At 41.9% G+C, this 72,089-nt stretch overlaps 2 protein-coding genes and 1 pseudogene across 2 annotated transcripts; 2 read left to right on the top strand and 1 right to left on the bottom strand.

Annotated features, from left to right (window-relative positions):
• Window positions 1-8,015: 8,015 nt before the first annotated feature.
• Window positions 8,016-45,625, bottom strand: gars1 (glycyl-tRNA synthetase 1). The gene is made up of 17 exons (XM_084702869.1): window positions 45,370-45,625; window positions 44,559-44,660; window positions 44,360-44,462; window positions 44,081-44,222; window positions 35,904-35,992; window positions 34,947-35,023; window positions 34,695-34,840; window positions 34,463-34,612; window positions 34,127-34,289; window positions 28,976-29,140; window positions 28,775-28,883; window positions 9,743-9,887; window positions 9,550-9,635; window positions 9,359-9,468; window positions 9,180-9,273; window positions 8,699-8,889; window positions 8,016-8,566 (listed from the first exon to the last, which is right to left on the bottom strand). The coding sequence occupies exons 1-17, from the start codon at window positions 45,607-45,609 to the stop codon at window positions 8,441-8,443; spliced, it is 2,238 nt and encodes a 745-aa protein (XP_084558995.1). The 5' UTR covers window positions 45,610-45,625; the 3' UTR covers window positions 8,016-8,440.
• On the top strand, window positions 12,572-15,103 carry LOC146276209 (uncharacterized). Its single transcript, XM_084703667.1, has 6 exons — window positions 12,572-12,779; window positions 12,884-13,211; window positions 13,310-13,943; window positions 14,067-14,276; window positions 14,487-14,893; window positions 14,981-15,103. The coding sequence occupies exons 1-6, from the start codon at window positions 12,658-12,660 to the stop codon at window positions 15,101-15,103; spliced, it is 1,824 nt and encodes a 607-aa protein (XP_084559793.1). The 5' UTR covers window positions 12,572-12,657.
• Window positions 36,481-38,496, top strand: LOC146276210 (uncharacterized; annotated as a pseudogene).
• Window positions 45,626-72,089: the final 26,464 nt, after the last annotated feature.

Genomic DNA, 72,089 nt, shown 5'->3' on the forward strand with positions numbered 1-72,089 from the left:
CTGTAATGGTTAAATCATTACACAAGAAGGAAAATAACGCTAAATCAATTACACAACAATATTAGCCAACTACTTTCAGTAATGTCCATAAAAGATTATACCATCAGTAGCCCACTGTGTAACATCATGCACCCACTGCTGCACGCTGTGGAAGAAATGTAGATTTCCTGTGTGCTTACATTATTCACTAATCAAGAGAACTAGTCATTGGATACTAGTTAGTATGTTCTCATGTAAGCTTGCTATTAATAAGAGTAGATTGTGTCTATGTGTCAGGATTAATAGATGTTTGAGATCAGGAGAAAGTACTGGCTAAATGGTCCTTGTCATGACTACAAAGAGAGCTCCAACTATGTGTTGGGAGCTGTGAATCTCTTTCTCTGAGACTGTTGTAACGTCATTTCTGCCTGACTGTCACTATCTATGTTTACATTCTTGTGCCCTATAAAAGATGGTCCTCTGTCCTTCAGAGCGGAGAGAGACATGATTGAGACCTAAGCCTGGTGTTGTGTTGTCATTTATTGTCAGAGGTCTGGTTTTCTCTCCCAATCTGCAGATTGATAAATACTTATTAAAATCCAGAACTCAACTGAACTTAGTCACTCCGTTTATGAAGAGACGGACAAAACACTTTCTTCATCACTTGGCGTTGTCGAGCAGCAGGATTGCAGAACCAGATCCAGGAGAGACCCACGGCGGCACCAGTATAAAGCAGAACCCGTGGTGCACAAAACAAAATGGTAAGGGGATCCTTTTCCAAAACCCCATTCATGGACTGCTTTATGCTTGGTGCGCCTGCTGTCCCTCTGCGATGCTGGTGACGTAAACAATTTAAGAACCTTTTATTGTGACGTTCAGTTGGGAGCCTGGTCTTAGCAGACTAGAGTCTGCTAGGCCTCAACAGGAGGACGATAATATTAGAGGTTTGGTTTAGTAAATTTGGGTCATTTGTTGACTTGCTATTTTTACTTTGTCTAGGTCAGAGTTGACAAACTCTGATAGCGTACAAGAACCCTGGTCGCGGGAAGTATTGAAAAAGTATGTAACAGAATCTGTATTCTTGATCTGAGGTAAAGGATCTGTTAACAGAGAATACGGACCATATACTCTTGATCTGAGGTAAAGGATCTGTTAACAGAGAGTTATGGTTTTACAGATACAGACCAGGGGTGAACCAAACAAGGAAAGGTATGTGTTATTTTTTTATGCATGTTTACAGCTGAAAATTTTAGTTGAACAGAGATATTATGTTTGTTTGAATTGTATTAAGTTGAACTGGATTGTATAACGTTTTGTGTTGGGTTTTTCTCTTTTGAACAGAGATCTTATTAGGACTTTTATTTTTGTTTATATTGTAACTGTATTAAGTTTTGTTTTGGGCTATTCTTAATTTTCACGACCAACCATTCATTGTTAATAATAGTATCTTAATACCTAACAGCCCAATTCAATAAAAGGAACACAAAGTTTTGTCAGTGACAATTTTTCGTTTATTACACATCACTGTGTGGCCTGCATCTCTGCCTCAAAAAACAAGCGGTGAATATTACATTTTAATTCTAACTGCTTAGCTGGTGGCAGTCTTTCCAGGGCAGGGAAAAGGCTTTAAAAGATCATACTCGTCTTCTGCTAGAGGTGGTGGAAGAGGAGCTGCGGCAGGTCTCCAAAGCACCAAGCATCCTCCTCAAATGCCATCAGCCTCTCTTTGCGCACCCTCTTTCGGCCAGAGGATGCTGGGGGCTGGCTGGTGGTTGCTGCTGCTCTGGCCTCACTGGCAGGGGTTCCTGGCTCGCTGTCTGGCTGTCTGCCCTATTTCATCCTTACTGACCTGGCTGACTGAGGATGTGGTAGCAAGCCTCTGGAAGTAGCTGCTGGAGTCCCTGTACTCCATAAATGGAGCCAGGAACCACATCACAGCAGCATGCTTCCAGGGTTTGTGATTAGTCAGGCATGCTCCACTCCTGCCCAACTCTTTCTCCTTGTTCCTTTCCCTCTTGTAGTCTCTTAAATGTTTCCTTTTTTTTTGCAATCCTCAGCTAGAAAGACATTATTTGAAAACTGTTTAATAGACATACACATTGACATGTGTAAACACGTTTAATTATATTACTCGGAGTGTCTGCTAATCTGACGATATAACTAGGAAGTCCAAGCCTGGCTAATTAGCTAGCTCTAGTTACCACAGAACAAAGTTACATAATGTGACTAAACTCAATTTTAAAGTACAAAATACCCACCAGGAGCACCGACAATTTCGGCAACATTGCGCCATGCATAATTTTTTATATTAACATCTCGGTATGAATACAGAGACATGTCATACAGTATTGGGTACCCAGCCACACAAACATTCAGTTTCTCCTCCATCTTGAATGCTAGAAATGTTCACCACTACGTTACGAGAAACAAGCAAACACTCCGATTGGCCATCGCTAGCGAAAATCGCTCCTCATTTGCATAAAGTTGAGAAAATCTGTCACGTCGCTACCCACGACGCACCACGCCTGGCTCCATAGAAAACATGTTGTCGCTCACATCGCGTCGCTGCAGTGTGAACGCAGGGTAAGCTTATGCAGTCTCCCTGGCACATGGGCTTATTACAAAGACTTTCACGACCCAAATCAAAATTCTGAGCCGACAGGTCTGTGGGGAATCCCTTGTTCTCCTAAAAGCTGCCCTCTACCTTTTTGATGAATTCGCCGAGATGCTAAATGATTCACTAATAACAGAGGGAAAAAGCTAGCTACTTTTCGAGTTCGGTTTTCTGTCACTTCAAACTCACGATCTAAAGGTCTCAAAGTGGTCAAACCTTCACCATAATTCAAGAGTAGTGTACTTTCACAAACCCAATCATTGATTCCAGCTTAAAATGTGTAAAAATAGGATTTACCGAACGTGGCTACCTCCAACACGGCTATCAGGCAATTCTAATTGAAAAGAACAATGGCCGCCGAAAGATAATTTATATTCGTAATGTGGAGCTGCGATTGGAAGCTAAATGAAACAGGAGCTAAAAACCAAGGGTGGGGCTTGGTCAGCACATCCATTTCATGAACGGATGTGTGTGCGTCTCGCCAAGCTCTCGCGTGTGTCAAATAAGGTGACCACCTGTCCCTCTTTGCGCTGTATCGCATAGCATTTTCAATATGTGACGTGTTACATTTAGTCATTTAGCAGACGCTCTTATCCAGAGTGACTTATAGTAAATACAGGGACATTCCCCCCCAGGCAAGTAGGGTGAAGTGCCTTGCCCAAGATCACAACATCATTTTTGGCGCAGCCGGGAATCGAACTGGCGCCCTTCAGATTACTAGCCCGATTCCTAACCGCTCAGCCACCTGACTCCCTCCCTCACGTGTTGGACAAAGGGTCAAAATTCTGTGCGACACAACGCAAAGCGGGACAGGGGTTACCCTAGTGTCGAGGGGCAGGATGAGTCTGTGAGAATTTCGAGCGTGCGCGTTGTGGAGCAATTCAATTGAATTGAATCATTATATTGACATACCAAAACAATCAGTCAAAATTATATTAGATTTATTGACACAAAGATTGAGGCAATGTGGACATTTACATAAATACACCCCTTTCAGCCATTTTGTATTGCATTTCTTATTCAATTTGACCCTTTATCAAAACATGTACTCTACACATGCTGTAACAAATTTTAAGTCGATTGGATCTATGGTTCATGAGTAAAAGGGTTTTGAAGGTTGTACCAAATTTGGACAGTACAGCAAAATCTATCATGGCGGACCTCATGGGTCTTTGAGGCATTTTTGTTCCCCATGAGAAATCAGGCATTTTGGAGTAATGGGGCGCTGGGGAAATTGTGTAGACTTTGGACGTGTTTTATAGCGCCACCTATGGGCGTACATGGGCCATTAGCCGTCTGGAAGTAATGAGTGACCAGTTGTATCATTGGGCCAAATTGGAAAATATTTGGTCCAGGACTTTTTGAGCTATTGGGCCATTTAGCGGAGAAATATAATAAAATACTAACAAAAACAATAGGTTTCCTCCTTCCGGTGGAACCCTAATAATAATGACAATACTAACAAAAATAATAGGTTTCCTCCTACCTGAAAAACCCTTATGAGACTTCTTGACACAAAAACACTCAGTGCTCAGTAATGTGAAGTCTGACATGGATCTCTCTGTCCTTAGCCCTTGTGTTCTCTTCGGGTCATTCTGACCCATCAGTCATTGTGACCCACCTTCGTTTGCAACAACTTTACCGCATACAAAAACAAAGTGAAGCATTTTCTTTTTAACCGTTGGGCTGTCTCAGACCCTCCACATTGTGAAGGTTAAAAAGAAATTATTTTTATTTGCTTTTGTATTGGGTAAAATTGGGTAAACACAACGATGGTTCGTTATGAACCTTTTGGTCATGTGACCCGAAGGCAGCACAAGGGTTAATCCAGCCAACCACTGGACAAACTGTGGCACATACCTCTACCTCTGCTGCCCCTCCTCTACTAGGAATGGCCTCAGCCTCGGCCCCTGTACCAGCACGGCCCACACTTAATTTGTCCATGGTGACTATTTCAATATTATTGGGTAACACTTTATTTCGATGGTCCGTCTGTTGACACTACAGGTTATCAGTAACTACTCAGTAGCATGTCAACAAAGTATCCGTTTATATTCAACAAAACGGTTTCAACAGATATGTAGTTATGCATTCAACTAACTGTCTGTAGATTATCAGGTGCATTTCAAGTGTTGATCTTCAAGTTTGACTGAATGTGTCTTCTGACTTTCAAAGCTCATTTTCAACAGGTCATAAACCAATATTCAACTAACTGTCTGTAGATTGTGTGCTGCATTTTGATAGTCCATCTGTTGGCACACTAAGCTTTAAGTAGCTACTCAATAGCATGTCAACAATGTATCAGTTGACATTCAACAGTTTAAACAGACAAGTACCATGCATTCAACTAACTGTCTGTTGACTCAGGTGCATTTCAAGTGTTGATCTACAGATTTTACTTAATGTCTGCTGACTTTCAAGGTTTTTTAACCAACATTCAACTAATTGTCAGTTAACTGATATGTTTACTATCTGTTGATAATGAATTGATTCTCAACTAAAGATAATGTGCTTCTCTTCTTGATTATTTACACGCTATTAATAGGCATTCTCCACTAAATGTTTGTAGACGTGTTTTAGGACCATCCAATTAAAGTGAAAAAACGTAAGGTGTAGTAGAATGCCTTAAACATCTTTTGATAATAAATTATCAAAAGATAGTAAATGTATCAGTTAACTGACAATTAGTTGAATGTTGATTAAAAAACCTGGAAAGTCAGCAGACATTTTGTTAAGTCTGTAGATCCACCCTTGAAATGTATCTAATAGTCTACACACACAGTTAGTTGAATGTATGGTACTTATCTGTTGAAACTGTGTTTAATGTCAACTGATACATTGTACACATGATACTGAGTAGCTGCTTACAGCTTATAGTGTGCAAACAGATGGACTATCAAAATGCAACACAATCTACAGACAGTTAGTTGAATATTGGTTAATGACCTGTTGAAAACGAGCTTTGAAAGTCAGCAGACACTTTCAGAAAAAACAGTAGATCAACATTTGAAATGCACCTGATAATCTACAGACAGTTAGATGAATGCACAACTACAAATCTGTTGAAACCGTTTTGTTGAATTTAAACAGATACATTGTTGACATGCTACTGAGTAGTTACTGATAACCTGTAGTGTCAACAGACCGACCATCGAAAAAGTGTTACCCATTATTGCACTAACTTACCTCACTTGTCTTACGTTAGTATAGGTCTTGTCTTAGGTTAGTTAGGTCTATAAGGTTAGTATAGGTCATTATACGTATTAGAGGCGTAGTATATTGTATACCATTTTGTATATGTAGGAGGTGTATTGTTATTCCATTTCTATTCTATTTCAGATCATCATATAATCCATTTTATTTTATCATGTAATCCATGTTCTTAGTACTTATATGTTATGCCAAGTTGCTTGCGTTGTCTTGTCCCACAAATTTCAGTCCCCAGTCTGACCTTGTGTTGTTCTGTGCACCTGACAATAAAAACTTGAAACTTTGTGGCGATGTACATATCTCAGACGTACTTTGTCGCCGTACGTTTTTGATAGACTTTCTAAAATAAATCGCCACTTTCTAACATAAATCGCCACCGGTAGACGTTCTTTACGTCCACTTGCCATCAAGTCACAGTCAATCTTGTCTGCAGTCCCATTCCAAAATCCACACGGTGTGACGGCGATGTATGGTTAGACCTTCTCCTGGTAATCCTTATTTGGCCGTATCCGCCCACCATGTGTGACCCGTCTGCAAAGCTGACACACATGCCGCTACCCCGCAACACTACACCTACCATTATGTGGATAATTATCTACCAGCAAAAAGAGATTGGATTAAGCAAGTAAAACCAGAGTCAATATCGGCGTTGCTTTTCCACGCTGGTGAGAGATTTAAAACTATTATAGAATTTCTCAATACTAGCATGCTAGCTTGCAAGTAGTGAGTACTAACGTTAGCCATGTTTATGTTCATTATGATAGTGTTGTGTGTTCTTGCTTAATGGGACATGGGGTAATTCTTGAAAAAAATATCTTGTGGACTAACGCCCCGTTTGTTTTGAATAGAAGCTAAAATTACGTTGGCCGTGAAGTGCAAATCACACTCACTAATATAAGTACATCCCCCAAATGAAAACAATCCCCCCAAATACGAGTCAACTCCCCCCAAATAGGATGACTTTCTCACCTCCCCCTAATACAAAGACACGCTCCCCCAAATGGCAAACAACATTACATTGACTCAAAACTACATTACATTAACTCAACAAGGAAAGGGTAGGAAACACTTTCGGTGCTGATTGGATCCACAGTAACTAACAGGAAATAAGAAATTGATCAACGAGTATGAAATACCATAATGACAGAGTTACAGTGCGTGTCCATTGCAGCGACGCGATTCGAGCGACAACATGTGTTCCATTCATTTTCTATGGAGCCAGGCGAATCGCTTGCGTGGCGCATTGTGGGTAGCGACGTGACAGAGTTGAGATTTTCTCAATTTATGCAAATGAGGAGCGATTTTCTCTCGCGATGGCCAATCGGAGTGTTTTCTTGTTTCTCGTAACGTAGCAACCATGGTAAACATTTCTAGCTTTCTAGGTTTCAAGGTGGAGGATAAACTAATCGTTTGTGTGGCTGCAAGGTTGCCAAAGTTCTTGCTGCTTGCACTTTCAAATTTTGTCTAGTCACATTACGTAACTTCGTTCTGTGGTAACTCCCAAGCTAGCTAGCCCGGCTGGAACTCCCTATTGTATCGACAGATTAGCAGAGACTTTGAGTAATATAATAAAACGTTTTTTTTTTACACATGTCAACGTGTATGTCTATTAAACTGTTACGTATTTTGTAAGTTGTATTTTGATCGATGTTGCAATTACGTAAACCCAAGTCTGCACACTTGGCTATTACAACTACAACAGTGGATTTAAGACAACTACAATTCTACATTAATCTGTTTGATACTCCCCCGAGCGTGTTGAGGACTGTGGGAAGGCGAGCGTTGCCAAGCGATTCGCGTCGCTGCAGTGGACTGTTACGTGGACCAGGATAGTTTGGCTATCGATTTTTACATTTAACATGCAATTGCACAAGTACTTGCTACATGCTTCAATGCCCAAACAACTGTCCTGGTGCATGTACCTGTCATTATTGCATTTTGTACTTCTGTCGATCAATGGGGAGTGTTTGCATTTGGGGGATCTACTCATATTAGTGGGTGCGTTTTGCTCTTCAGAGCCACCATATAAAATAGCTAGCTTGGCAAACTAGCCTACACCAGCTTTAAGGATTGTCGTTATTGTAGATTTAACTTATTTCTTCATAATGAGACTTGAATCAAATTAATTTTAGATTGTCAAAACTTGTACACAATGCCCGAGGCAGATAATTAGTTAAATTTTCTAGACAAAGCTTCTGAGAGATCAAACTGGTCAACCTGCAAGAATCACTTTAATAACATGGTTACGAGCAAGATAATATAGACAGGCTATGTCTAGTAAGAACCGGTTCAGTTTAATAAACTGAAATGCTTTCATATTTTCCCTTCAGCGTGCCCATAGACTGGCATTTTCATGTTCCGCTCTTTACAACCAAATTTGCATGTTTTGGAGCTTTTTGAACCTCCCTCCAGCACATGGGTAAATGTGTCTATAAAGGTAATTTGTCTTTAAATCATCATTATGTACAATGATTAAACAATATTTGTTGTGAAATTCATGCACATTTGTTTATAACATAAAGACAATTTGTGAAGAGCAATTGTTTCTCAAATTAGTGGCAATATCATTGTTCTTATGGATGAAAATGTAAAAACGTCTGGATTTTCTTGGAGCAATTGGCAGACAAAGTCAGGGGTTTAATCCTCGACTGTGTCCTTCTTGCTGGTCTCCTGACCCTCAAAAATAGGATACTTGCTTTCCACTTCTGCCCAGGTTTTAGTATTGTTGGCCAAGTCACGCACAATGCCTGGTAATTTATTGACCTAGGAGGCAGAGAAATTCATTTTAATCAATAACATTCAATCCGCTTCTTGTATTTCAATGTGTGGATTATAGAACCTTTAACAATTGGTAATTGGAAGTTTATATTTTTTCTGTCAGAGATTGTATTATACCTCTGCTCTAATCTGTCTCATCGAATCCCGGTCCCTCAGAGTGGCGGTATGAGGAGTTTTATTCACTGTGTCAAAATCAATGGTGATGCCAAAAGCTACTCCAATTTCGTCTGTCCTGGCGTAACGCCTACCGATGGATCCTGATGAGTCATCCACTTTGTAGGACACAGCGTTTTTTGTCATGGCTTCAGCTTCAGAAAGAGACAGAGTGTGCACACATGCAGTCAACTCATATATAACACTAGTCTGCCAAAAATAGAATGTGTATACTGACTGCAAACATTTTTACTTTAAAGACTACACTCTAGACATTCCTCTTCCCACTGGTCTAACATGACTCTAGCTTTGACTAGCAGTTAAGTATGCAAAAGTTGTAAATCAATTTAATTGACTTTTTCCCCACATTTTATTTTTCATGTTCTTATGTCCCACTTTCCTTGACCCCAAAAAAGTATTTTGTACAATTTTGTTTAGTACGTACATAGTTCACGAACAAAAGGCATGAATTCTGGGTTTTGGCTCAAAGGAAGGATGGAGCATTTGTATGGCGCTACAGTAGCAGGGAAGCTGAAAAACTGAAGGAGAGAGAGTAGAGGGAGGTAAATATAAAGAGATGGTCATGCTTTTTACTACATCAGCAATTATTGGCCATACTCCTACCGTTCTCTGTTCGTCTCCTTCTCTGACTTTGAATGTGTGTTCAAAGATGGAGTACATGATTCTTCCGATGCCAAAAGAGGGCTCAATTACATTGGGAACGACTTCTTCAACTGTTATGAGACAAGCAAACTTCAGTACAGCCCAAAGGATTATGGATCTATCATCACACAAAGATCAGGCTACATTCTCACCATGCAGGGTCTTCTGGAACCTCTTTACACTGACCATGTCCTTGGTGAGTTTGAAAGACTTGCCATCTGTCTCAATGGTGAACTCTCTATAGAGAAGTAGATGGTTACATGCCATTAGCATTCCTGTATATGTTACTCAGTGGATTTACTATTACACAAAATATACCCCCACTTCATGCAGACCAACATTCACCCATTTTCTGTGAGCAACTGCTCCTTCTCTGTGATGTAGCACTCATCACAAATAGCCAGGTACTCCATAGCTAGCTTAGCATCTTTCTTGTAGGCCTTGCCAATGGCTCCTTTGTTTGTCTCAAACTGGACCACATTTATAACTTTGTGCAAAATGGTTAAGGAGAAGGACTGCAAACTTTGAACAACAGTTGACTAAAAAAGACCTGAAAAAGAATTTATCGGTTAAGACATAAAAATGAATACATTTCCCTGGTAGTTAAATCGGTTTCTATTTAAGGAAATACCGGGTAACAAAAGTAATCTCAACTACAGGGGGTAGAATTTCTGGAGAAATTGTGAGGTGTGCTTGCGTCCGTTGCAGATGGGTGCGTTTTTTAAACTGAAATTGTTCAAGTAATATTTCGGTAATTTAAATAAGTATGCATACTTTCTTACATTTACATTTAGTCATTTAGCAGACGCTCTTACCCAAAGCGACTAAGTAAGTACAGGGACATTCTCCCCGAGGCAAGTAGGGTGAAGTGCCTTGCCCAAGGACACAACGTCATGTGCACCGGCCGGGAATTGAACTGGCAACCTTCAGATTACTAGCTAGCCCTACCTGGGGCAGGATCGGCTACCTAAACTCCAATCTCACCATCCAATCAGGTTACTAACTGTCCAATGTGGATTGGATTTAGGCCAATCACGTCTTTGAGTGAGAATGGATACAGCCAATCACAGCGCTTCCATTGTGAGTCCGTTAGAAAACTTTCTGTCATAAGAAAAGTCCGTTGGCTGTCTCTGCTACCCAAACTGTTTACTGTCGGTACAAACGTACAAGAAAGCATCAAAGTAAGTGAACATTAATTTTAGTTTCTACTTAAATAGGAATATATTGTATTACATCCATCAGGCAAAGTCACGTTAACATGTTGTTGTCCAGTGTCATGTTAAACTTTAGTCACCTTAGCTAATATTAGCAATCGCTACTAGTACTACTGTACTGTACAATAACGCTAATTTCTAATGTAATCGTGAGAGGAAACAGGCAGGATATATTCGCAATAATTCAAGTTAGTGTTAGTATCAGATTCAGATTCAGATTAGTTAATTATTTAACGTGCTATAGCTCTACGTCTATTACGTCTGACAAGCGGAGGTACTGTACAGTAGGTACTGTACTAGTAGCTAGCTACAGACAGTGCAGTACAGTAACGTACAGTAACCAACATTCAGTATTATAACTTGTCGACATTGCGGGGTCTGCTTACAGTACCTAGTTTAAACTTCTACGGTTTTAGTGTAAATATTAACTAGTCCTTTACTGTAGGCACTTAGCTACTGTACTTACATTCATTTAAAGTGGGTCTACCTCCAATGAATAATGGAATTCATAATGATCCTACCTGAAGCTTTGGTAAGAATGACAGTTGTCAATCATTGTAGATACAGTAAGCTGTTAAAAACTAAACAAAAACCTTTAGCAGTCTAGTTTGCTTATGTTACTGTACTTATGAGCATGCACAAGTTGGTTCAGCACTTCCATACATAGTTGTAACTAGAGTTATTAATATGTCTCTGTTATTTTAGATGAGCACCAAGCCGAAGAGCCACACATCCATGGGAGATGGAGAGTGGATGGCGAGGCTGAGAGCATTTGCTGGCTCAGGGGTTTGGCCTGCTGGAGGAGGCAATAGACCTGCCCCAAGGCAGCGGAAATGGCATGACCTCTATCAAAAGGTAAAGTACTGCAAAATATGTGCTTATTACTTCTTACAGACATTAGACTGCAGGTCACTTGATGAAAAATGGTCAATACAATGGTGCAGATAATATCAGACAATGGACTGTACACTGAGTGACTGGCTGAATAACTATTCTGATTGTTTCAGATTGAGAAATGCCCCATGCAGGCCCGTGGTCAGACCGCCCTATTTGGAGGGTCCATGGTCTGTAATTGTGGATTCCATGCTGTTAAGGTGATGTATAAAAAAAAAAACATCTGACTATCTTGCATCTCATGTCTCTTACAAGGCTGTTGCTGTTACATTACATGACTTGCTGTTGTTTTAGCAGACTGCCACTCAGCCACCACAGTCTGTGGCTTCAGACTTGCCCACTGGTGCTGCAGTCCAGCCTTCTTTCCTGCGGCCCCCTCTGAGTGTGGCAATGGTAAATCTTTTCTTGATTATTCATGTTTTATATAAATCATTTTTTATGTGCTGAATAACAAAATTAACTCTGTTTCTCCTTGCAGTTCACTAAATCACGCTTTGGTGGGTCACAGTCTGCCTCAGTGAAGCCCAATATTGTGGCGAGGAAGACCCCCAGCCCTGCTCCTCCTCTATCCTCTGTGAGGACCCCCAGCCCTGCTCCTCCTCTATCCTCTGTGAGGACCCCCAGCCCTGCTCCTCCTCCATCCTCTGTGAGGACCCCCAGCCCTGCTGTTAGCGCCAGCCTGGAAGTAGCCACTGTGAGTACAGCGTCTCCTTTTGTCTGGTTATGTTTCAAGTCTTCTTGAGAGTAGCCTTTTTGAACGCAAAAAAACATTCTTATTTGCTGTTGTCTCTCAAACAGGACGGGGCAGGAGAAATCCATCCAGCTGCTACTGGGGCTACAGCTTCTGTGTGGTTGCCGGGTGAGCTGAGCAAGTCAATCCCTGTGCAAGATCAGAGGTGGATTTCCAACACCCTCTTTCACTCCGGCAAACTGCGGCCAGATTTGAAGCTGTGGTACGAGCCCCCTGTTCCAGCACTGATTTATCATCAGACGCCAACACCCGACCGCTTCTTCACCCATCGGCTGATGGTGTGGATGCCCTACCGCCTATGGAGGGTGAGGGTGTTCTGCCCAGCTTGTGGGAAGCAGTTGACGGGTGCTGGCATTCACAGGAGAGCTCGGAAGGTCCTTGACATCGACAGGTACTACCTAATGGTGACAGAGACACTCAGGTGCTCTGTGTGTTTCCTGACCACTCTGTCGACCAGTCAGACTGTCAGGGACCAGCTGGACCTGCCACACCAGAATCTGTTCCGGCTCATCCTGACCTGCAAGTGAGTAATGCATTTTTGAAAAGATGGTGATTGTGAAGCCTATAACAACTGACATTACCCTCCAATAAACATGTAACTAATCACTCCAACAATGGGCCTGTCAGGTATGCTTGTGACATTCGTGTCGTTCGGATGCTTCGGGAAAGGACCCTTGGCAACAGTCCAACACGACTGGTAAAGCAGCTCAAGGAGAACCATGGGGAGGAATGGCTGACCCGGTTGGCACACTATCTTGGGGAGTGTGCTGACTTTGTGGATCGACCCAGTCTTTTCCCAGTGGTCTGCCAAGAGCCCCCTGAGCCCATCGACATTCCCACCAGTCGTTGGCTGTTGTCTGTGTATGGCAGGGACATCCTCTCCCGCATGGACAACATCAAGGCCAGCATCACATCCACGTTTGGCTCCATTTTAAAAATGGATTCAACCAAAAAGGTAATACATCATTTGACTGTGTAATTGTACACAACTGTGTACATTACCATGGATGTAATATATACTCATATAAACAAACAACTTTTGTCACATTCTAGATCACAAAGAAGCTGTCTGGCCATGGCAAGGGGACAGCTCTCTGGGTGACCTCCCTTGGGAACGAGGTTGGACAGATCCTGACCAGTGTCCTGACGGTGCAGGAGGGGCCAGGATTGGATCGCATGGTGTCTGGTGTGATGGAGCGGTACGCTCACCCACTCTACCCCACCTTTATGGGCTCGCTGTCTGCCTGCATTTTTGAGTGGGATTCAGGGGACCTCACTCTGTTGCGGCAGGCAAAGAGAGCACAGCTCAGGCAGGAGGGTGTGCCATCCATAACTGATCTTGTGGTGGACACCAAGATCTCCAAGATGGAGTTGAGCCTCTACTGCCGCAGGAAGACACGCGGCGAAGAGACCACCATCAGCCTCATCGACCGGCTGCTGCAGGAACTGGGGGGTGCCAGAGGTAGAGACCTCATGGGGGTGCCACTGCTGGACCAGGTGCGCATGGAGCACATCTGGTGTGTGCAGAAACACCACGTCAAGTGTATCCAGGACGTGCCAGGGGTACAGCTGTACACTGAGGTAGGAACCACCACCAAGGGCGGCGTCGTACTGACCAGGTACCGCTGTGCCAGAGGCTCCACATCCCTGGAGTCATTCCATTGCCACCTAAACAGGTTCATTCCAGGTTGGTGTCTCTCTTATGTATAATGTTTTCAATGATTGAATGTTTTTTTATGAAACCATTATTCAGATTGTAAAGCAAGACCTTTTTTTTAAATGGCCGACATCATTTATATATTTTCTTCAGGAACCAGTGCAAACGCACTGAATTTCCAGCTGTACCTCCTGGAAGGCCTATATAGGTGGAACCAGGATCGGGGGACTGCAGCAGTGACCAGCAAGCCATCGTCCCTCCTCACCTACTCCGGGGATGTGGCCCACTGTGTGAACACCAACAGCCTGAAAGTGTTTGGCCGGGCATTTGTGCCAACCTTCAGGCCACCTGCCAAATACACTGGTATGTCAAGCTGATATCTGGATATATAATACTGTTTGTGGGTTTTCTGTGTTCTAACTTAAACTTTATTTTTACTATGCCCATTACCAAAGCAAACCATACACTTACTTGCACATGATACAGATACACTACTCTGATATTAAACAGTATCTTTAAAGAATGCTACAAATACAGCTAATAATGTATGTGACTGTCTGTACTATTTTATAGGAGAGCTGATTGGTGTTGACTACCTGCTGAGTCAGACTGGGCAGTCTCTCAACGTGAACCCCGACTCAGAGGAGACAGAGGGCATGCTGGAGGATGTTCACGAGGGCGAGGAAGAAGAAGATGAGGGCTTCGAGGAAGAACCAAGTCTTGCTGTGTCAAGTCTCCTGGATGACCCAAGCTTCACTACTCCCACCCTGCCTCCTGCCTCCATGGCTGCTCCCACCCTGCCTCCTGCCTCCATGGCTGCTCCCACCCTGCCTCCTGCCTCCATGGCTGCTCCCACCCTGCCTCCTGCCTCCATGGCTGCTCCCATCATGCCTTCTGCCTCCCAGGCTACTAACACCCTGCCTGCTGCCTCTCTGACTGCCCCCTCCCTGCCTGCTGCCTCCCTGGCTGCTCCCTCCCTGGTATCTTAAGAAAATCAATGTATCTGCGTTTTGTCCCACTTCACTGACCTTCCACTGTGATGCTCATTTTTGTTTATTTATTTTCAGGCTGTGGATGACTCTGGCATGCCAGGCTTAGACAGAGTTGACAGCTTGGCAGAGTGTTTGGTGGAGCTGAGGAACCAATCCTCTCTGGCCCTCACCAATCAGCAGGTCAATAACATTTATTGACTTGCTACATTACCTCTGTGCCCTGCCAAAAATGTTCACACTTGCTCATCTTTTTGTCTTCTCATGTGTTCTCTGTGTGTAGGTAAGCAACATTGTTGCTCTGTGGCAGAACCTGCTGGACTACGACCAGCAGAGGGTTACCTTTGCTGCCAGACACCAGAGCAGGCTGGACACAGGGAGGTTCAGGTCTCCAAAGAAAAGGCAGGAGTTCACTCCAGGGGTAGAGAGCATGAAGAGGCACGCACTCACCACCACTGCTCCACTTGCCCAATGGCCTGATTGCTGCCGCCTGATTGAACTGATCTTCGTCAGGCTCTGTGCCATCCATCGCTCTCCCAAGAAGAAGGGGACTGGCGCAGTGTCCAGATGGAATTTGATCCTGGATGACTACAGGAAAATCAGGCAGCGCATTTTGGCAAATGGGACAGTCATGCAGCAGACCACACTGCAGCTAGTGGATGTAAGCCACACCACCCTTGTGTAGTGGCACAACAAGAGGGTGAGGAAGCAGGACAACGCTGTGGTTATGCAGGGGCTGAACTTGCCCAGTCGCTTGTCTGCTGCAGCAGACCCACTCCCCCTTGCTAATGTGCGCCTTCCATCTGCGCTCCCCCACCCAGGCCCGGCTCTCCAGTACCAACTGCCCTGCAGCACCGTGGGCCAGGCACGGTTGAAGAGAAAGGTCCCGTCCACAGATGTGACACCGGTGGCTATAAAGATGCATGCCCAGCGTCAGCTCTTCCCTGCTCCACCCTCGGCCCCTCGTCTGTTGGTGCTGGCTCCGGTGACCTCACAGGTGCCTGTCTTCCTCGCTGCTCCACCGGCCCTGGGAGGTATCTTCCCTGCACCTCCTGCTCCGGTCCGAAAACTAACCCGCCATGTACCCCACAACACGTGCAAGAAATGCGGGCAGTTCAGGACAGCCCAGACTGGACACAGTCAGTACAAAGGGACCGTGTACTGCCCCTCTGTAGAGGCTGTTCCCAAGGAGCAGTGGTTGGAGGACATGAAAAAAATGTAGATGTCCCTCTACCCCCCTCCCAGAGGCATGGACGCTGGGCTAGTGCCCCTCTACCCCCCCCCCCCCCCCCAGAGGCATGGACGCTGGGCTAGTGCCCCTCTACCCCCCTCCCAGAGGCATGTACACTGGGCTAGTGCCCCTCTACCCCCCTCCCAGAGGCATGGACACTGGGCTAGTGCCCCTCTACCCCCCTCCCAGAGGCATGGACACTGGGCTAGTGCCCCTCTACCCCCCTCCCAGAGGCATGGACACTGGGCTAATGCCCCTCTACCCCCCTCCCAGAGGCATGGACACTGGGCTAGTGCCCCTCTACCCCCTCCCAGAGGCATGGACACTGGGCTAGTGCCCCTCTACCCCCCTCCCAGAGGCATGGACACTGGGCTAGTGCCCCTCTACCCCCCTCCCAGAGGCATGGACACTGGGCTAGTGCCCCTCTACCCCCCTCCCAGAGGCATGGACACTGAACAATTTAATTTTGTCAATAGTTCTGTTAATGTTTTCTGTTATTGTCTGTAGTTACTGTTGAAAAAGTGAATGGGGGGATTCACTACTGTTCTGTATATATTTAAGTTATTGTCTGTAGTTACTGTTGAATAAGTGAACGGAGGGATTCACTACTGTTCTGTATATATTTAACTTATTGTCTGTAGTTACTGTTGAATAAGTGAACGGAGGGATTCACTACTGTTCTGTATATATTTAACTTATTGTCTGTAGTTACTGTTGAATAAGTGAACGGAGGGATTCACTACTGTTCTGTATATATTTAACTTATTGTCTGTAGTTATTGCTGAATAAGTGAAAGGAGGGATTCACTACTGTTCTGTATATATTTAAGTTATTGTCCATAGTTATTGTTGAATAAGTGAATGGAGGGATTCACTTACTGCTGTATAATGGCTTTGTGATGACTGAAAATAAAAGTTTTATCACAACAGAAATGTATTTTCCTATGCTTCGTTTGTTTGTTTTGTGGATAAAGGTTTCTGCTAAATACATCAACTTAATTTTAAATATTATCTTAACAGTTATTAGTATCATCATTGTTTTGTTATTAACCAAACCAGTGATTATGTGATTTCCAAGAATACAAAATAACCACTTGAATTTCTAGCAACAATTTAGCCAAACCAGAACCTTGGGATTAACTTTTATCCCATATATATGTCTATAGAAATAGAAATATAAGGTTTTAATTGTGATTCCTGATATACCTCAACATTTTAAAAACATTGGTGATGTAGGTATGGGCCATAAAAATCCCTTCCTTCTCTTTTTCTCTCCTTTTTTCTTTCTTTTTTCCTTTTTTCCCTCTTTTTTCTTCTTCCCCCTTCTCCCCCCTCCTTTCCTTTCTTCCCCCCTCAGGTAGACGAATGTTCCCCAGCTTTGGCGCGATGCTCTACCCGCTTAGCCACCATACTCCCCATCCCCATTATTATTTATGAAGATTAAATAAATGTACATTAGTTTACATTTGTTGCTGCTCATTTACACTTATAGTGTAAATAATAAGTGTGTAATGAAACGGTGTTCTCTTTTTACTTCCCTGAGATTATTCTCATACCCTGCAAGAGGGGATGGTGATAGTCTGTCTGGTCTGTGGCAGCCTCACAGTTGAAATAGTTGCATGAAAACGAAAAAATCCTGTGCAATCCTGTGTAAAAAAATAAATAATAACTGTCTTAACCTTTGTGACTTCATCTTCCCCTGAAGTTTTACCCTTCTAGTGATATTTTTAAGCATTTATTAAAATGCTAATTTATTAAAATTCATTAAAAACCTACTTTGAAACAAGCTGATTCTAACACTTTTCACTGTCAGTATCTCAGCTGGAATCCCTATTCCACCTGCAAACTGAAAATATGCCTCCAAAAACATAAATAAGCTCGAAATTAATTTTTGGAAAACTGGTTAATAAGTTTACTGGAAGCTATACTTGACAGCAACTACATCTCAGGTCTTAAGACTTGGCGCTCATCTGATCGGCTATCCACGTTTTAAGTAGGGATAAGCACATTCAAATTTGTCAACTTCTCTCATACTCCCTCTATATCAGCCTCTCTCAATCCTGGTCCTTGGGTCTACTGTAACCCTGCAGGTTTTTAGATGTTTATCTGCTCCAAATGACTGAGTTGTGAAAAACTAAAGTTGGAAGCAACATAGATAGCCTACAACAAATAAACCCTACAAATCCCCCCACCTGTCACTAAGGTCAGTCACTGCTGGGGGTTGTTTGAAAGCGCCGGAAATGAAAAATGTTTCTTTATGTACAGTACCTTATTAGTACTGGTACTGTATATTTGAGTCTACACATTTAAGCAATAAGGTACTCGAGGCAGTACTTTATCGCCAATAAAGTACGTGTTCAAGGGTGTTGTTAGGCCTGACGCGCAGCGGAGGGCCGGCAAACCCTGGAACACGTACTTTATTGGCGATAAAGTACTGCCTCGTGTACCTTATTGCTTTTATAATACGGTTGCCGCCAAAATTATGAATTTAAACAGTAGGCCTACTATAAACATTCTAAATCAATCATAAATGTTTTGTAGGCACTGGGTATATGGTAGCTAGCTAGCCTACATATGCTGTAAACAAGTTACGAGTGACTTGGGACTCGATAGACTAACATAAGGCTGTTGTTAAGGTTAGCTTATGTTGATTTGGATAGCTCTATTAATTTTGCATCCGTGGAAAACGTCCTATTAAGAAGCCAAGACCAGGTCACGTACTGTAATTGCGTGGCTACGAAGCTAAAATCTAATAAGTGGATATCAAGTAAGCAACTAATGGATAGACCTGACCTTCCGTCCAACGCTTCAGTAGCTAGACCAGCTAGTTAGCACTGATAGCACGGGACAGTGCAATATTATTGCTCAAAAATTAACCGAATGTTGCTAGTCTAGCTTGCTAACCAATAAACTGCTGAACACCAGTACTTGTAGACAGTCTTTTTCTTCTGCAACCTTTTAGTTATTTTGAGTGTGCACTAATATGGAACGCTTCCCTTTAAGGTAAATGTAAAAAGGCGTACAGTACTTTATGCTCAATAAAGCACACCCCGTGACTCACTCTCAACTTATCAGAATGCTTGATTTCAACCACCCGTATTATAATCGTAGATATGGGCCTACATTTCAACTATATGGAAATTGATGATCGAAAACGAGGCACCATTTTTCCCTCATCTGTCCATATGTTTTTAGTGCTGCAGATGGGAGAGAGATTCCTATGGAAAGCTTACTAGCTAGATAGAGTGAAGGGCAGTTTTGTAACACTCAGAATGTACTAGCTACTCTAAAAAGGACTCATAAGACAAATCTCTACCTACAGTACTGGGTAATGTTAGCCGTTTTCACAGCCCTGTAGAGAAGACATTCATGAACAGATTAACAACGTTTAGGCTGTGGCATTGAAGTTCAAGTTAGTCGTCAGATAGTTTCACCAATTGTAAAAATAATCTGGGACTTAAAACCACAGGTAATGATCATTTCACAAACAAATTGTTTACTTGTAATCTGTCATAATAAATCCTAAAGCAAACATTTATTTGTGAGGAATGTTTATTTTAACGATTGAAAACACATGTATCCCAGACAGCTGTCATATGTTTTGGGAAACCAAGGCAAATGTCATGATGCTATGCCTCAGTGAAATAGCAGACTGTTTACGAAAGTAGATGTACTAGCTTAATATCGGCGTACATCATAATTACTAGTGGTGGGCCGTTATCGGCGTTAACGTGCTGCGTTAACGTGAGACTTATCGGGCAAATTTTTTTTTTTGTTGCCTTTAATCTATTCTCAAAGTTGGGTTGGGAGCTGGGTCTATACTACACAAGATCTGATGATTTTCACCTTGATATTTTAGCGCGGATGTATACCCAGCCGAATTACACTGTAGGGGGCGAGAACGAGTTTTCAAACCTGTGTGTATGAAATGACCACATCAATCGTGACGTGCTAACATGGATGCAGCTATGAAGCCGTCGGGTTTGCTTCAGGGAAAATTAATTTTTAAAAAGCTTTCCAATGGAAACAAGTCGACAAGACTAAGGTTATTTGCACCTTGTGCGATGCCATCATCCACCATATCTACTTTTAAATTCTGAACGTATCCCTCCATTCATTGCATAATGAAGTCCCTTTTGACGGCTAAAACTCGTCCGAGTTAGCAACAGTAACTAAGGGGGGCGGGGCTTAGCGATAGGTCAATTAGTTTACTGTAGGAGTTCTTCCAGTCTGAAATACCACCTAAACGCAAAGCATCCCTTAGCCAATGCGGTATATGCCGGGCCAAGCACTGATGTAGCGCAGGGAAAGAGTCGTTGTCAAACTACTATGTTTGAGTGCAACTGAGGCAAGCCCGTCAGCACAGCTCTATCAGCCAAGATAACTAATCTCCTTGCTCACCTGGCTTGAGAAACCCGTTCTCAAAGACTTACTTTTAATCATTATTTGGGTAGCACACATTCTGAATGCCTTAGGCGGAATTTAAATGAGACATTTTAATCTATCTTAATCTAGATTAATTTCAAGATTACAGTGAGATTAATCTAGATTCAAAAAAATTAATCTATGCCCACCACTAATAATTACATTTCACAATTGTGTTTGTTGTCACAATGTTAAATTAGTAAATAGTTATCACCCTGGCCTCTTTGCCTGTGGTGTTTCTGCAGCTGTCTTGCCGTTTTAGGTAGGCTAGTTAGCCATCTTCCAGAAGTTAACGAGCTGCTAAACAAATGTTCTACTATCGGTAGTCACGCGCGTGTTTCTGACTGTGGCTAGCTAGTTTGCCACCGTTAGCTTCACTTTTCTCCACAAAAACTGAAACAAAACCTACACTTTCAAAAGGAATCATCGCGCAGATACAAGCAACGCAAATCGGGACCAAGACAAACATTTAACATCAACATTGTTTATGTAGTGCAAATATTCATGCAGTAGTGTGCCGGGAAGGCAGCTTGAAGGAGTGATGCTAACAGACTGGAAAACTGGTGAGGAAAGTCAGCTGTATTCTTGGTGCCCAGATAGACAATAACTGGCAATAGGACTGCAGACTAAACTGCTGTCCATCAGCTCTTTGACATATTGTTTGTGAAAAGTGCTATTCAAAAGGTTTGATTTTAATCTTACTATGATATTATTAGGTGTGCTTGCCATCGGCAGCACAACCTATTGTAATCTCACATGTATATTATTGGGTGTGCTTGCCTTCGGCAAGGATTCGACCTTTGTTCTCTATCATATTTATTTAATATTATTGTTTATTTTCCCACTCCTAAGCCTTTGTGAATATTTGGACTACATAGACAACCTAGGTGACAAAAGTTTAGTCTTGGTAGCGATTGAGTTGCTTGTGTTTTTTATTTACGTTTTGTTGCACGGTTTAAGTAGAAATTAAGTTTTTGTGGGAAAAAGTGAAGCTAACAGTGGCTAACTTGCTAGTCACAGTCATTGACGCTACTTGCGACACTAACGTCCCGGAAACACGCATCTCTACCTCTAGTTTAGCAGCTCGTTCACTTCTGGGAGATAGCTAGGCTAACTATAGCTTCACTGCAAGGCAGCTGCAGAAACGCCACAAGCAAAGAGGCCAGGTTGATAACTATTTACTCATTTTACTTTGTGATATGAAACACAAATGTGTGAAGTGTAATGTACAATCCAAGCTGAAATTATTAAGGAAATACATCTACTTTCGGACACAGTAGTGTACTATTTCACTGAAGCATTAGCATCATGACATTAGCCTCTGTTGCCCGGGCAACAGATACTACAGTGGTCTATGATGCATCTGTTTTCAATCGTAATTTTTTATTTTTTTTATCCTCACAAATACATTTTCGTTGTAGGATTTATTACGACATTAGATTACAAGTAAACAATTTTGGGTGAAATTATCATTACCTGTGGTTTGAAACCAGTGTAGCTCACTGCAATGGTGTAGCACAGTCCAGTAGCTAACAAAAACATCTCAACAGCTATTTACAGTAGGAAGTCAAACGGTGGCACATATTCGGCACTACCCTTACTTAAAGATCCTGTAAAGTAAATTCCATGTTTTGCTTGTAAGTACATTATTGTGTGAAATTAGTTCCTGAAAGCATGTGCAAAGCGCTAAAACTTTTTCGCACTGAAATGTGGAGTTAGACTGAAGAACAGTTTCTCTTCCGTTTTCAGATCAGGGGCCAGTTACATAAACTTAGCTTAAGACTAGTCTTGGCCTTAGCCTGTCTTAAATTGTCAAGTAAGACTAGTCTGCTTAAGCCTGTCTGTTGCATAAATAGTAAGACTGACTTAATTTTAGGTAGAAAAGTTAGCCAACTCTCCCCCTGGCTAAACCTTTCCGTAAAGCAGGGGCGGGGAACGTCCGGACATCATTTGGTCCGACCCGCCATGGCACTGCAGGAACCATATTAATAGGTGCATTATTCGGCAGCAGCATGTGGAAGAGGACCAGGGAGGCATACAGCATTGCGTACCAATGTACTAAAAAAATTCGCTTGTGCGCTCTGCGCGCTCGCATTGAGTGTGGAATTCCTTTCTAACAAATCAACACAGATTACGTTGTTGGTTTGGCCTAAAGCCCCAAATGTTTACAACGTCTTGCTCCGCGCCTGATTAACACTTGGATCGGATAAGCAGTCTCAAATGGTAGCAATATCAAAAATAATACAATCCCTTTCCGTAATCATGATACCCCCCCAGAAATGTTCACTGCACCCCCCATCAAAGCAGGCTGCATCCGTTCCAGCCATCACATTAGGGGTGAGTTGATTAAATGTTTGACCAAATATAGCAGGCACATTTTTAAGTTGATTATTCTGTACGGCCCCCGAATGATTTTATAAATATCCAAATGGCCCTTTGCAGAAAAAAAGGTTACCCACCCCTGCCGTAAGGGCTGAGTTACTATCCCAACAATCTGTTTTAGTAAGCTACGTCATTATCTTAGCATAATGTATTATGAAAGGAATTAAGTGTTATTTGTAACTGCAGAACATTTTTACGGGGGTTCTGCTTTACCGCAGAATAAAATGTTTTTTTAAACGAGTAGATGACAACATAACTCACTTTATTGATGCTAGCACCAGCCATCTGCGTTGTTGTTGATAAATGGAAGTAGCGTTGGGGTTAAATTAAGAAGCTTAAAAACTAGGGCTGTGAAAAATAACGCGTTCATTCAATTTTACAGGATTAATTCGTTATTTTTGTTTAACGCATTTAACGTAATATAACCACAATTCCACCCAATCTGCAACTTCTGGATGAGAAGTTTGTGTTCCCAAAAAACTAAGATGGAACATCCAATAAAACCAAAGTGATATGCACACAGGAAGGCGTTATCGCTCTGGATAAGAGCGTCTGCTAAATGACAATGCTAAATGACTGTGTTATCGTTTCACCGAAGCAATACCAGCCTAAAGTAACCTATACCAACTCAACGCAAAGCATGCTTTGGTCGGCGAGGGGAGTTCAAGTAGAATGCGCCAAACTACCCTCACTGAAAGCGTAGGGCCCTCACCAAGTCTGCCTGTGACAAGGTGACTAGCACAGTTGCCAAATGTATTGCAAAAAGCTGTGGACCGATTGATATAGTTGAGGACGAGGGGTTCACCAAAGTTTTGCGAGTGGCAACGGGTGACTCGAACATCAAGGTACCGCAAAATCAAAAACGCACACTAATGACAAATTCGGAAAATCGGTAATATGTAATTAATCATGATTAATCCACAGAAACCTGTGATTAATTTGATTAAAATAGTTAATCATTTCACAGCCCTATAAAAAATGCATACACTATTTGTTAATGATACAACTTTTTCAATACTGTATTCCTCCTACAGATATAGGTTTTCATAAGGTTTAAATTAGTGCTGTCAAACGATTAAAATATTTAATCGCAATTAATCGCATTAATGTCATAGTTAACTCGCGATTAATCACAATTAATCGCACATTTTTATCTATTCTAAATGTCCCTGATTTCTTTTTGTCCCAATCTTTTTTCAAATTGTAATGCTCTTATCAACATAGAAAAGTGGTTCGGATTGCTTTGTGCAAATATTTTTTTTATTGAAAACAACATTGCAATCGCCTGGCTTTGACGAGGGGGCAGAGAATTCGCATCAGCTGTGTGCTTGGCCATCAAGTGGTATTTCAGACTGGACGTGCTGCGATGATAGCTCAGTTTACAACGACAAAACACACAGATCACTGGTCTTGTCAATAGAACCATTTGGCAACTTTTTAAAAGCAAACTTTCCATTCAGAATCTTATTGGCATCCATTTCGGCATCTCGCGCTCGTCATCCACTCAAAACGTAACGTTAGCCTACTACCAGAGAATGTTTAATATCCGTAAACGGGCTCTGCTACTACTCTTTAGCCAGCTCGCAAGCCAAACGAGTGTTTGGCGTGCCTGTTGTTTTGTTTCCGGTCTAGCTAGATCCGGTGTGGTGTTGTAGTTTTTCTAACGTCGGTAGTTGTTGCAACAGCATGTGAAAAAAAACTACAAAGTTTGCTAGGCCAAAAAGAGCGTTAATCGCGCGATAAAATAATTGACGCCGTTAATTTGGGTTTGCGTTAACGCCGTTAATAACGCGTTAAACTGACAGCACTAGTTTAAATGCATCAATCTTTCGCCGTTAAGTGTCGCTGTTGTGTCCGCCATCTTTTCTTTTTTCGCGAAGTGTCTGATTTTACCCATAACGCAACGGGCTATCTAAGTCAGTCTTACGTCACTGATCTTAAAGCTTTATGGAACAGGTAAATTGAGGTGTCTATGGCAAGTCAGACTCCCACCACCGAGCAACAGCATCTTTCTTGGATGCAAGAACTCCAGCTGCGCTGCAACGCCATTTAAGTTCCCTATTGATAATGAAATGTTCATCCTCCGGTCGCACCTGGATCATCCCCCTCCACCAGCAGTTCATCACTCAGTTTTGTGTGCTTGTTATAATTAAACTAGATAACCTTTCCAGAGGTATCTCTGCTATGAGTTAGTGCAAACCGCTAACTTGATATTAGGCTACTTGGTGTAGAATGATGGTATTTTGGTGAAATGGTAGCTAATGTGCTGACGCTAGTTGGAGAGCTCACTGTCTGCTGTTTCTGCTGTAAATGTTTACTCCTGTGTTACAGCTCAGGGGAACATTTCAGTTATATGCATCTGTATGTTTCACTCATTGAACAAATACATTCTAATTCTATACAGGTTTGTTCGGCTTGACGTAGCGTCCTTTATCTGGGTCGTAGGTAGCTTAGTTGAGAGGCAGCACCTTCCAGCGAGGGGGCCAAGCTACATCTCCTTCAGACGACACGCCTTCCCAGTCTCGAACAGAGAAGACTTGATTTTCTTACGATTTCAAAGCCTAATTCAACATACTTGACAGTGTTTTGTTTTTTTTATTCAAATTTGGTTGGGTAGTTTATAACACATTATTCTGATGTGTGGTGAACTTGAAACTTGTTTTTAATTCCACTTTACAGGATTTTTAAATTAAAAGTCTTTCAATAGGTGAAACTATCTGACTACTGTAGTGACTTCTAACCTGAGCTCCATTGCCACAGCCTAAACTTTGTCAATCTGTTCATGAAAATAATTCATTTCAACATAAACCGTACGACGGAACGTTAAATCAACAACTTAGAACTCAATGCTCTTAAGACAGTGGAGATGGTTGTGGACTTCAGGAAGAACACACCCACATCACCCTTCTGCTTCCTGGGTACCATCCTCTCCCAAGACCTCAAGTGGGAACTGAACATCAGCTCCCTCACCAAAAAGCACAACAGAGGATGTACTTCCTACGGCAGCTGAAGAAATTCAACCTGCCAAAGACAATGATGGTGCACTTCTACACAGCCATCTTTGAGTCCATCCTCACTACTTATATCACCATCTGGTACGCTGCTGCCACTGCCAAGGACAAGAGCAGACTGCAGCGTATCATCCGCACAGCTGAGAAGGTGATCGGCGGCAATTTGCCTTCCCTCGAGGATCTGCACACCTCGAGGTCCCTGAGGCGAGCGTGGAAGATTGTGGCCGACCCCTCCCACCCTGGACACTCCGTTTCAGCTACTCCCCTCCGGCAGAAGGCTGCGGTCCATCAAGACCTCACGCCACAAGAACTGTTTCTTCCCATCCGCTGTTGGCCACTTTAACAAGGCCAAGGACTCTCACTGACTTTAAATCACAAGCTGCACAATGACACCCTACACATTGCAATTTGCACTATTGTATCGTTCTGTTGCACAATCTGTTTTTTAGGTTAGATTGTAAATTATGACTACTTATATTTAATTGTATTCCCCTTAGTATTAGCTAGACCCCCCTTAGTATTAGCTTGACTTTGGTCCTTATGTATAGTTAGTCCACATATTTAAGTTTCAATATTCCTATATGTTTAATGTATGCACCTCCCTGCCAAAGTAAATTCTTGTTTGTGCAAACATTCATGCAAAAAAAAGAAAAAAAGGCGAAAATTCCTTCATTGCCACATGTATGACCTTTGCAGCAAAGCAAACCGCGTGAAAATAACCCTAACCCTGTTTTAGATGTTTCCCTGCTTCAACACACCTGATTCAAATGAATGGTCGTTAACAGGCTTCTGCATATGTAGATAACGACCCATTCATTTGAATCAGGTGTGTTGGAGCAGGGAAATGTCTAAAACGTGCAGGACAAGGGGTCCCTGAGGACCAGGGTTGAAGACCTCTGACCTACAGTATAGGTGTTTCCGCTATCTAGCTGTTGTGTAGGCATGTAAACTTGTTTAGCTTGCTAACAAGAGCATAGGTAGAATGTGTGATGATTTGGCCTAGTTTAACGGCAATGGGGTTAACATTATTTCATGTTCCTGACTGACAGATAGCTAGAGCTAACTGAAGCTGAGTTGAATGACAATAGTTTATTTGCTAAGCTGTAGTGCTAACGTTACCCACCTCAGGCGATCCTGTTTGCTTCGACAACAGAAGTGGAAACGACTAACGTAATTTAAAATGAAATCTAGTCAATCTGTTAAAAACAGTGTTGATGATTTTCAGCCCAACCAATGTTATATACCCTATTCAGAGACCTTAAGGAACAGTGTGAAATACCTCAAAAAAAGTCAATCACACCTATAATTAAACGCCACCCTCGAATAAATGCCGCCCCAAATAAACGCTGCACCGAAAATGATCATTGTGTAATAAACACCGCAGCGTTTAATCAAAGAAATACGGTATTCTTGGGCTATTAGTAGGCCTATCAGAATGGATACTCGGAATGTTGGGTAACTGGATTTGAGTAAGCTACACCTTTGGAAGGAACTGTTGAGCCCAAATTAATTGATTCACGCAATTATGCGATTGATCATTAGGCGGGGGTGGGATTGTATCTTTCAAACAGCCTGGAAGATGCATCCACGGGTTACCAGTTCAACAAAAAAAAGAAACCCTGTGCACAATGCAGTACCCAACATTAACCTATTTAGTCTGTAGATTTAAAGGGAATGAAACTTTGGCTATTCTAAATTATCTGTCAGACTAGTTGTAGTAGATAGGCAGCCTACTTGATTTATCAAATGCAACTTTAGTTTTACATGCGCTACTGCCCTTATGTAAGCTGCCATCTACACTTGAAACGGGAGTCCCAATGTTACAGTAATACAATAGCCTACATAAAACCAAGTACACATTCACAACCAGTTTGATATTATTTCTGACATATTATCCACTGTGTCTTGTCATTCCAAAAGTTGTCAAATTGAATATGCTAAACATCAACAATCTATCATCACAAAAGTCTTATAGCCTAGAATTTCCAGACAATTTATACGTTGCTCTAATTTTTGCAATACTTGGACCGTGTTGTAACAATAAATAAAGAACATTACATGTTTTGCTAGTATAACTGGATCTAATTAGACCATTGAAAGTTTATGATGTCCCAGTGTGTTTATACTTTAGACTGGGAACAACAACGCAATCTTGTCAGCCAACTATAAAATGTTGATACGTCGGGCTACTAGACCAACTGCAGTCTAGCCTAACCCGCAACGTGTTTGACATAACACAATAAATTACATTTTGCTGAATGATTGAAGGGCTAAACAAACGCACTAATGAAATAATCACCGACTAACAACACGGAAATTAATGAAAGATTAACAAAGGCACGTTCATTTTAAGACCGTGCCTTTGCTCTGTGCAACAAGTGCCATCGAGCAATCATTACATGTTAGTAACATTGCCCGTCTGTAAAGCTATGGGTCAATTTGACCCCTCACGGTGCTACAAGTGGGGGGAATTGCTCAGCGCTTCTAGTGTTAAATAATAATTAGATTTGGTCTAATTTTTTCAGTAACCATTCTATCATTTGGAGAAAATGAATGTATTTAGTTTAGTCTTGGCCAATACATTTGGATTTAACACTATACAGAAGACATGACAATTATCTCCTTGGAAAATACATTTGATCTTATTGCACAGTATATCTGCCAATCATAATTCATAAATTTGGAAGATGAAGGAAAACTTGAGAACCTTAACATCCTTTTCTCCTGTGGCAGATTCTGAATTGCATGTACATTATAGCTCCTGAAATAGCGAAGAGGAAACACTGATCTTGTGCAACCTGTGTAGTAAGAGTTCGAAAGGATATGGGTTCTTTGAGGGGTTTCTCTGCAGCTAGAGGGACCTTGGTAGCCCGTGCATGGCATTTAAGATCATAGCATGAGCGATCAGCACAGCCCACAATCTCAATCCAGCCCTGCAATTAACACAGTTATAGGAGAACAGGTCAACATCTTACCACAAGGTCAACACAAGAGCTAAATACTGGACTTCTACAGAGTGACCTACGTAAGAGGTTTTGGTCTCTGCATCCCAGCAATCACAAGCATAATGTGCCATCTCGTTGTCCATATGCTGGCGGAAGCGAAGCTTGTCTTTTGCCACGCCAACTTTTATCAGGTAAAGGTAGATCCTTCCAATGAAGTATCCCAGGACGGAGTTATTGATGATTCCCTATAAAAGATGGAGAGAATACTTTTAAAGAGACTTTCTGCACAACGACATAGACCTAGGTTAAATAGTGTTTTAAATCCTTTCAAAACACTTTCAGCATTTCTTGAAGTCTACTTAGTCCTCTGAGGTTTAAATTGTGCCAGATCTCTGTAAAAACATGCATAACTGTGTTTCAACATTGAGCTCTGTGGTTGTAAGGCTCAGTGTATCATGAGCAGCGCTTGACTAACTCCTTTGCTCTCTACCCACCATTTTGGTTGTTACACCTGTCATAGTATCTTATCTTGTTCACACCATTAGTCACTGGAGTGCAAGCGCAAGGCAATAGGCTTAAACCAAATGGATAAGAATTTAACACTGTGTAGGTAAAGCTCTTGGGAGTTGTAGGGTAGTACCTTGAAGTGTCACTCACATTGCAATGAGTTTCTCACATATATAGAATGCCACCCTCAAGTGGCTGGTAAGAGTGACTGTGTTACACGCCACAGCCAAATTCTACATGCATTTTGTGGGTGCTAATGCTAAGCCCTGATAATGAGGACAACCCATAGATTATTAGGAAGGGAAACCATTTTTCCTTAACACTTCTACTAAAGAGTTGGTACAAAGTTTAAGGTAACATTTCTAAAATCTACTTTTGCCATTATACCGTCTAGTGCTGGGGTGGGCAATGAATTTTGAGGGCCACATGAGAAATCAGGACCATTGTGGTGGGCCTATAGGCTGAACATAATTGTGTTTATATTTTAAATAAATAAATATATATATATATATATATATATACACATACACACACACTTTTTTTAAATATATATATCAGTACTTTTTATGGTTTTGAGCTGCTACTGGTAATGCATGTTACAATAAGGCTATGAAAATATGTCAAAAGTGTCATTTAATTTTTTGAACATACCTTTAAACCTTGACTAAAATACATAAGATCAAAAGCAATAAGTGCTTTTGTTGTTTTCCAGTTAAGTTCAGTTTTTCTTAGTCAGTGAGAAACATCCAGTCCGTCTTGGGCTTGAACAAGTGCTTTGAAGTTGGTTGAATGTCTAAGGTAGATATGTGAAGGACAGCTGACAGGTGATCATCTGGGTCTGCAGCATAACTAGCAAACCATCAGCGGCCCGTGCCCACTCTGCAACAGTCAAGTCCTCGTATTGGTCCGTGTGTTTAGTCCCATAGTGCCAATTCAAATTGTAATCCTTCACACAGCGACCAGCGATCACAGCGATCTGTTCTCCACAAACTAACCACACAACTTTGCCTTTGACTTCAGTAAAAAGATACTTAGACTTAGATGTACATGTCCTGTTAAAAATTCTACATTCTGTATCAACCTTTTGTTTTTTACCGTGAATGGACATTTGAGGGATAACCAACAGCTAACTCGTTGTCTACTGTCAGTGAGGCTGCGTAAGCACACATACGTAAATCGCCTAATCACTATAATCTTTCAAGACTACAGATTTCCTACCTCAATTTACCTCACATGGGCCAGACTGGGACAGCCAAAGGGCCGGGTGTGGACCGTGGGCCGTAAAAAGCCCAGGTCTGGTCTAGTGCCGTAAGTACATATTACAAACTCAACCTTAATAATAAATGAGCTTTGCATTACTGTGACCAGAAGTATAATACAACTTTCCCAGAGCCAGAGACGTAGCCTATATCACAAAAATTGTGATGTTGAATTCCACATATGGAAATTTTACATGATTTTACTGTTCGAATAGTATCCGTAATTATTTTTCCAGATATCTGGATAGTCTAGATGTTTTTAATGCTGCTGCAGTTCCGTTATTTAATTAGCCTGCAGTGTTTCCCACAGATTATAAAGCTAATTGTGGTGTCGGGGGGGGCGGGTTCAAAATAATTCCTTTGTTAATAATTTGTTACACAGGACTTTATTATATTAAATATCAGGGGTGCAAACTCATCAGGGATGAAAAAGGTGATAAGGATCCGAACCCCCTTGGGGGTCCGGGGCATGCTCCTTGGGGAATATATATATTTTTAAACAAATAAATAAAAATATATAGATATATCTATATATCTATATCTATATATAATATATATGCATAGTCAGTGAACACAAATGAATTTGAGGATTATAGGTCACATGACCAAAAAGTTATTAAAGTTTGAAGGTTTATTTTGGATAAAGAATTACTTTTTAATAACTTAATAACTTTACAAAATAAAGGCTTTGCAGCATGAATACCAACTTTACCACGGTCATTCACAAGCCTAAAATACAATACAATCAAATAATCTCTGTCCATGACTGCACCTTTAGCTTGCGCTGGGTAGCCTATGTGCCCCACACATAACTGAACTGCCCGCAATAAAAGGTAGGCTAGGTCGTTATCCCCAAAATAGCATTTTGTGGCTACAAATTTGCATTTTGTGACCACGACTTTCGGATGTCATGTCTGGGGCTCTGGGAGTTACAGACCCGAAGACTCAAAAATAAAAAGCGTGCGTGTCATGTTGACAAACAACAGGCTTGAAAACATATTCATGACAGCTTGCTATCGCAGACTAGTATACTTGGAGGACCGCCCCCCCCCCACACACACACACAAATATTTTTATTGCAGATCTACACGAATCACACAAATGACCTATTTTGGATCCAAAATTGCGAATTTCGCCGAAAGGTGACGAGTTTGCACCACTGACATATAATGATGATTATGATAAATGACTCACACCTTCACAAAATCAACAACATATGCAGGTAGCAATGCTAGTCCTAAATAACCTAACTTATTTAGCTTAACTTAACTGGTCGGCTCCATGACGCCGGGTAAGTAGCTAGCTCCTGAGACTTCTCACCAAAAGAATTAAGACATGTTTGTAGGTACCTAGCGAAAAGTAGCCTGAACTTTCCTAGATCTTTAGCTACGGCACTAATGCTGAAGGCTCGCTGATATAGCTGTGTCTTACTAGAACAGCGTATGTATGCATCGTTGCCAACATGTGCTGATGTTGTGACTGTATGTATGTGAGAAAGACACGTGACAGAGAAATGGAGGGAAAGCAGGGAAAGGATATGCAGCTGAACAAATACGTTGCGTGTTTTACCCTGAATAGTGTTAAAAACCTTTTAAAATGAAACGCAATATGTGGCGGCCGATGTTGATTCTGTGGCGCACCGCCACAAATAAGTCTATGTGTGGGAAACACTGAGCCTGACATGAACCCTAAACATTCTGACAAGAACAGGGCTTGAAATTGCAACCATGTTGGTTGCATATGTTCCCAAAATTGCTACAAAATGCTTGCTAATTAGCCTACTGCACAGTATGTGCCTGCTGTGTGCTGATAAGAGAGACCAGTTCACCATTCTATCCAACGTTACATAACCAAATCAACTAAATCTTTACGTTCTAAACTTTAAAGCTGATTTTAGAACGGCTAACATTAGCCAGTCAGTCACTCCATGTCACCCTTTACAACCCTTTGATTACCAGCACAACATCTCAGCCAATTGAGCGATTCCCAGGCATGGATTACACAAAGTTCTATAACTGGATAATAAAAAAAGCAGATTCTCCAATGGCGAGCATTGTCAGATTTGTTCCAAGTTCAAACAGCTGTAATTCAGTCATATTTTGACATATCAAGGTGAAACTTTGCATGGTACTTCAGAGGCATGTCACCTTAAAGCATATTAGGTTCGAACCATCCTTCAAAAGTACATTTGATTTAGTGACACAAACATATTGAGGCAATGTGGATATTTACATAAATACACCCCTTTCAGACATTTTGCACTTGATTCAATTGTCTTAAGTAACATTTTTTAATTTAAAATTCTATTTTAAAAATTGTATATTGTTTTTATTATGTACTATTGTAGAAAGGCCCCAAACGCGAGTTTTCATGATGTTAGTAACTTTAGTGCGTCAGTGACTGTGGCTAGCAAGTTAGCCACCGTAGCTTCACTTTTGCCCAAAGACTTAATTAAAACCTAAACCGTGCAACAGAACATAAATCCCAATAGATACAACGCAATTGTGACCATGTCGAACCTTTTGACATCAACGTTGTCTATGTTGACTATATGACTGAGCCTTAGGGGTAGGCCTGTCGCGATAGTCAATATATTGACTTATCGCACGGTATATGGAAATGAGGGCAATAATTTTTGGTGCTGCAATATATTGCAACTGATCATTTTTATAATAACAAATTATGATTATATAATTTTTTTTTATATAATCATATATAAATTGGGGGGGGGGGGGTCATTATGTAATCAGTGGCATAAAATGGACTGAAAATTACAATTGACGTGTGTGCAATAAAATTGTTTATCGCAATTAATTTTGGTGCAATATATCGCACAAGAAAAAGTAGTTATCGTGACAGCTTTACTAAGGGGCGCGAAAATAAACAATAATAAAAATTATAAATATATACTGTATGTGAGAGAACAAAGGTTGTGCTCACACCCAAAAATAGGTGAACCCTAACCCTAAGAAATTGGCCTCTCCATGTAGTCCTTTTGTACAGACTATTTATTCATTGAATTTACAGAAAATGTGCAACATTGTGATATGTATCGTTATTAGGATGTAAAAGGACCTATATCAGAATATGAGATTTGTCATATTGTACAGCCCTAGACTACAGCCACCTAGGCTTTGAGTCCTACCGGATCATCCAGGCACCGCTCAGGTTTCTTCCCCCATGCCATCAGGCTTCTCAATCAACAACATTAAACTCATCGAAAATGTATTTCATGATTAACTTATTGGTTACTGTAGTCACTTTGACTGGTTTAAATATCCACCAGCACTCAACACTTTATTGTAATATTTGCTATTTTTACTGTTCTATTTTGGTTTGCAATTTACTGCTATTTCACTGCCCTCTGTTGGTTGGCTGTGGCAAACTTTGACATACCGACAGTGACACTGACTTTTTATCCCATTGTCTGTGTATAGAAACATGAGTTATTAAAAGTTTACTGACCTGCTCTACAGCATCCCCCAGTTTCATGATGTGGGCAGACTGGCCGCTGGTCTGGGCCTTTGAAGAGTATAGCATTATGTCAAGGTCGGCCACATTGGGGAACTTCGGGTGGATCTTCTCAGTTGGATCCACAAAGTGCTCAATCTCAGCCATGGTAAACTCTCTGTGGGCAAGATATTATAGGATCAGCTGGTTACTTCCGCAATCTTTAACCTTTACATAATATTTTCGATTATCAACTTCCAAAACTACATACCAAGACACATCAACCAGAGAAAATTATGACACTTAAAATGGTTTACCCTCCACTTGTTACTGAGTCATTGAATCCCTCACCTGACACGTATGAGTCCAGAACGGGGTGAGATCTCATTCCTAAATGAGTTTCCAATCTGAGCAGCAGCAAATGGAAGCTTGCCCTGGTTAAACTCCAAAAGTCGCTTGAAGTTGAGGAAAATTCCCTGTGCAGTTTCAGGCCTCAGATAGCTGCAAGTATACAGTCACATTTAGAGAAAAACTAAAGGTACTGAAAGGTGTAAAGTTATGCAGCATCAAACTTGCACCTTACCCAGTCATGTTCCCTCCTGGCCCAATAGATGTCTGGAACATGAGGTTAAAGGAGATGGGGGGGGTTAGGTCATTTCCTGTGGTGGGGGACTTGACATTGTACTTCACAAAGAGGTCTGTCAGTTCTAGTTGGGTGTAGTTGTCCATCTGAAAAGAGAAATGTACTTCTTTGTCAATAAATTGTACTGTCTACACACACACACACATACAGTCTGTTGTATATTTGCAGGCGATATTGGTGTTAGTTGCAAACCTGAGTGATGACATCTTCCATTTCAGCTTTTTTTGAATCTTGACACTTTTTGTCAGACATCATTTTCTGGATATGGGCTGAGTTTGGTGATGGGGGGGAAAAAAACACTTGATTAGATTTAAATCTAACTTTTAACCCTCCACTGGGAACTGGTGGCAGATATGGAATAATCAACTTTGATTATATTCGAAGGAACAGTGACAAGCCCCTGCCAATCCTTGAAATTGGTTAGGTTTTTTGTAAAGGAGAAGGAGCTTTTTGACGAGGCTTTCAATGCAAAAGAAAAATATTTTTTTCTGAAAATAGCAGATTTTCAGTACTCTCTGTAACGGCGCAGGGCGTATAATTTAGTAGGGGCATGTCACTACCAAAGCTACAAAAACACAAATTGTCCCTACCAAAAATTGCAGAGTGAAACAATTTTGTAATACATATAGCTAAAAAAATAAATAAAAAAAAATGCCGCTCAAACTTGGTTGCATGCTACTGTGCGCTCTAGTGAACTATTGATGTCCCTAGCAAAGCTCAAATCAAACCTATGCCCTTGTTTCATTTTACCACCATTGTTTTTGCATCAAGGGCACTGCACCATCTATAATTCTAGATATTTGTGTGCGTCATTGACATCATTGCGGGCACTGTGCCCAATCTATAATTCCAGAAATCTGTGTGTGCGCCACCAATTTTATCATGGGCATTATGCACTGTAGTGCAGGTAATCATATTTCACTGACATCTTTATCACTGACTGCATCATGGGCACTGTGCACTAGTTGACAGAATTTTTATGACCTTGTCAAGACGACGGACAATGTGTGATGACGGATGATGACACTTTGAGAAAGAGGGGGCTTGTTTGTTCCAACTTCAGAAGCTGATCTGTGTCAGCCAGGACAATACCAAAAATATATTTATTATACATAAATCCAATTATTTATCAGTTAAAAAATAGCTTACCTTTGAGAAGGTGGTCAGCTCGGAAGCACTCTCCATTTTTGACATCTTTTACCATGTAGTCAGCAAACTTATCCACATGCCCTGAAGTCCTGTTATAACAAAAACATTTACATTTGACGGCACTGATTCTTATTTACATTTTTACAATTAATAGGCTGTTGAGATGCCACTGGGCTATGAACTTAAAGCTCCCATGCCTTAATTGCAGTTTTATATGTGTCTGTCAATTAAAACCCATAAATCAGGACAGTCTGGCTGTCTCCCGGAACCACTAGGAATTCCCAACCCATTTTAGAACAATGTAATTACCATGTCCTCTAACAACATTAACCAGCATTTGACTAGCATGAATTATTGTTTTTATAATCAATACAATCCCTGCAATTCACGCATCCTGGAAAAAAGGAGACAACTTTTTGTGGTACAATCCACAGAACACATCTGACGTTTTTGTGGTTAAACTGGCTAGAAGGGTGTTTATGAAGAGTGGTCAGATGCATGCATGATGCAAGATTAAACCCAGGAGAGGGAAAATGGCAGAGGAAGCAATACTAACGAGTGAACAAAAATTACACAGATGACGCTGGGTGAGCTACAGTGCATCTGGAAAGTTTTCACTTTTTTCACACATTATGTAACAGCCGTATTTCATAATTGAATAAATTCAATATTTTCCTCGTGAAAAAAAAAAAAAAAAAAAAGTAGAAAATTTAGCAAATCTATTAAAAATAAAAAGAATCACATGTACATAAGTATTCACAGACTTTGCCATGAAGCTCAATTTTGCTCAACTGCATCCTGTTTCCACTGATCATCCTTGAGATGCTTCTACAACTTGATTGATGGAAAGGCACACATCCATCTAAATAAAGTTGCACAGTTGACAGTGCATGTCAGAGCACAAGCAGGGAAGGGTATAGAAAAATGTCTGCAGCACTCTGAAGGTCCCAAGGAGCACAGTAGCCTCCATCATCCGTAAAAGTCTGGAATCACCAGGGGCCTCGTATAAACGTTGCGTACGCACAAAAAGCTTGCATACGCTGGTTTTCACGCAGACTTTGCGATGCATAAAGATTTACTTGCGGTGAGAATGTTTGGGCCATCACGGAAAGTGTTGTCTGGCTCTGTAACATGGCGAATTATAACTGAAAAGTGCCAAAACTCAATAAACATTCAAAATTAAAGTTTCCACTACTACGTTTATGACGTTGACTATTCAAATAACATAAAAATAAAAGTTTGATCATTAATGTGGATGATCACATCAAAATGCCAAAACCCAAAACGGGAAATGATATATAGGTATTGAGATTAATCCGCCACCACTTAATAACTTCTATTAAACTTGAGGGTGTCAAACGAACGACAAAATCACTCAGGAAATGCATGTCACTCTAACCATATAGTTGCCATGCTGTTACAATGCGCCACCACTCGTTTCTTAATTTAAAAGTTTTACATCAGACCATTTCTTCTTAATTTCTGCCATGGTCCGGTTCTCCGAACCCACAGCATTTAAGGCCCTATAATAATTATTATTTTATTTGTAATGCACTTTACATTGAGCTAACAGGTTAAAAACAAGAAAGGGCGCAAATAGTGACAGTTTTCCACTCCGCCGACTTTCTTTTGTCGCCAATACCTGATGACAGGCCGCCAAACATGACACATTTTCTCGCCTCCACCTCTGTTGTCAGAACCTCAATCTCACAGTCTGTGATTAATTTTTTTGCGTGTTTAGCCATTTTACTGTATTTCTTTGAATAAACCTTGGGGCGTTTATTAAATAATGTTGATTTTTGGTGGGGCGTTTATTCAAAGAAATACAGTAATTCAGACAAAGAAATGACCTCAGAAGCACATTTATAGTCCATCTGCATATTCATTTATGGGAGGAGGCAAGGCGGGGTTAGTGGCTCGTTCAATCTCACGTTGATTGTGATTTATAAAGGAAAGGTGCGCAGGACCTGGCATACGACCAGTTTTATACATGTGAATATTTCTGTGCGTAGGTACTTTGAGTTTTGGCCGTACGCAATCTTCTGGTATGAAAACTGCGCAATCCTTTATGCATGAGGCCCCAGAACTCTTCCTCGAGTTAGCCGTCCGGCCAAACTGAGCGATCGGAGGAGAAGGGCCTTAGTAAGAGAGGTGACCAAGAACCCCATGGTCAATCTGACAGAGCTCCAGCATTGCTCTGTGAAGAGAGAACCTTCCAGAAGGACAACCATCTCTGCAGCAATCCACCAATCAGGCCTGTATGGTAGAGTGGCCAGACGGAAGCCACTCCTTAGTAAAAAGGCACATGACAGCCTGCCTGGAGTTTTCCAAAAGGCACCTGAAGGACTCTCAGACCATGAAAAAGCAAAATTCTCTGGGCTGATGAAACAAAGATTTAACTCTTTGGCCTGAATGCCAAGCGTCATGTCTGGTGGAAACCAGGCACTGCTCATCACCTGGCCATTACCATACCTACAGTGAAGCATGGTGATGGCAGCATCATGCTGTGGGGATGTTTTTCAGCGGCAAGAATTGTGAGACTAGTCAGGATCAAGGGAAAGATGAATGCAGCAATGAACAGAGACATCCTTGATGAAAATCTGCTCTGAAGCGCTCTGCACCTCAGACTGAGGCAAAGGTTCATGTTCCAACAACCCGAAGTATATGTTGGCGGCCGCCTCCGTAAATGTTGGTGCTGCCTCCAACTCCAACTCCAACAGGTGTCTTCTTGGAAAACCCTATATTGTCAAACAAGCATTGCTCTCAGTGAATTTCTGTTGTTTGTAACTGCAAGTACGGTATCACGCCATTTGGTGGCACTATCAAAATTAGCACAGTGCTCTGGGAAAGGCTCTGCCTAAACTGCCAGAGGAAGAAAAGAGCAGCGATTTTCAACAAGGGATTTCCCCAAGCCCCCACCCCTCGGCTTGAAGCAACGGCCCCGGTGGATGTAGGTGGTATTGCATTTCCGATTTGCTACCCGACTCGTCCGGTCGTTTTTATTCTATTAACTCCAGTCAACATATCTAAAACTATCTCCCCAAATACATTTATTTCGATTCTCAAACCTGGCTCATACTACTAGCTTTTTCATAGAATAATTTTTCCTGATTTTTGCTAAGTTTGAAACCAATCCGAAATGGGTAAACTAGTACCCCATTTATTTGCTTACGTCAAGAAAAGTTGCCTGGAAACGTGATCGCGGATATAAACAGTGGACGAGCACAAAAGGGAACATCAGCAAATCTCTGATTTACCTGAGCTGAATGAGAAGAACATGGAGAAATGACTTGATAATCTACAGTTGCCTGCCTTTATTGTAGCACGTTTTACAAATGGTTGCACACATACGTGACGGTTGTTTGTTGAGTTTATTTCCGTTATTTTAAAGCAGATTTAACCATTTTATAGGCTAATGAACGCTATTAGCTCATGCTCATGACATGACAAACGTAATTATAGCCTAATATAATTAGTTATAATATCGTGGCATGTTATGGTGTCAATATAGATTGTTGACATGTTATTCTGGAGCAAAGACAAAGATAAATAAATCATGTCTGATAACCCTATTGTTATGGTTGTTATATTGTTAGAACTTTGTCAGGTAACACCATAACGATGGCATTAACAATAAACTAGTAATAGTAAGCAACACTCATCATCATTATAACATAGGCTTAATTTAGCTTGTTTTGCCGTCCGAGCTAGAACAACGACGGAGCCAGATATACCAGATATCGAGCGTATAGCGTCCTACTGGAGTCAACATCGAGAGCGCTACATTGACTGCGAGTGATCAAAGCTGTAGTATATTATTGAGTTTAGCTAAAATTTAGTCTTTTGGGTAGGGCTAAAGGGTCAGCAGTTAGATAACCAGTTCAAACTGGTCAAGGAGTGGCTAGCCAGTGAGTCAGTTTCGGTTTCAGGGTACTCAGGGTATTTTGTTTGACAGTAATTGGGGGCGTTGTATCTGCACATTAGCATTTTTAAGGCGGTTAGCACTACAGAGGCAGCCTCGTCTGCCAGCCTCGGCGCATGAAGACTCAGTCGAACAAAGACAAAGGAGTCTACTGGCGGGAGTCCACCGAGGAGGATCACCTCTTCTGATAAGTATCAACCTATTTATATTCATAATTAGATTATATTCTACCTAGAACTTATTCATAGCTAGCATGTGTTTCCTTAGCATTCCTGTTCATTACACTACCCATAGACGTAGATATGTCACAAAGTATATTCGGTCAACTTCTAACCTTCACTACCTATCCAGTTCTTCTCCACCTGCCCTCTCTCTTTCTTTAGGGCTCTGGAACTGCCAGTCTGCTGTGAACAAGGCAGACTTCATCCCGGCGTTTGCATCCCAGGCCACTCTTCATGCCGTTGGGCTGACAGAGACGTGGATCCGCCCAGAGAACACTGCAACCCCAGCTGCTCTCTCCGCCAACCACTCCTTCTCTCACTCTCCCCGCTCATCCGGGCGGGGTGGTGGGACAGGTTTGCTTCTTTCCTCACATATTAAATACACATCCACACCACTCTCTGTTACTGCCAAATCATTTGAACATCATTATGTTATGCTAACTGATCCCATCAAAGCATGCTTAATTGTTCTTTATCGCCCACCAGGTCCGCTAGCTGACTGTGGAGGAGCTGGACATGCTCCTCAGCGTCCTCCCGGATGATGGCACCCCTGATAGTCCTTGGGGACTTCAACATCCACCTCCAAGGAACTAAGGCTGTCGACTTCTTGTCTCTCCTGACCTCCTTCGACCTGACGCTGCTGAGCACACCGACGACCAACAAGGCAGGCAAACAGCTAGACCTCGTCCTGACACGTAACTGTATCACTGACTTAACCTCTACAACCCCACTGCACATTTCTGATCACTACTTTATCCAATTCTCTGTCTCTCTCCCTCCAACCCCTCCCACCTCCCCTCCCCTCGTAACTTTCCGGCGCAACCTCCGCTCCCTATCCCCTCCCATTTCTCCTCTATTGTAACATCCTCCGTCCCTTCCATTGACGAGTTCTCGTCCCACCCCACTAACACTGCCACTGACACCTTGTTAACCACTTTTAACTGCATCACTTGACTCTCTCTGTCCCCAAGTCAACCAGGCCTGCACAATCTTCTCCCTCATGCCCGTGGCTTACGGATGTTATTCGTGAAGAACGGTCCACCCTTCGAGCAGCTGAGAGGAGATGGCGCAAGTCCAAAGACTGTCTGGACCTTGATAAGTATCACTCCCTCCTTAAATCCTTCTCTTCTCACATAACTAGTGCTAAAACCCTCTACTTTCTTAAAAAAAAAAAAAATCTGCTTCTAACCCCCACAAACTTTTCTCTACCTTCTCCACCCTTCTTAACCCACCTCCCCCACCCCCTCCCTCCACCCTGACAGCAGACGACTTCTCCTCCTTCTTTGAGAAAAAAGTCGCCGACATTAGCAGTCGTTTCCCTTAACCCACCTTTCCTACCCCCTCACCCTCCATGACTGACCCAACTAAATGTCTAAACTCTTTCTCTCCCCTGTCCGAGGCAGAGCTCTCTGATCTCATTCTCTCTCATCGCCACACCTCCTGTCCCCTTGATCCTGTCCCCTCCCCTCTCATTCAAACCATCTCCCCCTCTATCATAACTTTTCTGCTCCATGTCTTAAACTCCTCTCTTACCTCTGGCACCTTCCCCTCTGCCTTCAAACAAGCCAGAGTTACCCCTCTACTCAAAAAACCCTCCCTTAACCCTGCCGTCCTCCAGAACTACAGACCAGTATCACTGTTACCTTTCTTCTCTAAAACAATTGAACGTGCTGTACATAACCGACTGTCTAACTTTCTCAGAACAACCTGCTTGACCCCAACCAATCGGGCTTCAAGACCGGCCACTCCACAGAGACTGCCCTCCTTTCAGTCACCACTGCCCTCCAGTCTGCCAGAGCGGCTTCGAGGTCATCCGTCATCATTCTGCTGGACCTTTCTGCAGCGTTTGATACGGTTAACCACCAGATCCTGCTCTCCAGACTTTCTGAGATGGGCATCACTGGCACTGCACTCCAGTGGATCTCATCCTACCTGTCGGGAAGATCCTACCAGGTCTCCTGGGGAGGCAAACTGTCAGACCCTCACCAGCTCTCCACTGGTGTCCCACAGGGCTCCGTCCTTGGACCCCTCCTCTTCTCTCTGTACACCACTTCACTTGGACCAATCATCACCTCCCATGGCTTCTCCTACCACTGCTACGCTGACGACACGCAGCTGTACCTGTTGTTCCCCCCGACCGACCCGGGGATCTCAGCTAGGATTGAGGCCTGCCTCGCAGACATCTCCGCCTGGATGACCGAGCACCACCTCCAGCTGAACCTCGCCAAACCCCTGTCCTCTGTAACCGTCTACATCTAGACACTAATCTGCGTGGTGCAGGGAACATCTCGTGATCAATCCATAAAATGACACATTTTCCGACTTATAACTCTTCCCCGACGGCAAGCGGCAACTCTCGCTGGTCGTTTCATGCAGCCACAGCCGATGTCGAACGCACCTATTGGTTTACGGAGCGCTAGATTGGCTTTGCAAAAAATAACTTTGATACGGTTCGTTCTATTAACGGAATGACGCATTTTAAATATCGCTCGATCACATGAATTTGATAGTGGGAAGCCAAAATCGTGATTGTGATTAAAATTTGATTAATTGTGCATCCCTAATACAGAGTTAAAAACCAGCCCATCAGAAACATCACCACCAGCTTGGATGTGTTGAGGGTGGCCATTGATGGACCAGACGAGGAATGCATTAAATGGTTTTCCCTAATGAAAAAATGTTTAAATGTTCTGGCTCTTGTTGTGAGCCGTGTAGATAAAAACAATGGCTTTTGTGTCATTTATGTTGAAGTTATTAAAAAAATGCTTTAACATGATAAGTCATGTTCTTCAATCAATACTAGAACAAATGTTGCTTGTGAAAAGTGCTTGCTTAAGCCAGTTGAAGACACAGTAAACATGCTTGTGTGTGCCCATGATCAGGATGGTACCACCTCCTCAGTGTTTCCCCTGTTGATTTTGGCGGACCGCCACAATTAAATTTCTGCCGCCACGGTATCAGAAATAGGGCTGTACAAGATTTTAGGCCGTCTATCAGCAGTGATTGTTAGAGTGCATGTCGGAGAATAGCAAGGACACGCGCTTCACAGCGCAGTTGAGATTACGTGTGTGCGTCCTTGAGAACTAAGTCGTATAACTTATGTTTTCAGTTCATTAAAGCCTGTTATTGTATTAGTCTACAGTTATTCCAAATTTAAGTTAACTGGTGATTTTTGTTGTTTGTATTCTCCCCCTGCTAGCATAATTGCATGTCTGTTGATTTGATAGCAATTGCTGCCCTTGCTCACATTTGTATTTTAGGTGCATTGGTATGCTGAAGTAGTTTTAATTAATAGTGGGTATATTGTTATTATTTGCTCAGAATGCTTATCCTATCAAGATCAAATGAAGCCGACAGTGTACATGTTTTTGAGTACCTCGATAGGCTAGGCTACTGACCATTTACAATAAGTTGTTACGTCAATTATTAATTGGCAGCATATTTCTGCCATTTAGAAAACTCTTTAAGTAGCCTGACTGTATTGCTTTACAGAAAAAAGGAGAAAAAAAATGCAATATTTCATTTGTTATTAGACTATTACATTAACCTACTCCAAAATATAGGGTTAGAACTTTATTTCGGCCGAGGGGGAGGGGGGGGGGGTCGGACAGACCTGCCCCCACTGCAAAAACAAAATCCTAGGGGAAACACTGCTCCTCCACCTCATTTTAAGCCAGGAAAAACCATGGTATTGTGTGTAGAATAAAAATTAAAAAAATAAAAAGAATTGAATCAATTTTGGAATAAGACATAACAATGTAACATAACAATATGTGGAAAAAGTGAAGAGCTGTGAATACTTTCCGGATGCACTGTACATACATTCCAGTCTTGAAAGTCAAAATCCAACTAGAATATTCAGTGGTTCATCACAATATATTCCTTTACGCACTACATTTATGCTTGATGTCCCTATGATTGTGTAGATATATTTAAGTGTGTAGCTGAGTGGGATTTTAGAAATACTTTGGGTGAAATAATAAATATCTAAAATGGCAGAGAGTAATGTGAGATGTGGGCTGAGAAACACTCACTTGAGGACTGGCTCTGGGGTCAACATGGTGCAGTCAATCTCTAGGATCTGCTCCTCCTGGATGAAGTGTTGCCTCCAAGCCTGCAGGATGTTATTCTTCAGAGCACAGCCCACAGGGCCAAAGTCATACAGTCCACTAACACCTGATCAGGATAATTGTTGTGTCACTGAACTAGTCTGCTTTATAAATGTAATATTAATATGATTTATCAATAATCATACATTATACTAATGACATTAATCGGTCTGTTCAGATTCCTTATTGTTTGTTGGTTCCTACCTCCATAGATAGCAAATGCCTGATCATAGAAAAATCGCCTCTTCAAGGTATCTTCCATCTTGGTTCTGTCTACTATGTCATCGTTGGGCTGCAAGGCCAGTTCCTGTAAAATGAATGAAAGCATGCTTAGACATACAGTAAAGGTCAGCCGTTTTCAAGGTATTACTGTGATGGTGTGAAGTGACAGGACAAGACACACCTTAGCCTCCAGAGTTTTCTTCCTTGATTTTAATTCAGACACAGCTTTTGTGACATCTACGTCAGGGGCATTCTCCAGTTTCATTTTCCGCACCAGTTCACCCTAAAAGACACGTAGTCAGCCGTACAAGCAACGGCTCAGCAGTGCGAAGCATTTTAGTGCATCTGATTTACATACTATTACATCAACTTGGTCAGATTACTCTTCTTAAGTCTGTTAATATTGCAATAAAAAGCACCGTGACTGTCTTCTTAGCCAGGCCACACACTTCACATGACAGACAGAATCTGCAAGCGTAGCTAGTGAAACGTGGCAAATAATTTGAAACAGCTAGCCTTAGGTCTAGCTGCTAGACGTTCAGACCTTTCTAGCAAACTTAGCCAGATAGCATAGCAGGCTGCGTAGCGCTTAGCTTGTGTAATGGCAGCCATTCATTCACTCATTGTCAAAACTGAATTTGAGAAAGCCTTAACCATTTTCATTGTGAAGACGTCTACTATAGTAGTGCGGAACCTTTAGTTCCTTTTAGACGTGCAGCACAGGACAGTCCTTGCCGACCACTATACTCGACAAATAATGCGATGCAACTTGCTAGAGCTAACTAGCTACTGTAGTTTGTCTACCGGTTGCAAGCCAGGCTAGTTGTGATGATTAAAAACATTTAAGGATTGAGAAAGTGTTGGAGAAATCTGTGAAACATAGCTAATCAGGATAACTTGCGTAGACAGGAGATAGACAATTCAGCCACATAACATAACGACCAGTAAAGTTGTACACATCTGCAAGACTGCAGTGGTATTAGGTAGGCTACCTGTTCTTTGACTGCAAGCCTCAGTGGGGCAAGCACTTCTTCAATATTGCCATCCATGTTTTGTCCTTCAAAGTATTGCAACCAAAGACTTTTCTTTTTCTTACACAAGCAACTCGACAAGGAGAAATCCCTGTACGCGACTTGAGAACGACAGGTGAGAGTTAAAACCTGGACCCTCGGCACCAACAACAAGATTTGAGTGCTGGTCCTCAGCAGTGCTAATGATGCGCTACGAAGCATGGACAGTGTGACTGGGTGGTGTTTGAAGAGAATGATGAAATCAAAGGAAATAAGTAAATGTCACTCCCGCCTATGGTCGGCACTTTCACTATTTTTGCCAAAACACTGAAACCGCAGATTCGTTCAATATGGATCGCGACTGTAGACTGGATTATGCATTAATCTAAAAATCTAAAATCTATTACTATAATTCCAGGAATCTTTCTGTCAAAATGTTTGTGTAAAATATTTTTTTTTCATAATTCGCAAAACGTTATGCATTCTATTATTTTGAAACTTTTGTATCTTTTTTTTTTGCACTTGAACCTTGAACCTTTTTGCATTAGAATTGTTTTCTTTACTTTTTAAAGTTTTTTTGTTTTTGTTGATTGATTGAAACACTAGTTCTTCGTTTGCACTTTTGACCCCACAGTTTAGGGCGGGATTTAGTCAAGCCCCCACCTCTCGCTCCTCGGTCTTGAAACAATTGCCCAGATGGATCTTGGCGGTATTGCATTTCTGATTTGGTACCCGGCCAGCGGCGTAAGGGAGTTACGACCAAGCCCCCACCCCTCGCTCCTCGGCTTAAAGGGGCGATTGATTGCAAAACCGATTTTACCTTGTCATAGTTGAATAACAACAGTTTGGTGGGTAAAATGAACATACAGTGAACCTCATAGTCCATTGACACCTCTTTCCTATGCAAATCTCAAAATGAAAAAAATTGGCTGTAAAATGCTAGCTTTTCAACAAAGCCACCAGACTGACATCAGTCCGACAACCACCTTTTTTGGCTCTGGTCTGTATCTTTCTCACGCCCCAAAATGTACATCCAGACCAGCCCACTCACTGGTGTTCTTGCCCAGTCCGAGGTAGCATAGATCTCTGATGCTAGTTTAGCTGGGCACTGCTCTGTGTAGGCTACTTCTAAGCAATTACAAAGAATAACGTTTTGAAGTATAACAAGGATATTGAAAATGGACCACGGTCGTAAATGCTGTGTTCCAGGCTGTACAGGGAAGGCTAACACTCATAGTCTTCCCAAGGAGCCAAACATTCAACAGGCATGGCTGCTGTTCGTCTAAGAGAAGATCCCGGCAAAGTTCGTCACTCAATAATTCATTTGCTCTGAACATTTCACCCAATACAGTTATGACCACCTTTTACAATTTCAAGCAGGATTTGCTAAGAAGCTGAACCTGAAAAGATGTGCTTTTCCGACCGTACGCTCATCGCAACCGCACACTGTAAGTAGCCTACAGTATGATTTTGTCGCTGACAGTTATTAGCAATGCCAACGTCTCCTGTATCTAGCATAGGTAGAATGCTAAATTAGTTTCTAAACACATCATCATACTTTACTTGGCAAATGACTGAAGCTAGACTAGCTGTAGTCGGCATTAGAAGGGAAGCTTCTGAAAAAATAGCCAGAAAACAAATAGCAGTCTGGCCTATAGACCAATTATTTGTTTGTAAACATTCGGGATGGTCGCAGAAAACCTGGAAAGGATAGCATTTAAAATGGCAAAAGGACCACACAGATAATACAAATAGTTAGATTTAAAAAGACTAAAAAGGTCGAGGAGGATAGCCTGTAAGAGAGAAAGCGATTACCCATTGATCTGTCACATCAGAATTTTGATTCGGGTCACGAAAGTCTTGAAATTTGAGTGAGAATGTCGCCTGGTACAGACCGCATAGTCAAATCAAATCAAATCAAATTTATTTGTATAGCCCTTTTTACACGCAAGCATGTCACAGAGGACTTCACATACGCCCATAGAACTGCCCCTCAACCAACCTAAACCCTCAAGGACCGCATGTCGACCGCATGTCTTCACGTCGTGTCACAACGTTCATAATTTTACAGTTTTAAAGTCAATTCTACATCTAAAAAGTCGAGCAGGGCAGCTTTCAAGAGATTTGGGAATTCTGCTTTAGGCCAGCTGGTCCGATTATTTTTCTGATTTGTTTAATCTGGCAATCTGAGTGAGATTGCGCCCCCGTTACACTGTTTTGACATTAGCCTCAGTCAGACTCGCTCACTGGCAGTGTGCACAATGTTGTATTTCACTCCATTCTACACCAGAAACGTCAGGGAGGACTGCCTAATGTAGATACGAGCCTGATGAAGTTAGCCAGCATCTCGGATTTCTGTAACCGAGCCTGTTTCATTCGTCATTTGCCTGAGAAAGCGACCTCCGTTGCACAAAAGTCAAGTGACTTTTGTGCATAGACAAGTAAAACGTAAATCTATTTGTCCAAAGGCCAAGAGCCTCAAAAAGTTAATATCAAGCCTTGCAATCCAGTGGCCAAAGATATATGATGACCTGATCGACACTCCAAGTGTAATAGACCGGAGAGAAGTTTGTCTATTGCAACCGACATGCGCAGTTGAGCCTGCTTGACAGTTGTGTGACGTAGGGTGATAATTTGTCTATTGCTAACGCCAGTCCAGATTATCTATTTGAAAGAACTGGAGAAAGGCAGGTGCTAGATACATGATACGTTAGCATTGCTAATAACTTTTACCGAAAAAATCATACTACAGCTTGTGGTTGTGATGAACGTAAGGTCGGAACACACCTCTTTTCAGCAACAGCTTGATAGCAAATCCTGCTTTACATTGTCCCAGGTTTTCAGAACTATCCTTGGTGAAATGGTTTGTGAAAATGTTATGTTCTGTGTACTTATATTCTATGTTATGCCAGGCGCTTGCGTTGTATTGTCTTAAGAATTTCAGTGCCCAGTCTGACCTTGTGTTGTTCTGTGTACCGGACAAATAAAAGACTTGGACTTGGAAATGTGCACAAGCTTAACATAGTCATACAATGTCAATGGGTTTTGAAACACCAAAATCCATTGTTCGGCTTTATAGACGTTGGATGGGACCTGGAAACTCGCTGTTGGCCGTCATGGAGACTGGTTTCCGGTTGACGACCTGGTCCAGCGTTGGTAAACCGACAACCAGGCAAGTCCTGACAGCCACAAGCCACAAGGGATGTGTGGGGGGGACAGAGAGGAGAACAGGGATTAGAGAATGCCAGGAGCAGCTAACAGTTACAGTCGTAATAGAATGAGATCCCCACCGGTCAAGTGTGGACTAGTGCAGCAATTTAACAAAGCAAAGAGGGTATTTGATGCAGCCCCACACACCAAGACAGCAACAGCTCCCCTTGGTTGGAACATAAAATCTGTTCCGGGGGAAACAACTCAAAATAGGTTATATTTATACGAATAAGGATGAAAACAACCAGTCCCCCGTTGTCTCCAACTAGTAAACTATAACAATATACAGCAACGGAACTATTACAGTAACAATATACAATAACAGGTTTACTTTATTTGTAACATCTAAATGGGCAGTGTAAACATAAGCTAAAATTACAATTTAAAAGTTACATGTGATACACACATAGGCAAACGCACACCCCAGGTTTACATAGAAAGTACACACATTTAACAATCATAGGATTGACTAAACAAGAACGTTTTTAATCTAGTTTTAAATGTTGAAACAGTATCAGCCTCCTTAATTGAGAAAGGTAATTTGTTCCAGAGAAGAGGTGCTCTATATGAGAACGCCCTACCTCCAGCAGTCTTTTTCTTAATTTGGGGTATTACCAAATAGCCGGCATATTGAGATCTTAGAGTCCTTGCGGGGCAATAGGGTGCAAGGAGACCGGAGAGGTACAGTGGTGCCAATCCATGTAGAGATTTGTAAGTTAGTAGTAAAACTTTGAAATCAGCTCTGGCTTGGATAGGGAGCCAGTGTAAAGAGATAAGAGTAGAGGTTATATGATCAAACTTTCTTGTTTTTGTCAATAGTCTAGCAGCAGCATTTTGTACCCGCTGTACATTTTTCAAGTAGGTAGTTGGGAGGCCGAAGACAACACATTGCAGTAGTCCAATCGGGACGAAACAAAAGCATGTATTAGTTTTTCAGCATCATCCTTTGAGAGGAATTTTCGTATTTTGGCAATATTACGTAGATGGAAAAATGCAGTTCTGGGGTCTCATTTATAAAGCTTGCGTACGCACAAAGCGGGGCTGAAAATGTGCGTACGCCACTTTCCAAGCAAAGGTTGGGATTTATAAAAAACATCGTCAACAACTTGACGGGAGAATGTGCGGTCCTCCACGCAAACTCTGACCCTCCCGTAGGCCTACGCACATTTTGAAAACAGTTGGAATTGGCGACACAGATGACCGTACTGTAGTCAGACTGCAGAAATTGAATGTGGGAAGAACATTACTCCTAATATTTATATATTTTGTTTTCCTCACACACGTTTTTTTCATTCAATTTCATGATTATCATGAAGATTACATCCAGCAGTGTTATTTGCGCTTGTACTGAGTTATTCTTGTTCCATAAACACCTTGTAAAATCCAAACCAAATTTTTAAAAAAAAATCTGCGCTTCCTCACCATCAGATTGTCCACTACGGGAGTTCAGGAGGGGGAGATTCCCCGACTGCATGGAATACAGTATAACATCACATATCCTACCTTTAGATAACTGCAGAACACAGTGTATAACTAAATATATTTATTTAATACTGTACAAATATCTTCATATTTCAAAAACTGGAAATACAGTCGTTAAGCTCCCGTGCAATTGCTACACTCTACGTCCTCGTTATCAGTCCAGACTTTAATAGATTACTGTTCATAACAAAACGCTTTTGTTTTCAAATTGTATCTCGACTCGCAGTATATCACTGGCACAGTTGACCACTCGCACAGTTTTTTTAAATTGGTGATCTACCGGCCACCACATTTTCTGAGTTTTCAGGCTCCACCAATAGGCTAACAGTGTCTGAGAAGTTGTCATGCGCTATGATTCACCGTAAGGAACAATCGTATGCCAGGGACATGATGAGATACTAGATTAGCATTCATGAGGTGCTTTGCATTGACTATTTATGGTTAAAAATGGGCGTGTTCAGGGCGGGGTACAATGCTGATTCACGTACGCACACTTGTGGGTAATCTGTGATTTATAAAGGGAACATTGCGTACATGTGTGTACGCACGGTTTTATAAATCGGAATTTTTGTGTGCGTACGCCATTTTAGGCTTTTGGGCGTACGTACACTTGTAGTAAGAATCCTACGCACAGTTTTATAAATGAGACCCCTAGTGATTTGTTTAATATGGTACTCAAACAAAAGGTTTGGGTCTAATGTGACTCCTAAATTTTTTACCAGCTGGCTGTGAGATACTTTGACGCCATCTAAGTTGAAGGTCAGATTGTATAAATTATTTCTGTATTTTTTAGGGACGAAAATTTGAACCTCGGTTTTATCCGAATTAAGAAGAAGGAAATTTGCTGTCATCCAAGTTCTCAACCCGGAAACAAATTTTTCCATAACAGTGAAAATTTACCCCAGAGCTTCTAATTATGTTTCCTAAAGGCAACATATAGAGTAAAAATAACAAAGGGCCTAGAACTGAACCCTGTGGTACTCCGTATTTTACAGTAGTGCTCCTGGATGAGCAACCATCATAGTGTTTCATTCAAATAAATAACCTTTGTTGTTATGTAAATCTACAATTCACAATGCAATTTTGTCCAGATCTTTGTCAGGTTATTTTTCAGCAAGATATCTAGAGCTACCCTTACAAAAAGAAGTATATTAAAGTATACTATAAGTATACTAAAATATGGATAGTACAATTTCTTTCACTTTTGATATACTTTTAAGAAGTATGCTTAGAAAATAGTTCACTTTGATATACTTTTAAGTATGCTTTGAAAATAGTTCACTTTTGTAAGAAGTATACTTAGAAAATAGTTCACTTTTGATGTACTTTTAAGTATGCTTTGAAAATAGTTCACTTTTGATATACTTTTAAGAAGTATGCTTAGAAACAGAAAATGGTATACATTTCTTCTGGAGTAGGATGTAGGTTTTCTATTATTATACAGCAAAAACAGTCCAAATAATTTTCAAGTACATTACAGGTTACATTTTTAGATCCATCTCATTCTAATTAATAATGTCTATGAAAATCCATTATGCATTGCACATTGAATCTTTTTTTGTGTTGAAGCTGTAACCTCAATTACTGCCAAAACATTCTGAAGACCTATAATCTCATACCAATAATTACCAATTGGAGTATTAATGGAAAAAAACGAAAAAGCTACTTAAGAAAGAAGCAGACAGAAGGGATGCATTATGCTTTTGAAGGTTATACTGTCAAATTGACTGAAGAACGAAATAACGACGTGAAATAATGAAGATAGTGTGGCCCATTGGCTAGTCAATTCCCATGATGCAAGGCGGTAAATAGTGTTAAAATTTGCTGATAAGTTTGCCGTTTGTTCGAAATACAAATGTAACTTCATGAATTTCGTTTTTTTTTTAATGTGTCTGCTTAGAATGTAGTGTTTTGTTGCGTGGTAATTGTCATTGTTGTGCTGGTTTACCATTGTAACCATGAGTTGAATGACTGTTACATTTCATAAGAACAGCTGGATTCTTGCATTATTGACGCTTGCGCAGTGAATAGCAGCTAAGAATCTGCAGTAAAATGTTGCGAGGGCCCCGTTCTCGCCAAGTGACTCAAGACTTGAGGCATTTGAAGGGCCCCTAAACATTTTAATACATTAGTAAGTAATAGGAAAATTATATTTAGAAGTTTGAAGTACTTACATTAAATGAAAGTGCACTTGAAAGTATTGCAAAGTATACTTTGAGCCTTTTTAGGATATACTATACTATAGTATACTTCATGAATGAAACTGCACTACACAGGTTACTTTAGAGTATTCCAAGTTATACTTATAAGTACTTTAGGAAGTATACTTCATTAACTGAAAGTGCACTACACAGGTTACTTTAGAGTATTCCAAGGTATACTTATAAGTACTTTAGGAAGTATACTTGATGAAGTAAAGCGGGATTCACAGGCTACTTTAGAGTATTCCAAAGTATACTTTTAAGCACTTGAGGAAGTATACTTGAAGAACTGAAAGTGCACTACACAGACTACTTTGCAGTATTCAAAAAAAAAACTTGAAATACACTATAAGTGTACTTTAAAGTGTACTAAATGACCTAAAAAGTGGGTCAATTCAGTTTACTTAGTACAAAAAAAGTATAAGTAAGTACACTGCTAGTATACTTAAAGTAACATGATAATAGTATACTTTTTATACTAAGTATACTTACAAAATAAACTTGAAGTATACTTATTTTTTGTAAGGGTAGCTAACTGAAGCTGAGTTGAGTCACAATATAGTTTGGTTGCTAAGCTTTAATGTTCTACCCACCTAAGTCAATCCAGTTTGCTTCGACAACAGAAGTGGAAACAACTAACGTTATCATTTGAAATTATATCTAGTCAATTATGTAGCTAGAAAGCTGACATAAGTATCTTAATTTGAATGTGAAAGATCTGAAATATTTGTATGTCGAATTTCATAAAACTTAAATATTTTACTGTTGAATATATAATATCTGATTTTTTTGTATGCCAAATTTAACGAAACGGAATTATTTTGATCCAGAAATACACATTTCTAAAATACAGATTTCGTAAATTCAGATTCTTGAAATTCAGATTGCGGAAATTCAGATTTTGTCTGAACTAGGCCAAAGGTGAAACAGCTTGCTTTCATAGGGAAAAGTAGACGATTTCAGAACGACCACATTTTAGAACAAAAGCTAAGAGTTGCTCGTTGGAGGAAGAGTATGGAGCAAGTGCTTATGAAACTTGTAAAAACTTGTGTCTTCTCCTCTGCCAAAATTGGCAGTTACGGTAACCAAGTGAGTAACCAAGTGAGTCGAGACAGTCGAAACAGACAGACAAACTGTCAAAACAGAGTCGAGACAGAGTCGGAGGGTGTGGAAGAAATTTAGATTTCCTGTGTGCTTACATTATTCACTAATCAAGAGAACTAGTCATTGGATACTAGTTAGTATGTTCTCATGTAAGCTTGCTATTAATAAGAGTAGATTGTGTTTATGTGTCAGGGTTAATAGATGTTTGAGATCAGGAGAAAGTGCTGGCTAAATGGTCCTTGTCATGACTACAAGGAGAGCTCCAACTATGAACTCTGTAGTTTGAGTGGTCATGTGTTGGGAGCTGTGAATCTCTTTCTCTGAGACTGTTGTAACGTCATTACAGCCTGACTGTCACTATCTATGTTTACATTCTTGTGCCCTATAAAAGATGGTCCTTCAGAGGGGAGAAAGACTTGTTTGAGACCTAAGCCTGGTGTTGTGTTGTCATTTATTGTCAGAGGTCTGGTTTTCTCTCCCAATCTGCAGATTGATAAATACTTATTAAAATCCAGAACTCAACTGAACTTAGTCACTCCGTTTATGAAGAGACGGACAAAACACTTTCTTCATCAATTGGCGTTGTCGAGCAGCAGGATTGCAGAACCAGATCCAGGAGAGACCCACGGCGGCACCAGTATAAAGCAGAACCCGTGGTGCACAAAACAAAATGGTAAGGGGATCCTTTTCCAAAACCCCATTCATGGACTGTTTTATGCTTGGTGCGCCTGCTGTCCCTCTGCGATGCTGGTGACGTAAACAATTTAAGAACCTTTTATTGTGACGTTCAGTTGGGAGCCTGGGGGGTATTCCAAGTAGCGGGTTTAGTGAAAACTTTGAGTTGTTTAACCCTGAAAAGAGGCATACTCCAAGTTCCACGTTCCAGAAAGAGAAATAACGAAACCTTTTGGTAAGTTTCCATGGTAACTTACTCCTTGAAACTAACCTGCTCGCTAGCAGGTTTTCCATGCAAAACTCTGCATTTCTACCGATCCCCTCCCACTTTGAGCCCGATAGCGTTGGCAGACACGGCATATCATTTCCTGGTTCAGCCGAGCGATCTCGAACAAAATTGTATTCGCTTAGTTATACGCCGGGAGACGATTTTAAGAATGCTGTTCGATGGGAGTCGCGTGGGATCGCCGAGTAAGATGGTCGCACATTAGAAGCTATCCAGAAGCCCCACCGAATTAATATCAATTCATCCGTTTATTTCTTCATATTTGTTCATATTTTTTGACGAATTTTTGTTTGAGAATACTCCATCGTTAATTTCAACCAATTTATACCGACTGACGCACAGAAAATATAAACTATGGCTTCCTCCAAATACTTCAAGTCCACACGTGGGAAACCTGCTCCCAGTGACCCCAGTGGTGCTAGCCCAACACGAGTTGAGCAGGATGCTAGCCTGGAAACCCTTTTTGCTGAAGTGGGTAAAATTAGCGCCACGCTACATAAGGTCGCTTCAGATGTTTCAACGATCAAAGAAACTACTGCTGAACTAAAAAAATGTAGTAAACGCCATGCAAGAACGGCTGACTGAGGTCGAAGGCAGAGTATCGGACATTGAGGACACTAAGCAGCAACTGGTGGGCAACAGCGAGCTACACGACAAGCGCATAAACACCCTATGGGACCGTGTGGAGGATCTGGAGAACAGAAGCCGTCGTAACAATGTGAGACTGCTAGGTCTATCAGAGGGCCTTGAAGGGGACAACATGAAGGCATGCATTAACAAGATCCTGTCAGAGGGGCTGGGCTTGGACGTTGACAGTGAGTTCGAAATTGAAAGAGCACACCGCTCTCCTGGATCCCGCCCGACTAAAGTTCAATCGCCGAGACTGGTCATGATGAAATTCCTGCGTTCTACTTCGAGAGACAAAGTTCTTAAAGCTGCTAGGGAGAAAGGTGGAGCAGTGTGGTGTGGATGCAACATTTCCCTTTTCCCAGACATGACAAAGGAGCTGGCTGAGAAGAGGAAGGCCTTTTCAAAGGCGAAGCAACTGCTCCACCAAAAGAAGGTTAGATTCAGTCTCGCTTTTCCGGCGACACTAGGATTTACATGGAGGGGGAGGAGCAGAAAGTTTCATGATGCGTCGGAGGCTGTCAAGTTCATCGAGCAACAAATGACTGTGACGGAGCACAAGGTCGGAGACAACCCGGATGGAGAATAAAAGGATGATGAAGATCTGCGAAAATAACAAGGAGAATGAGAGAGGTATGGTGGGGCTGGACAGTGTTTGTGTGGCTATCTGAACTAGGGAGCTAGTCGGACATTCCACAGACCAAATTGTTTTTTTCTTTTTTCTTTCTTTCTTCCCTTTGACTGTTTTAAAGGGGAATGAGTCTCAAGTTGGTATTTGGAGGCCTGTTTATGTTAATGTGTTCTCCTCTATTGAAGAGGATAGGTTTAGGTTGACCAGTTTGGTCATGTTTGTTTACTTAGATATTTTCATTATACTCAGTAATGGTACACACGTCTTTGATTATAATATTGGTACAAGAAGGTCAGATAGAATAAGACTGCTGCTATTTATCTATGCTTGCATACATTTTTTATTTTCTCATTACGTGAATGGCAAATAATTCATATGTTAAGGTAGTGTCCTGGAATATTAATGGATGTGGGAATCCGGTTAAACGGAAGAAGGTACTTTTATATCTTAAACATAAACAAACTGACTTAGCATTCATTCAAGAAACATATCTTAAGGATGAAGAGGCCAAAAAAATTAAAAGAGACTGGGTAGGGCAAGTTTATTTTAGCTCCTTTTCCAGTAAGAAAAATTGAGTTCTTATTTTGGTTCATAAGAGGCTGAATTTCTCAGTGGTGAAAGAAACCAAAGATGACAATGGAAGAATTGTATGTCTTGAAACCATCATAAATGGTATGCAATTAACACTCTGCAATATATATGCAGAGTATATATATGCATATATAACATATACTGATAATGTCTTAATTATGGGTGATTTTAACATCCATGTGGATGACCCAAAAGATCCTCTAAGTAAGGCCTTTACTGCTCTATTGGATTCCACAGGTCTCACTCAGGTGGTTTCTAAACCTACCCATCTTCACTCGCATACATTGGATTTAGTTCTCACATGGGGAATCAAGATTAGTGACATAATTGTCCACCCCCACAATCCTATATTATCAGACCACTGCCTGGTTACCTTTAAAATGGATCTCTGCCAGAGCCCTGGAGGCACCCAGAATATTTCTACTAGCCGCTGCATAACCCCAAACACAGCTATGGAACTGGCTAATATTCTACCTGCTGCACTAGAAGCACTGGACGTCCCAAATAAATCATTAAATGCTAAAACAAGGGATCTGAATTTGGTTCTTCAGTTATCCCTAGATTCTGTTGCCCCACTCAAACCAAGGAAAAGAAAAGACAAGAAAATGGCTCCATGGTATTCAGAGGAAAGCCGCACTCTCAAGAGGTCCACTCGAAAATTAGAGCATAAGTGGCGTACCACTAAATTGGAGGTTTTCCGCCTGGCCTGGAAGGACAGCCAAATTGAGTACAAGCAAGTCCTCATCAGGTCCAGATCAGAATATTTCTCGAAATTGATTAGTAAGAACAAACACAACACAAAGTTCCTATTTGATACTGTTGCAAAACTCACTAAGAAAAGTACACTCTGTGTTAGTTCAGATCTCTCTCCCAATGATTTCTTAGATTTCTTTGACCAAAGAATCTATGCAATAAAGGACAAACTACAGACTAGGCCTGGAGGAGTGGCCATCAACACAGAATTTGACTCTATACCCAGCATGCTGCATGTTGAGGCTCTTACCCACTTTAACCCTATTTCTATGGAAGCGTTCATCGAGCTGGTAGATTCCTCGAAACCCATCAGCTGCCTTCTTGATCCCCTCCCTGCCAAACTTTGTAGGGAACTTCTCCCTATTATTGGACCTTCCATGCTTAGTATTATTAATGAATCTATTGTAACTGGACAAGTCCCTGACAATTTCAAACAAGCTATTATTAAGCCCCTTCTTAAAAAACCAAACCTGGATCCAGGTTGTATTAGCAACTATAGGCCAATTTCAAATTTGCCATTTCTCTCCAAAATTTTAGAAAAAGCTGTGGCACAACAGCTAACTGAGCACCTCTCCTCAAATCAGCTTTATGAACCTCTCCAGTCTGGATTTCGTCTTCACCACAGCACTGAAACTGCATTAGTTAAGGTAGTCAATGATCTATTATTAGCCTCTGAGGCGGGCTCTATCTCTGTTCTGGTTCTTCTAGACCTTAGTGCAGCATTTGACACTGTGGATCATGAGATTCTCCTGGAGCGTATGGAGAACTATGTTGGGATCTCTGGTACTTCACTTCAGTGGTTTAGATCGTATCTATCTGATAGATCACAATATGTCCACTATGATGATTGCTCATCCAGGAGCACTACTGTAAAATACGGAGTACCACAGGGTTCAGTTCTAGGCCCTCTGTTATTTTCACTCTATATGTTGCCTTTAGGAAACATAATTAGAAGCTCTGGGGTAAATTTTCACTGTTATGCAGATGATACTCAGCTATACATGTCCATAAAGCCTGGAGAATTTCCACATGCTATGGAAAAATGTGTTTCCGGGTTGAGAACTTGGATGACAGCAAATTTCCTTCTTCTTAATTCGGATAAAACCGAGGTTCAAATTTTCAGCCCAAAAAAATACAGAAATAATTTATCCAATCTGACCTTAAACTTAGATGGTGTCAAAGTATCTCAAAGCCAGTTGGTAAAAAATTTAGGAGTCACATTGGACCCAGACCTTTCGTTTGAGTACCATATTAAACAAATCACCAGAACTGCATTTTTCCATCTACGTAATATTGCCAAAATACGAAAATTCCTCTCAAAGGATGATGCTGAAAAACTAATACATGCTTTTGTTACGTCCCGATTGGACTACTGCAATGTGTTGTTCTCTGGCCTCCCAATTACCTACTTGAAAAATTTACAGCGGGTACAAAATGCTGCTGCTAGACTATTGACAAAAACAAGAAAGTTTGATCATATAACCTCTACTCTTATCTCTTTACACTGGCTCCCTATCCAAGCCAGAGCTGATTTCAAAGTTTTACTACTAACTTACAAATCTCTACATGGATTGGCACCACTGTACCTCTCCGGTCTCCTTGCACCCTATTGCCCCGCAAGGACTCTAAGATCTCAAGATGCCGGCTATCTGGTAATACCCAAAATTAAGAAAAAAACTGCTGGAGGTAGGGCGTTCTCATATAGAGCACCTCTTCTCTGGAACAAATTACCTGTCTCAATTAGGGAGGCTGATACTGTTTCGACCTTTAAAACTAGATTAAAAACGTTCTTGTTTAGTCAATCCTATGATTGTTAAATGTGTGTACTTTCTATGTAAACCTGGGGTGTGCGTTTGCCTATGTGTGTATCACATGTAACTTTTAAATTGTAATTTTAGCTTATGTTCACACTGCCCATTTAAATGTTACAAATAAAGTAAAGTTGTTGTTTCCCCTGGAACAGATTTCATGTTCCAACCAAGGGGGGCTGTCGTTGTCATGGTGTGTGGGGCTGCATCAAATACCCTCTTAGCTTTGTTAAATTGCTGCACTAGTCCACACTTGACCGGTGGGGATCTCATTCTATTACGACTGAAACTGTTAGCTGCTCCTGGCATTCTCTAATCCCTGTTCTCCTCTCTGTCCCCCCCACACATCCCCTGTGGTATGGGGGGTCTGAGCTGTCAGGACCTGCCTGGTCGTCGGTCTACCAACGCTGTACCAGGTCGTCAACCGGAAACCAGCCTCCATGACGGCCAACAGCGAGTTTCCAGGTCCCATCCAACGTCTATAAAGCCGAACAATGGATTTTTGGTGTTTCAAAACCCATTGACACTGTATGACTATGTTTAGCTTGTGTTCTGCTCCTCTCTCTTGCCAACCGTCTCTGGAGGAGGGGATCCCTCTCTGAATTGCTCCTCCCAAGGTTTCTTCCATTTTTTCTCCCGTTGGGAGTTTTTCTGGGAGTTTTTCCTTGTCTTCCTTGAGGGTTTAGGTTGGTTGAGGGGCAGTTCTATGGGCGTATGTGAAGCCCTCTGTGACATGCTTGCGTGTAAAAAGGGCTATACAAATAAATTTGATTTGATTTGATTTGAAAGTGCATCTCTTCGTCGACATCCCTCAGAGGTCAAACAAGAGATGCATATTCTCCCGTCAACTGCCTCGTTCGATTAAGTGGACGTACATTCCACCTCCTCCTCTGTCTCCTCTTCTCTCGTTGCTCTCGTCTCCAAGTCCTCTTCCATATCAAGCAGCTCCAGCTCCATCAACAATCGTGCTCTATTCGCCATCGTTAACTGTGTGTGAGGAAGACGGGAGGAGGTAAATAAACAACCAACGACTTCCACACAAAAGACGTAATGGGGCAGGCTTTTCCGAGGTTCAAAAGCTTTGCTCCACCTACTGTTCTGGCGGTGAATTGTTTTCAACACGCAGAGCCAACGGAGTAGTATAAATTCAACCAGTCCGTCCGACTCCGTCCGACTCCGTGCGTGCGTCTGTCCGTTAACGGAGACGCAGAAGTATAAATCGGCCTTTACTTGCTAAGTATCGTAACAGAGTTAGGCACAACAGGATGTATATCAAAGGCATTACCAGCTTATAAACCCATAATAAACTTCCAAGTATTTGAATAGCCTTAAAGGATCAAATTGACCTTAAGTCTACCTATGACTCCTTGTTTCAACAAAGCATCAATAACAGGGACATTACCTTTCCCTACTTCTCTATTACTAACATACTGAGGTACGGTTCTCAAGAGTCGTACTACAAACAATGATAACTATATGATTAGCTTGTGTGGACCACAGGAGCTCAGGCCCAGCTTCTAGCAAGGCCACATCTGCGGTCGCTAAAATCTCTGCATTCCACTGCTGGGGGATGTGTATGGAATTGCTAGGCCAAGTGTTCTTTATCCTAAGGAATAGACAAGAAAAATCAGTAGTGCATATAATTTCGGTTCAATTTGCACAACAAATTCCTTTCCAACAGATTACCAACCACTACCATCTCATTGATTTCGGGTTCTGTCTACAGTTGAACTGGCTGACCTAGTAGCTCTGTATCTTACTTGAAAAAAAGAAGCTCTTTGCGTCCCCTCTTCTTGATCATTACTATTATGATTGTGGTTGTTTACTGTCTGAGTGTCCTTGAGCAGGCCACAGCAAGTTCTTCTTTCTGAAGAAAACGGAAGGGGTGGAGTACAGTAGTATGGAGTATGTGACTGAAGGATACTGACTGTACTATACTGTGCCTGGACAATCACTTTCCCTGTCTCGTATCTGTTTACAGAGTATGCACATATCCCTGTCTATCTCTTAATCCCCTTGCTGTCTGCCCCTGGCTCTCCTTTGTTCTTTAAACGTAAGACATTAATTTGCAATGTTATTAATTTCTCAACTTTCTTTCCTGCATTCTCCTGCATCAATGTATAATTATGTTTGACATAATCCATAACCATATCAACATTTGCCAGCTGTAATATTGTTTACACGTCCGACTTGTTTCCTTGTCTTTCAGAATGGCCTTTAAAACTCCAATATCTTTACATCAAACGTTTCCTCCAGCGGAAAACAATGTCTCGGGTCATGATTAATCCACGCATGCCATCTCTCAATACTTGAAACTGCTTGAATTCCATGTAAATCACACATATATCGGGCTGGACTAACAACGTCTCTATCGCTCCCGTACTGGAAGCTAGATTACCCATACTGAATTACAATGTATCTGAATACAAATTATCTGTAACAAATCTCATAACTGTAGGCTATGTCACCAACTTTCATGATTTACTGCAACAAGAATCACACAGCACTTTAGAATATCGTCACAAAATCACATAGCACTGTAGAACAGTCGCACAATCTGGTAGCACTGTAAAACGGTCACAATATTAAAGAATAAGAGAACTACAACATCATGTGGTTGTGAACTACAAATATGGCCCTTTTCAAGCCAAACTATCCTCGCCCTCCGGGCGCTCCATCATGGGACGCGCCTACAAAGACCCAACTCATTGGGAACGCGCATACAATAATTTCCACAACTCCGTTACCTCATATGTAACAAAAAAACACAATTTGTGCTTAAAAGAGACGAGTTAATTCATAAACTGCCAGTCTGTCTTTCCCTTAGTATTTGATTGTATCCCTCGCTGATCATTAAATGCCAAGCTTGTCAGTTAAAAGCCTAACTGTCCCTTTACATTGTCAAAGTATCCCTAACTTGTATAAAACCACTTTACCCTTAAAGTTGGTCTCTCGCATAAAGCCTTTGACCCTAATACATTATGACCGCCCACCTACTGTGCTTGGTCTTAAGAATAGCCCAAAACAAAACTTAATACAGTTACAATATAAACAAAAATAAAAGTCCCAATAAGATCTCTGTTCAAAAGAGAAAAGCCTAACACAAAACGTTATACAATCCAGTTCAACTTAATACAATTCAAACAAACATAATATCTCTGTTCAACAAAAATTTTCAGCTGTAAACATGCATAAAAAAATAACACATACCTTTCCTTGTTTGGTTCACCCCTGGTCTTTATCTGTAAAACCATACTCTCTGTTAACAGATCCTTTACCTCAGATCATAGTATGGTCCGTATTCTCTGTTAACAGATCCTTTACCTCAGGTCAAGAATATGGTCCGTATTCTCTGTTAACAGATCCTTTACCTCAGATCAAGAATACAGATTATATTACATACTTTTTCAATACTTCACGCGACCAGGGTTCTTGTACTCTATCAGAGTTTGCCAACTCTGACCTAGACAAAGTAAAAATAGCAAGTCAATTAATGACCCAAATTTACTAAACCAAAACTCTACCTAAACTAAACCTAATGTTATCTTCCTCCTGTTGAGGCTTAGCAGACTCTGGTCTGCTAAGACCAGGGGGGTATTCCAGGGGGGTATTCCAAGTAGCAGGTGCAACAAACTCTGAGATTAACCCTGAACTCAGAGTTGAGTTAGTCTAACATGGGAAACTCCGAAAATTCGGTTCCAGAACACCTGACATGCATTAGTTAATTCGACTCGGAGTACGTCAACTCTGAGTTTAGCGCGTGCATGAATACTACCAAAAGCCAACATCTATGGAGCTCCGATACTAGGATTCACCATGGCAACCGACGACAAAAAACGTTGTCATATTTCACCACACTTTAGATATAAGTTTTATTTCGTGTTCATGCATCAATCTGAGCACATATTCCGGAAAAAAGCAACACGGCTGTATAGCCTTTAGCTACAATTGGCGTGGGAGACAATTGCTGCCGAGTCAATGCATTTACTATTTGAATGCAATAGCCAGTCCGTACATTGAACATTTAACCCCACTGTCCGTTAATATTACAGGAGAAAAAGTGGTGGACTTAATAAAATAGCATGTTCAATGTTATATTACATATAAAAACATACTACGAACAGGTAATGCATATTTTGCTTATAGGCTACACTTGTGATTGTAGCCTCGACGTCACCATAGGTTTAATCATATTCGACATGATACAAAGTTTAAATAACAATTGGTGGGTGGCTATTTCAACTTGTAGTAGCAGTTTCCCTCAACAGAATGCTTTTTATCAAAGGATGATAAAGATGGCGAAGAGACATTAATGACTGCTGCCGCAGAAATGGATGCAGAGAATTACTATATATGGTAGCTAGGGCCTACTGGTAGTTCGCTCTCCATGTACTTTTATTTACAGGCTTTTTTTGTATTTGTCAGTTACACTGACATTATGAGAATATTGAATATAAAAAAGATTTGCACATTCTGACAACAGGGAATGCTGTATATAGTGAGATGTTCATTTAATGGCAGGTGCATTTTGCATGTGGAACAGTGAAATGCTAATGTAATCTCATGTTACAAGTAAATTAGTTGTACAAACTGTACCTCGTGAAGAAAGTGCCAAAAACTGACCAAGAGATGGTGTAGGCCTACTTAGGGTAGAAGAATAAAGGCTAATCTCGAAAAAGATTTACTGGAACACCAGTTACGAGAGGATGCATGGTCACAGGTGATGTTAATTGTAGGAACAATAACCTACATTAATATTAATTGTTGAATTTGCTGAATTTCTATTTTGACCAAGAGATGTTGTACATAGGGCAGAAGAATAAAGGCTGATCTTGTAAGGCTATCCATCTGCCCCCACCTCTCTTATGGTAAAATATGGAGTTACTGGATGGAGTCTCAACTTGATGGCTCTCACATCTTTGTAACTTACTGTAGCATTGCTAGACATGATAAGTAAGGGTCAAGATTCTGGTGTGATTGTAGTTGTTCTTGGGTATAAATGGAATTGTGAAGCATTGTTCTGTGGATTCTTGATCTCCTGAGACCTTCTCCTCAGCTCTGGCTTGTCCTAGGCCTACTCCTTCTTCCTCACCTCATGCTTTCTATCTCTGGTTTACAATAATCATGGTAGAGTAGGCATAAGAGTTAAATTAATTGATTGCATTCATTTGCAATATGATGAAATGATTATATTATTTAACCTTAATTTGACCATTCCTGCTCTGATTTAACCCAAAGAGTCAAATAACTGTAATTCCATTGGTATTGGCATTATTTGGTTAATGTTAATACATTGTTCAGTTTCCCATCTTCCTTCAAACCATAGGGGAATTAGTTTAGGTTGTTTGTCCAATATATTGACCCCCAACAATGTTGAAATAGATTTGCTGAAACAACAGTTACAGGACGGTAGCCTGCATCATGTAAATTGTAGGAATCATATGAATCATGTAAATTGTAGGAACAATAGCCGATAGAAATAAGCTACTCATTGTTAGATTTCTATTTGTAGGCAATAAAGAAGACCAAATACAATTTCAATTATTTGTCTTTATTTCAGTGGCAAAAGGCATTTGGTCAATTCTGAGTGCAAATCCACGGCGAGTAACACTATCGATGAAGACCCAAGGGCTGAGAATGTTGCTAAAATAAATTACAGATTGTGACAGGAAACGGTAACGTTAACTTGTGTATTCATCAGGGAATTAAAGTACATCGAACAGCATTCTTTTTTTGGGGGGGGAATTAAAGTTTTTTTATTTATTTATGAACATACATGGTACATATCTCATAAGGTACAGTGTGCAGAAGAAAAAAAAAGAAGTCAAGAATACAAAAATTACATATTGGTTGCGTGGTCCTGGTTAAAAGAAAACAACATACAGAAAAGACAACCTACAAAAGGTATACGACCGATCATACACCACGGCATTAAAATGAAATTAAGAGGATAACAAAATGGATCGGAACATGTGTGCAAAGGCCGCTCTTTTTTCCCCGCAGTCCGCTAGTGAGATGTCAGGTATTCCATAAAGTAATCCCATTTTCCCAGAACCACGTGCCCTCTGCCCCTAATTCTCGCCAACATAACCTCATATGAAGCAGTTTCACTCATCAGAGCCTTCCATTCATTAAGTGTTGGTAATGTGGGAGCTTTCCAATATCTCAGTATAATTCTGGCAGCTGAGGCTATCCCAACCATCAAAACTGAATGGGCACTTTTTGTCCGTTTTTGTCAGAATTTCTGTTTTATCACCCAGAAGGCATAAACGTGGGGAAAATGGCAGAGATAGTCCTACCCATGCCTCTAAGAGATCCAATACTCTATGCCAGAATGGGTTGACCATAGAACATTCCCATATGAGATGTACAAATGTGCCCCTCTCTGTTTTGCATTTCCAGCATGTGTCGGTACTTATTAATCCTATTTTGAAAAGCCTGCACGGTGTCCAATAGTACCGGTGTAGAATTTTATATTGAGTGAATTTACCTCTGGTTTCCTTTATATATCTACCATTATCAGTCAAAATCTGTTTCCAAGTATCATCGTCAATCAGACAGTCAAGGTCCCTCTGCCAAATTATCCTCAAATCGTCACACGTGCTGCTGGTTAAATACATTGAACTACTGTAGAATGATGATGCCTTATGGTTGAGTGGGTTTTGAAGATTACTGGGTTGCCTGTTTCATTTGGCCGGCACTTTTTTGTGAAGCAGTGTCTTATCTGCAGGTCTCGCGTCTCGTCTCGTCATCTGCCGCTTGTCCGGGGATCGGGTCGCGGGGGCAACGACCTAAGCAGGGAGGCCCAGGCTTCCCTCTCCCCGGCCACTTCCACCACCTCTTCCTGGGGGACCCCGAGGCGTTCCCAGGCCAGCCGAGTGACATAGTCCCTCCAGCGTGTCCTGGGTCTTCCCCGGGGCCTCTTCCCAGTGGGACGTGCCCGGAACACCTCACCAGGGAGGCGTCCAGGAGGCATCCTAATCAGATGCCCGAGCCACCTCAGCTGGCTCCTCTCGACGCGGAGGAGCAGCGGTTCTACTCTGAGCCCCTCCCGGATGACCGAGCTTCTCACCCTATCTCTAAGGGAGAGCCCGGACACCCTGCGGAGAAAGCTCATTTCGGCCGCTTGTATTCGCGATCTCGTTCTTTCGGTCACTACCCATAGTTCGTGACCATAGGTGAGGGTAGGAACGTAGATCGACTGGTAAATAGAGAGCTTCGCCTTTCGACTCAGCTCCTTCTTCACCACGACGGACCGATGCAGAGCCCGCATCACTGCGGACGCCGCACCGATCCGCCTGTCGACCTCGCGCTCCATTCTTCCCTCACTCGTGAACAAGACCCCGAGATACTTGAACTCCTCCACTTGGTTCAGGATCTCCTCCCCGACCCGGAGATGGCACTCCACCCTTTTCCGGTCAATAACCATGGCCTCAGATTTGGAGGTGCTGATTCGCATCCCAGCCGCTTCACATTCGGTTGCGAACCGCTCCAGTGAGAGCTGAAGGTCGCAGCCCGATGAAGCCAACAGGACCACATCATCTGCAAAAAGCAGCGACCCGATCCTGAGGTCACCAAACCGGACCCCCTCAACACCCTGGCTGCGCCTAGAAATCCTGTCCATATAGGTAATGAACAGAATCGGTGACATAGGGCAGCCCTGGCGGAGTCCAACCCTCACCGGAAACAAGTTCGACTTACTACCGGCAATGCGGACCAAACTCTGGCACCGGTCGTACAGGGACCGGACAGCCCCGATCAGGGAATACGGTACCCCGTACTCTCGGAGCACCCCCACATGAGCCCCCGAGGGACACGGTCGAACGCCTTTTCCAAATCCACAAAACATGTGTAGACTGGTTGGGCGAACTCCCATGTACCCTCCAGGACTCCGCGGAGGGTATAGAGCTGGTCCACTGTTCCACGGCCAGGACGAAAACCACATTGCTCCTCCTGAATCCGAGGTTCGACAATCCGGCGGACCCTCCTCTCCAGGACCCCTGAATAGACTTTCCCAGGGAGGCTGAGGAGTGTGATCCCCCTAAAGTTGGAGCACACCCTCCGGTCCCCCTTTTTAAAGAGGGGAACCACCACCCCGGTCTGCCAGTCCAGAGGCACTGTCCCCGATGTCCACGCGATGTTGCAGAGTCGTGTCAACCAAGACAGCCCTACAACATCCAGAGCCTTAAGGAACTCCGGGCGGACCTCGTCCACCCCAGGGGCCCTGCCACCGCGGAGCTTTTCAACCACCTCCGCGACCTCGGCCCCAAAGATAGAAGGGCCCCCCCCGATGTCCCCAGACTCTGCCTCCACGTCGGAAAGCGTGTTGGTGGAATTAAGGAGGTCTTCAAAGTATTCCTTCCACCGATCCAGGACGTCCCCCGTCGAAGTCAGCAGCGCACCGTCCCCACCGTATACAGTGTTGACAGAGCACTGCTTCCCCCTCCTGAGTCGCCGGATGGTGGTCCAGAACCTTTTTGAAGCCGTTCGGAAGTCATTCTCCATGGCCTCGCCGAACTCCTCCCATGCCCGGGTTTTTGCCTCCGCGACCGCCAGAGCCGCGTTCCGCTTGGCTTGCCGGTACACATCAGCTGCCTCAGGAGTCCTACCAGCCAATAAAGCCCGATAGGCCTCCTTCTTCAGCTTGACGGCATCCCTCACCTCCGGAGTCCACCACCGGGTCCGAGGGTTACCGCCGCGACATGCACCGACCGCCTTGCGGCCGCAGCTCCGGTCAGCCGCTTCAACAATGGAGGCCCGGAACATGGCCCATTCGGACTCAATGTCCCCGGCCCCCCCCGAGACATGATCGAAGCTCTCCCGGAGGTGGGAGTTGAAGCTCCTTCTGACAGAGGGTTCCGCCAGCCGTTCCCAGCAGACCCTCACATTACGTTTGGGCCTGCCAGGCCTGACCGGCGTCCTCCCCCACCATCAGAGCCAACTCACCACCAGGTGGTGATCAGTTGACAGCTCCGCCCCTCTCCTCACCCGAGTGTCCAAGACATGCGGCCTCAAGTCCGACGACACGACTACGAAGTCGATCATCGAACTGAGACCTTGGGTGTCCATGTGCCAGGTGCACATACGGACACCCTTATGCTTGAACATGGTGTTCGTTATGGACAAACCGTGTTTAGCACAGAAGTCCAACAACAGAACACCACTTGGGTTCAGATCGGGGGGGCCGTTCCTCCCAATCACGCCCCTCCAGGTCTCACTGTCATTGCCCACATGAGCATTGAAGTCCCCCAGGAGGACGAGGGAATCCCCGGGAGGAGCGCTTTCCAGCACCCCCTCCAGAGGTATTTCCAGAAATCCCCTTTATCTCGTAGATTATACTCTTGGGCTAATTCAGTGAATGACTTAAATACACCATCTTTATAGAGATTACTTATTGTATGTATTCCCTTGTCTAACCATCCCCTCCAAAATACAGTTTGTTTCCCTATTTTGACTTCTGAGTTTAACCAAAGTGATGCATATTGCTGCTGGCAATGTGAAACCTTGTGTATTTTATGAACCTTTGCCCATACCTCCCTAGAGTGTTTAATTATTGGGTTCTTGTCTCTCTCCTTGTCAGTTGACTGCTGAGATATTACAGTTATAGGCTGGAATGGCTCGGCCTGAGTCTTTTCAATAGCGGCCCACTCCAAACCAGACTCTGTCCCACTCCAATGTTTAGCTATCTTGGCCATTTCAAAAGACCAACTATATAGTCTAACATCCGGCAAACCCAGCCCTCCTTTATCCTTGGGTGCATACAATTTACTCAACTTAAATCTGGGCTTCCTCCCAGCCCATAGAAAGTCTTTAATGAGATTGTCATACTTTTTAAAAATGTGATCAGGTATGCTGAGCGGTAGCATCATGGATACATAGTTAAATTGTGGGGCTATTATCATTTTAACAACATTTACTTTACCCCACAGAGTTAAATTTAACTTCCCCCATTTTCCTAAGTTTGTTTTGGTTTTCTGAAGGAGTGAATCAAAGTTGAGAGTAGTCATCTCATGTAGGTCTGAGCTTAATTTAATACCCAAGTAGATCATGCCCTTAGTAATCCATTTGAAGTTATGTTGTGTTATTACTTGTGGATGACAGTGTTTGGATATGGGCATTGCTTCAGATTTGGTCCAATTGATTTTGTAACCCGAAAGCTTAGAGTATTCACCTATGGTGTCCATCAGAGCAGGCAATGAGTTTTTAGGATCACTGGTCAGAAAAAGAATGTCATCTGCATAAAGCATTAGTTTGTGCTCGCTATCACCACCCTTCACTCCTTTAATGGAGGGGTTTGCTCTAATTGCAGCAGCCAGAGGTTCCATGGCAATTGTAAAAAGGAGTGGCGAAAGGGGGCACCCTTGTCGTGTTCCTCTGGAGAGATCAAAAAATGATGAAGTTACACCATTTGTCATGACCGCTGCTTTGGGGGAGTTGTACATTATTTTTATCCATTTGCTGAAACCAGTGCCAAAACCAAACCCTGACAGGGCCGAGTGCAGGAAACCCCACTCAACCCTGTCAAAGGCTTTCTCAGCATCCAATGAGATAGCAGCCACTGGTGCCGTGTCGGAAGAGTTCAGCCACATTAAGTGTAAAAGCCTTCGTAAGTTATCAGTTGAAGATCTACCCTTTATAAAGCCCACTTGGTCTGTGTGTATAATGTATGGTAAAACCGTTTCAAGCCGTAAGGCCATTACTTTGGCCAATATTTTACTATCAACATTAATGAGGCTAATTGGTCTGAAATTAGCAGGGTCTGTATGATCTCTACCTTTTTTAGGAATCAGTGATATAAGTGCTTCATTCAGAGTTGGTGGGAGTGAGCCAGTCTGAAAAGCCTCATCAAATACATTGGTCAGTATAGGGGCAATTATATCTATATACTCTTTATAGTACTCTACCGGGAACCCGTCACTTCCGGGAGATTTCCCAGTTTTCATTGATAGAATGGCATTTTTCACCTCTTCCTGAGTCACTGATTTGTCTTAGAGGGCTACCTGTTCGGGCGAAAGGTTTGGAAGATTTATGTTCATGAAAAAGTTCTGCACTGATAGTTTGTTTGGTGTAGCTTCTGATCTGTACAGATTCTCATAAAAGTTTTTGAAGACCTCATTGATTCCCTTGGAGGAAGTCACCAGAGAACCCTCTGATCTTATTGCTGGAATTACATATGCGGAGCTTTGTTCTTTGAGCTGTCTAGCCAAAAGCCTGCCTGTTTTTTCCCCTGACTCATAGAAGGTTGTTTTTAATCTAAACAAAGCATACTCAGCCTTTTTATTAAATATCTCATGTAAATTGAATTTACATTTACAGATGTTATTAAACAAGCTATCAGAATATTGTCTGGCCAGTTCTCTTTCCATTTCACTCAATTCCGCTTCTAATTTCTTGATGGCATTCATATTTTCTCTTTTCTTCTTGGAAGATTGTGCAATGATGTTGCCTCTAACATAAGCTTTTGATGCTTCCCAAACCATTGCTACCTTGTCTGTGCTTCCCATATTGATCTCAAAAAATGATGACAAATCCGCTGCTAGTTCGTTATTAAATACCTCATCATGCAGCAGGGATGTATTCATTCTCCACCTGCCTCGTCTTGATCTATCTGACTGTATGTTTATACAGAGGTCAACAGGTGCATGGTCTGACAGGAACATAGCATTAATATTGCCATCAAGTACATCATTAATCAGGTTTTGAGATATCAAAATAACGTCTATTCGTGAGTAGGATTTGTGGCAGTGGGAGTAAAATGAATATTCTCGACCTCTCGGGTTAACCAACCGCCATATATCAATCAAACCATTGTCCTCCATCAGTGAGTGAATGGCAGCTCTATCTTTAGGTGTTGATGTTCGGGTTCCTAAAAGTTTGCTTTTATCCAGTACACCATCTAGAACCTGATTAAAATCTCCAGCCAGAATCACTTGACCTTGTGCATTCCCGATTATGCTATTGACCTTGTGAAAAAAATATGGGTCACCTTTATTGGGGGCATATAAATCAAATCAAATGTATTTGTATAGCCCTTTTTACACGCAAGCATGTCACAGAGGGCTTCACATACACCCATAGAACTGCCCCTCAACCAACCTAAACCCTCAAGGAAGACAAGGAAAAACTCCCAGAAAAACTCCCAACGGGAGAAAAAATGGAAGAAACCTTGGGAGGAGCAATTCAGAGAGGGATCCCCTCCTCCAGAGACGGTTGGCAAGAGAGAGGAGCAGAACACAAGCTAAACATAGTCATACAGTGTCAATGGGTTTTGAAACACCAAAAATCCATTGTTCGGCTTTATAGACGTTGGATGGGACCTGGAAACTCGCTGTTGGCCGTCATGGAGGCTGGTTTCCGGTTGACGACCTGGTCCAGCGTTGGTAGACCGACGACCAGGCAGGTCCTGACAGCTCAGACCCCCCACACCACAAGGGATGTGTGGGGGGGACAGAGAGGAGAACAGGGATTAGAGAATGCCAGGAGCAGCTAACAGTTTCAGTCGTAATAGAATGAGATCCCCACCGGTCAAGTGTGGACTAGTGCAGCAATTTAACAAAGCTAAGAGTGTATTTGATGCAGCCCCACACACCAAGACAGCGACAGCCCCCCTTGGTTGGAACATGAAATCTGTTCCAGGGGAAACAACTCTAAAATAGGTTATATTTATACGAATAAGGATGAAAACAACCAGCCCCCCGTTGTCTCCAACTAGTAAACTATAACAATTAAAATATACAGCAACGGAACTATTACATTAACAATATACATTAACAGGTTTACTTTATTTGTAACATTTAAATGGGCAGTGTGAACATAAGCTAAAATTACAATTTAAAAGTTACATGTGATACACACATAGGCAAACGCACACCCCAGGTTTACATAGAAAGTACACACATTTAACAATCATAGGATTGACTAAACAGGAACGTTTTTAATCTAGTTTTAAATGTCGAAACAGTATCAGCCTCCCTAATTGAGACAGGTAATTTGTTCCAGAGAAGAGGTGCTCTATATGAGAACGCCCTACCTCCAGCAGTTTTTTTCTTAATTTTGGGTATTACCAGATAGCCGGCATCTTGAGATCTTAGAGTCCTTGCGAGGCAATAGGGTGCAAGGAGACCGGAGAGGTACAGTGGTGCCAATCCATGTAGAGATTTGTAAGTTAGTAGTAAAGCTTTGAAATCAGCTCTGGCTTGGATAGGGAGCCAGTGTAAAGAGATAAGAGTAGAGGTTATATGATCAAACTTTCTTGTTTTTGTCAATAGTCTAGCAGCAGCATTTTGTACCCGCTATAAATTTTTCAAGTAGGTAATTGGGAGGCCAGAGAACAA

The sequence above is a fragment of the Hypomesus nipponensis genome, chromosome 8 (genome assembly GCF_054491055.1).
Source record: "Hypomesus nipponensis isolate SF chromosome 8, ASM5449105v1, whole genome shotgun sequence".
Classification (NCBI taxonomy): Eukaryota; Metazoa; Chordata; class Actinopteri; order Osmeriformes; family Osmeridae; genus Hypomesus; species Hypomesus nipponensis.

Bases quoted from the DNA above. Each gene is read 5' to 3' on its own strand.
- LOC146276209 (XM_084703667.1), top strand. From the start codon at position 12,658: ATGGTGACAGAGACACTCAGGTGCTCTGTGTGTTTCCTGACCACTCTG. The intron at 13,944-14,066 runs GTTGGTGTCTCT...TATTTTCTTCAG, and splicing joins CCTAAACAGGTTCATTCCAG to GAACCAGTGCAAACGCACTG. The intron at 14,277-14,486 runs GTATGTCAAGCT...ACTATTTTATAG, and splicing joins GCCACCTGCCAAATACACTG to GAGAGCTGATTGGTGTTGAC.
- gars1 (XM_084702869.1), bottom strand. From the start codon at position 45,609: ATGCTTCGTAGCGCATCATTAGCACTGCTGAGGACCAGCACTCAAATC. The intron at 34,613-34,694 runs GTAAGGTGCAAG...GTATACTTGCAG, and splicing joins CCAGGAGGGAACATGACTGG to CTATCTGAGGCCTGAAACTG. The intron at 9,636-9,742 runs GTGAATGTTGGT...ACTTCTCTATAG, and splicing joins CAGTTGCTCACAGAAAATGG to AGAGTTCACCATTGAGACAG.